Source organism: Quercus suber, unplaced genomic scaffold (genome assembly GCF_002906115.3).
Source record: "Quercus suber isolate HL8 unplaced genomic scaffold, Cork oak 2.0 scaffold_391, whole genome shotgun sequence".
NCBI classification, from domain to species: Eukaryota; Viridiplantae; Streptophyta; class Magnoliopsida; order Fagales; family Fagaceae; genus Quercus; species Quercus suber.
The window spans coordinates 293270-365358 of NW_027069843.1; the positions used below are offsets into that span (position 1 = coordinate 293270).

The 72089-nt window shown below is 38.3% G+C and overlaps 2 protein-coding genes across 3 annotated transcripts; one reads left to right on the top strand and one right to left on the bottom strand.

The window, feature by feature from the left end:
- The first annotated feature begins 9745 nt into the window (after positions 1-9745).
- On the top strand, positions 9746-29550 carry LOC112015299 (uncharacterized). 2 transcript variants are annotated; one of them, XM_024047688.2, is made up of 5 exons: positions 9746-10097; positions 10210-10287; positions 22617-22698; positions 28233-28379; positions 29201-29314. In XM_024047688.2, the coding sequence occupies exons 1-5, from the start codon at positions 9840-9842 to the stop codon at positions 29209-29211; spliced, it is 576 nt and encodes a 191-aa protein (XP_023903456.1). In that variant the 5' UTR covers positions 9746-9839; the 3' UTR covers positions 29212-29314. The 2 variants fall into 2 exon arrangements, with proteins under 2 accessions (XP_023903456.1, XP_023903455.1); XM_024047687.2 differs by having other exon boundaries at positions 9749-10097; positions 28233-28375; positions 29201-29550.
- Positions 29551-47473: 17923 nt separating this feature from the next.
- Positions 47474-50010, bottom strand: LOC112015301 (uncharacterized). Its single transcript, XM_065761005.1, has 3 exons — positions 49401-50010; positions 48267-48731; positions 47474-47667 (listed from the first exon to the last, which is right to left on the bottom strand). Exons 1-3 carry the CDS (start codon positions 50008-50010, stop codon positions 47474-47476), a joined length of 1269 nt encoding a protein of 422 aa, XP_065617077.1.
- Positions 50011-72089: the final 22079 nt, after the last annotated feature.

The following is a 72089-nucleotide window of genomic DNA, read 5'->3' on the forward strand; positions in this document are numbered from 1 at the left end:
GACATAAGGGTATAGCTCATTTCGTGCCTACCTAACTCGAATAGGAATTCGGCTAGAGAGTTTGTACGGGTGAGCTGCAACTGGTTTGCCGATGAGCTCCCCTGTATGTTCTCATTGCGTGATGTAGGTTGGTATCGAGCACATTTACTTAATTGCATTTTGTTAATTGTACTTGTGATTGTTTTGACCAATTGGTTACTTACCAGTTTTTGTGTTATTTCCATGCAGGGAGTAAAAGGTTCAAGCCAAACCTTAGAGTAGTGCACGTTTGGGACCTAGATTTTGTACTTAGATCAAAGATTTTTGTTCACAGGGACGGATAGCTCCAAGCATCTCATTTGATACTTAGTGTTGACCTCGTATATTCCACCTGGCAAGTGTTTAGTTAGGCTCTGTTAGTAGATAGTCCACTTCTTTCTTACATTGATGTCTGTCATGCGAATTTCCTTCCTCCAAAACTAACCGTAGGTGAAGCTCGTGATCTCAGCTAGTGGTACACCTACTTAGATGAACTTCGACTAGTATAGGATGGGTCGATTGAACTTGTGTCCCAAAACCGTCGAGTACATGTACCTGTTGAGCCTGAAGGCCCCCGTTGAACCCGAATCCCCCATTAAACCCGAAGCCCTCGTTCAAGTAGCCGAGGAAGCAGCTGCCAAATCAACTAGCTCTTTAGGAACTGAATTTGATCAAGGTCACAATATGGTGACAAGAAGAACGATGACGATTGGCCGTTTTGTGCCTAGCGCCCGGCCAACCCTATAGTAGTAAGAATGCCAAGGCAGAGATCTAACTCCCCTTCCTCTTACTCCTGGCCGTACTCAGAAAAGACAACGCATAACCAAGCAACCAACTACAGGTTCTAGGGATATGCCCACAAGGACTCCCCCTTAAGCATCTCGAGGAGTCATTATCTAGAAGCAGCCTACCCAAGTCGGTACAAATGTGGTGTCTTCCATGCGGTCCGAGGTGATTTGGCAGCCCACCTTCAACCTTGAAGACAGGTTCTTACCTGCATTTGCTAGTGTAAGGATATGTTCTCAAGGTGAAGGGGGCGGGTTGCATAGAGTCTGGTGCAGGGCCTTTTTCTGCCTAAGGATGTTCACGTTTTCGCTGACGTAATTGAGGAGTCCATGGCCAAGCATCTCAAGAAGGCCAGGGCTTTGGCAGAGAATAGGTCCACAGAATTGGAGATGTAGCTAGGCGATACCAAGCTCAAGCTGGCGGAGGCTGAGAGTCTGAACACCGTTTAAGTAGAGGAGTTAGTCGATCTGAAGGTAGCCCTAGAAGCTTGTGAAAACAAGTGGTACAATGAAGGTTTTGTTGATGTTGAGAATTCTGTAGAGCTGGTCGTCTGTCAATCCTAAGAGCACAGGTTCGATGAGGGGTGGTTGGCCGTGCTGCAAGCCATAGGGGTCTTGAGGACTCCCTATTAAGGAACCCTGCCCAAATCCGCTTCTCGGATACTTTTCCTGCCGTCCTGAATCCTTCTGGCCCTGTCGATGAGGAAGAGACCGCCAGCATGTGCAGGCAATTGATTCCCATGTGGAGTTAGTTGACCTGGAAGCCACTAGCAACCTCCGTGCTGGCAAACTATCAGTCGAAAATGTTCAATTTCAACCCTTATCAACCTATTTGTCTAGGTACATAACGGAACAGCCAATTGAGAGTGCTGCCTAGTCCCAACTTGCCGATCCTTCAATGTAATTCCTAGATTTTAATTTGTGCTTTAACTAATCTTTTTATTTTTACCTAGTTTGCCTATGTCACCGGGCTATAGTGACTGAACAATAATTTGCTTCTGTTTACTTTTTGTGCGTGAACAAACATTTGGTTTATCCACATTTGCGAATGCTTTCTACTTAATCTTGTTATGTTTTTCCTACTTGTTTCTTTCTTTTATGCATATGTATCCCTAATGACCAGGCAGTCTGATCACTATTTCCCTCTGAATGGTGATTAAAATTGTCTTCTCATTTGTCCTTAAAAGGGGTGATTTATATCTGTGTGTGTATAATGACTGGGGTTGCTTGGAAGAGGCTACCCACATTTAGAAAGAATTGGCTCATCGGTAATAAGAATTGAAATTGATCTAGTTTGTTCTATAAAGATTTAGTGTGAAGTGGTTACCTTCTCATGGTTGGAATTGGAACTGAGAGATCGGTTTCGATCCAGCCAGTGATTCGATGTAATCCCCATGTACCTAGCATACAGAGTAGAATCTAGGGATAGGTTATAATTTTTGATATTAGGTTTTCACCTGTCTGGTGATGAGAATTGAACCAAGAAGTAGGTTCTTGTCTTTAGAATAATTTAACATATGGCTTCCACCTCTTCGGTGATGAGAATTGAACCCAGAAGTAGGTTCCTATCCTTAGAATAATTTAACGTATGACTTCCACTTGCTTAGTGATGAAAATCGAGCCTAGAGCCAGGTTTCTGTTAGATTAATTTGAAATAAGGTTTCCATTTGCTCAGTGATGAGAATCCAACCGAGAAGTAGGTTTCTGTCCTTGGAATAATTTGTCGTAAGGTTTCCAACTGTTCGGTGATTAAAATTGAACCAAGAAGTAGGTTTTTGTCCTTAGATTAATTTGACGTAAGGTTTTCACCTGATCGATGATGAAAATTGAACCGAGAAGCAGGTTTCTATCCTTAGAATAATTTGACGTAAGGTTTCCACCTGCTCGGTGATGAGAATCGAACCGAGAAGCAGGTTTCTATTCTTGGAATAATTTGATGTAAGGTTTCTACTTGCTCGGTGATGAAAATCGAACCAAGAAGCATGTTTCTATCCTTGGAATAATTTGACGTAAGGTTTCCACCTGCTCGGTGATGAAAATCGAATCAAGAAGTAGGTTTTTGTCCTTGAATTAATTTAACATAAGGTTTTCACCTGCTTGGTGAAGAAAATCGAACCGAGAAGCAGGTTTCTGTCCTTAGAGTAGTTGACCTTAGTCTTCTTCGCGTATGTTTAGCGGGGCTAATAGGTCAGTAATGTTGGAATTGTAACTGCAAATACATCTGCATGGATAATCATCATTTTTGTATTAATTAATAAAATGTACATATTTCATTCAATTCATATCCCCGTGCACGGGCAATCAGTGATAGAACCTTTTTAGATTGCGGGCGTTCCATGGCTGGGGAAGTGGCATTTCATCCAAATCTTCCAAATAGTATGCCCCTGTGCCCGCGATGGCGGTGACTCTATATGGTCCTTCCCAAGTTGGCGCTCGCTTTCCTGCATTGACGGCCCCCGTGTATTCCCCACCACCTTCTAGAGTACTAGGTCTCTCGCTCCAAACTTCCTTTTCCTTACATCTCTGTTGTATCTTCGGGCAAGTTTTTGCTAATATTATGCCAGTCGTATAGTAGTTGATTCCTGACGTTCTTCCAATAAATTCAACTATTTCAGCATCTACTTTGAATTCTCGATAGGGTTGAATCCTGAAACCTGGGCATTGCACAAGTTTACTTCTGCTGGTATGATTGCTTCTGCTCCATAGGTCAGATAAAATGGGGTTTCTCCCGTAGACCTCTTCAGGGTTGTTCGGTATGCCCATAGAACACTAGGCAACTCATCTGCCCACCTGCCTTTAGCACCTTCTAATCTCCTTTTCAACCCGTTCACAATAACCTTGTTGGTGGCCTCGGCTTGACTGTTACTTTACGGATATGCTAGGGTAGAAAACTGGTTAGTGATACTGAGATTGCCATAAAACTCGAAAAGCTCAGCTGTTGAACTGTAACTCGTTGTCTGACACTAGAAACTTTGGTACCTTGGATCTTATCACTATGTTTCTTCATACAAACTTCTTAACATCCATGTCTCAGATGCTCACCAATGCCTCCGCCTCAGCCCACTTAATGAAATAATCTATAGTTACCAAGACAAATCTCCAATTTCTTATAGCCCGAGGAAATGGTCCGACAATATCTAGCCCCCACTGTGTGAAGGACCAAGGGCTACTGATGGGATTTAAGCTCCCCGCCGGTTGATGGATCATTAGGGCTTGCCTTTGACACTTCTCACATTTTCGTGCGTACTCAGCAACATCCTTAGGTCATTGCCCGTTGAGCTAGTGATCGTCCCCCCACGTAACTGCCGTACACCCTGTCGTGTAGCTTGGCTAAGAGTTCCTCAATCTTGCTAGGGTGCAAGCATTGCAAGTAAGGTCCGTTAAAAGATCTTTAATATAGCTTAGATCGACAGATAACCAATATCGAGCTGTTGTTCGGTGTACTTTTTCTACTTTTTTCTCGTTAGTCGGCAAATGGTTCTCGACTAAAAAGTTGATAATCGGATCCATCCAGCATGGTTCAACTGTTGTCACCTGTGAAACACCTACCCCAACATTGATGCTTGGTTCTGCTACCAACTCCACTTTGATTATGCGAGGTACCTCATCTATCATTGATGATGCCAAGGTGGCTAGAGAGTCCACGTGTATGTTCTACCCCTGGGCCACCTAGACCACCTTTGCTTTAAGAAACCGGCTCAAAACCTACTTTACCACTCGTAGATATTCCTTTATTCGGGAATCTCGGGCTTTGAAAATGCCTTGCACCTAATTAACTACCAATCGGGAATCTGAGTAGACCTCAACTTCCTGCGCGCCTATATCCAGAAGAATCCTCAATCTAGCGAGAAGAGCTTCATACTCAGTTTCGTTGTTGGAGGCCCTAAATCCCAACCTGAAAGAATGTTCCAACCTTATGCCTTTTGGAGTGGCCATAAGGATCTCAGCCTTTGCCCCTATTTCACTGGAAGCGCTGTTTACAAATACCTTCCACAGACGACAGTCTATGTGACAAATTACTTCAATTTCTTTTCTCGGGGAAAATTTCGCAACAAAATCAGCATGAACTTGGCTTTTGATCGAACTCCTCGGCCAGTACCTGATATCAAAGGAGCCAAGCCGGGTCCTCTATTTACCTATTTGACTTGTGAAGTTAGATCTCTTCAATAATGACTGTAAGGGATACTCGGTCAATACATAGACGGTGTGAGCTTGAAAATAATGTGGTAGCTTCCCTATAGCGTGCAGTAATGTTAACATTAACTTCTCCAAGGGCAAGTATCTCGTTTCGGCGTCAACCAAGGTCTTGCTTATATAATACATAGGTTGTTGCACTCTTAGATCTTTTCGAAGCACATCACTCATGGTGTGTTCTGACACTGAGAGGTACATGAATAAATCCTCCGCGGGCTCAGGGGCCGTTAACATAGGTGCTTGCATTAAATATTCATGCAAGTCTTGAAAAGCCTTTTCACACTCCTCATCCTACTGGAATCTCTTCCATTTCTTCAAGAGTTGGTAAAAAGGCCAGCAACGATTGGCAAACTTGGAAATGAATCGGTTAAGGGCAGCTAACATGTCGGTCAACACTTAGACTTCCTTCGGATTACTTGGCGGTTTAAGACATTCTACTACTTGAATTTGGTCGAGGTTGACTTCTATTCCTTAATTACTGACCAAATACCCTAGGAACTTACCAGCTCCCACTCCGAAAGCACACTTCTTGGCAATGAGTTGCAGCTTATGCCGTCGAAGTATTTCGAAAACCCCTTTGAGATCATCAATGTGTTGCACTTCCCATTTGCTTTTCACCACTATGTCATCAATGTACACCTCAACTGTATGCCCTATCCTGTCTTGGAATATTCTCGCATCATTCATTGATATGTAGCCCTGGCATTCTTCAATCTAAATGGCATCATAGTATAGTGATAGTTAACATCAATGGTTATAAATGCTATTTTCTCTTGGTCCTTGGCAGCTAGGGCAATCTGGTGATAACCCTGAAAAGCGTCTAGGAAGCTCATCCTTAGATGCCTATATGTGGCATCTACTAACTGAACAATCTTAGGCATCAAGAACAGATCCTTTGGGCATGTTCGGTTCAGGTTAGTGAAGTCAACACAAGCCCTCCATTTACCGTTCTTCTTTTTTACCACCACGGTATTTGCTAGCCACTCTGGGAAGAAAATCTCCTTTATAGCCCCGGCTTCCTTCAACCTTTTGACCTCTTGCTTGACAGCATCGACATGTTCCTTAGTCGATCTTCTCGGCCTTTGCTTCTTGGGAGGGCATAGGGAGTCCATGTTGAGCTTGTGAATTATAAACTTGGGGTCCACCCTGGGTACCTCATACGGGCTCCAGGCAAACACGTCTATGTTTTGTACAAGAAGTAGCAACATCTTTACCTTTTTTTCGTCCTTTATGCTTGCTCTAATTAGAAAACTCTTATCATCATCCAGTAATATCCTTACCTTCACCAAGTCCTCAGTACAACTAGTTCCCGCTCCTTCATGGGGTTTTTGTAATTGCTATGAGGAAGCTTCCTCGATTGTTTCCTTCTGTTTGATTTCCTAGCCAATTGCGGCTACCATGCATTGTCTGGCCACTTGCTGGTTTCCCTTTACTATGGCAATGCCCCGCTCTATGTAAAACTTTACTTTCACATGCAGGGTGGATAGCACTGCCCCCATTGTATGAATCCATGGCCTCCCTAAGATCGCCATGTAAGGGGAAAACGAGGCGACCACTATGAACATTACCATCATCTCCTTGCCTTCTATACTTACGGGAAGCGATATTTGCCCTTCTAGAATCACCATCCAACCATCAAACCCCATCAATGGCGTATCATACTTGAGGAGGTCTTCCTTTTTCAAGCCAAACCCCCTATACAGGTTAGGATACATCACGTCAACTCTACTCTCCCGGCCTATCATCACTCTCTTCACTACGAAACCATTTGTCTAAGCCGTAACCACCAAAGTATCGTCGTGTGGTTGAACTGTGCCCTCCAGATCATCATCATTGAAGGCGATGGGCTTCTGAGTACATCTTAACTTCTTTTCGGGAAGTTGATTACCCGTGCAGCCTTTCGCCGAAACCACAGCCAGTACCTCCCTTCTGTTGAACATTTGAGTACCTTTTAAGGTTGCGTGAATAACTTCTATCACTTCCAGTGGGGATAGGAGAGGATTTCCACGAGGCCGGGCGCCTTACTCAGCTTCCTGATTCTTGGGATCCACCACGAACTCTTTCAGGTATCTCGCTTTTACCAACTGCTCTAGATGATCTTTTAACACCTTGCACTGTTTTGTGGTATACCCCTTATCTTTATGGTAAGTACAATATAAGTTTTTATTCTTCCTGGATGGATCTCCCCCTATCTTGTTTGGCCATTGAAAGTATGGCTCATTCTTAATTTGATCAATGATCCTATGCATTGGTTCTTTGAAGGCTACATTCACTTCTCCTATCTGTGGTCCTGGTTCTTGAATCCTCAAATCCTTCTAGGGCTTGGACAGTGAGCTGATATGCTGAGGATGATTTATGGTCGGGGCTTTACCCTTGTTCTATAGCCGGTCATCTTCCAAACGCTGATAGTCTTCAATGCACCTCATCAACTGCTGCATATCCTCGAGAGGCCTTATCGTCAACAATTCCTGTCGACTGGAATCTTCGGGCAACTCCATCCTAAAAGTACTTGCAGCGATTTTTTTATTACCTCCGCCAATCTCATTGTACAATTCTCAATACCGGTTAGCGTAGCTACAGAGGGTTTCCCCTGCCCCCATCTTCATTGACAGCAACACGTCCATGGGCTTAGGGACTCGGCTGCAGGTCATAAACCGTGCACTGAACTCTTGAATCAATTTGGAAAAACTGTGAATTGAGCATTTCTTTAATTCATTAAACCATCTCAAAGCAGTGGGACCGAGGCTCGAGGGGAACACTTTACATATCAGTGCATCGTTGTGAGTGTGTAAAGACATCATTTGAATATAATGGCTTACATGTTCTACCGGGTCCATCTTTCCATCGTAGGAATTGAACGGAGGCCTTATAAATCTGCTTGGCATAGGTGCCCTTTCAATGTCCCTCGAGAACGGTGACCGAGCAGCTCGACGTAATGCGTGGCTCATAGATTCTATGGCCGCGTTCTGAGGTCGCCTCTCATTCGGGGAAATCGAATCCCGGTTTGCATATTCCCGTGAACGATTCTGGTGTCGATAAGGCTTGGATTGATAGGACCTTGCTCCATGATGATCCCCGACACTAGCTGACCTTTCCCTTCGTTCCTCGTGGTCCTTCCTTCGATGCCTACCTCTTGCTTGCAACTCTAAATCCCTCACCAACCTACGAAGGCGTTCAAGTTTCTCGTCCTTTTGATTGTGCTCTTCATCCCTTCTGTTAAAACGATTGCACTTCAAAGTGCCCGACATTGTCCGGTATGTTTAAAATGACCCTTTTCCAAGGCCGGACTACCCTTCCTCTTCATGCTCCTTATCTTCGTGTCTTTTCTGCCTTCTTTCCCTCCAAGTGGATCCCCGTGAAGACCTCCCAGAATCACTTTCAACATAACTCCCAAACGGACCTTCAGACATTTTCCCATGCTTGCTTTCACAGGACCATAGCTTTGTAGGAGATCCCCACAGACGGCACCAATTGTGCATACCTAAAATATAAGGCTATTGGGCTTGACCTCTACTTGGGCTCATAATCTATTTGTTTGGTGGGGTTTTGTGTTTCCTACAATGGTTAGTCCTATGCTCGGCAGACCCAAATACAATTCTATTTCCTCAAGCCTTTCTCTCTCTCTCACAGGATCGTTCATTTGCTCTCTTTGAGTGTTTGCTCTCTTCTCTCAGTATTCTTTGCATAAATGCCAACTCCCTATTCCTTATCTTCTTCTCATATTTATAGGCCAAGATAAGTGAAGGTGTTATGATTACTTTAGGTCATTAGTGGGCATGGGGGTCCAATTCCATCGTTTCAAAGTAGGTGTTTAGGTGGGAATGGGAGGAGTGGCATTGGAATTGCTTCCTATCTCAAAGAAGCCACTCGGTGGCGATATTCCCTAAGGTGTTGCTGGGAAGCTGAGAGGCGGTACCCCGAGCAGTCGTTATCTTGTTTAGGATATAATTGACCGAGCAAGTCCCAGGTGATGAAACATGATGTGCACAGATTAAGGGTATTTGCCCAATGGGCTCTGGGTCGGCATGAGGCCTGGGCTTATGGCCCTAGAGGGCTTAGGGCCCGGAGTCGAATACAGCGGTTGGGGTCATGGGCCGTACCCTTGGGTTAAAGTTCAGGGTCTAAGTGGGCTTGGGACCCTTATGCTGTACAACATTCATTAGTATTTTACATACTAATTGATCATTCACATGGACTCAAGTTATGAAAATGGGTATCAAAATAAATATGTCCCTATTATTGATTATAATGAATTCGGGTCCATTTGAGATTTATTTATTTTATTGAAATTGAACATTTTTTACTGTATGTATTTTTTTTATAGAAATGAAAGTATTGTAAATAAAGGTAAAAGTTAGTTAAAATAGTACAGTAAAACTCATGAATAGTATCAAAAAATATAATAAGACCCATAAATAATAACAAAAATAAACTAAATAGTAGAATAAATTGGCAAAAATAATATTTGTCTATCAAAGCTTAGTCTAGGAAAGAAAAAGGAAAATAAAATCGGAAAGCTCATTTATGTGGCTGAAATTTCACTTTCAAATGCAGCAACGTCCAAATTCTCAAATTCCCATCTCTCCAACTCCACGTGTCTAACTCTGTCACCGACTAGGAAAGAAAAAGGAAAATAAAATCGGAAAGCTCATTTATGTGGCTGAAATTTCACTTTCAAATGCAGCAACGTCCAAATTCTCAAATTCCCATCTCTCCAACTCCACGTGTCTAACTCTGTCACCGACTCATGATTCCTTATAATTTAGCACTACTATATATGTATTATTACGGGATAACCCAACACACTTGGTTGTTTCCTGAAAGTGAGAATTCATCGGAACCATGAAACCATCTCCACTTTTTCTCCCAAAACCAATCACTATTATTAGAACACAGCCGCTCTTCTTCGCTCAAACTCCTAAATTCACTTCAAATGTCAAACCGACAATCTTTCAATCTAGTCCACATAGAATCAGACTCTGTTCAGTCTCCATGTCCACCCGCTCGGTCCACTCTTCATCACCCGTAATCGAGTCCGATGTTCAACGATCCGATTCATACCCGTCGTTTGTGAACTCCACAGAAGAGCACATTGAGAAGGTACTGGCTACAACCTTGAAATTCTCAAACAGAATGTTTGACATGTGACTTTATTTCTTGTTGTTTTCATATGTATGTATATTTATGTATGTATGTATTTATGTTAATGTAGGCTATTTATGGATGTCGTTTCATGACGTTTCTGGGAGTCTTGGGGTCTTTAGTTGGATCGTTTTTATGTTTTATAAAGGTATGTCCTTTTCATTTCATGATTTTGCTTTTTGGCATTGTTAGAATATTCCTGTAAGAAGTTACTATATATATACACAAATATATGATTATGCTGTTTGCAATTGTCTCAATTTGGTTTGTAGTGTTGATCAGCGTCTAAATGTGGTCGTTTCGTTTCCGTTTGGGTATTCGGAGTTTTTAGTAGCTTATTTATTTGCATAGTGTTTATAAAAAGATATAATTTTGGGGAACTTTTATGCTAAATGTGTGGCAAAAAGTTAAATGTTAGCTTATTTTCGAAAAAGTTAATTTTGTTAAATTGAAATAAATAAAAAATAAAAAAACTAAGACAAAATGCTAAAAGTTTTTACCAAACGTCCGAAATAATGTTACAAAAACATGATATTTTCGTCTAATATTTGCCTAGAAATGGTGAATTTTCGGTGTGTTATCTGGATATAACTTTTTCAAGTACATTGTAAGACCCAAGTCAACTCACCCAAGCCCTAATACCAAATTAAATTCAACTTCACCGACCCTTAATTTGACAAAATTGGATTTGGCTTGATAATCCTTTCGGTTGGTCATATGTATTTTTTAGGCCTCTGTCACCTTGCATTTATTATATCCTTATTCATTACATCTATCTAGGTCACTTTTGTCAATACTGATAGAAGAAAATAAAATATTTTAGAGAGACAAATTGGATCCAAGAAAGAGAAAGAGAAAGAGAGGTAATTAATTATTAAATGTAGTTCGGCCCGACGGCTTACGTCCACGGCAGAAAGCCCTTGATGGCTACATGTTTACTATAAGCTCTATTTACAATAAACCCATAGTAGGGTATTTATAGTAGGATAAATCCTAGGCTTCAGATTACAAGACTAACAATACAAGAAGAAATATATTTCTTTGCATGCACACCAATTAGGAATTTCTTTGCTTGTACACCAAATAGGATTAAACTTGGACCTTGACTAGGAATGAGGCCTTGATATCTTTAACAACTTTTAGCCTCCTTCTAACTAATTTCGCTCATTCTCTTTGAAGTAAGTCACACTAGCGTATTCATTATATTTATCTCTAGCAACCGTCCTTATCTTTCCCTCAAATGGATAGTGTGGAACTCTTCCCCATTTCTCACTACATTCAAGTATTGATCAAGCAAATTACTTAAAGGGAATGTTTTAGCTAATCTTTGCCCACTTCGTATTTCATATGTGATTGATTTGACGGGTCACTAGTAGCAGACGCTGAAACTCATTTCTCTAAAAGCTCCTTTCAAATAATGTGACTAAGGTTTGTTGATGCCTTGATGGCCGTCCTCCTTTCTCAAGGAATGAAACTCACTGTGTAAAAAGAATTTTTCCTTTTGATAAGCAATAATTCATCAGAAACTAGAAAAACATCAATTGGACAGGAAGTATACTAGATGTACATCATACTAAACTTTGCTAAAAGTACAGTGATTGTTAAACTCTAAGAAGTTTGAGAATGAGAAACTTCCTGATGCTGACACCGATTCAAACAGATCTAGAATTGTCCTCTCACATCCATCACACTGTGTAAAAAGATTAGGACACTAAACATGGCTGGAGTTCCTTTCAAATACAACATGAAATCTAAAATCTTATTTCATCAATTGGTTGGCACTATCAGTGTATCAATGAATAAATTAATTCATCTCTATAATGTATTTATTTGTTTTTTACTTTTAAGATTTGGTGATTTAATCTATCATTACTGTTGTACTTCAATATTTTGAAACATTGCTGTTCCAAGCCATGGCGAATTTCTTGGAAACTGAAAAATAAATGAAGTCTATTTACTTGGAAAAATTATGGTTCCAAGAATAGTATATGCTTAGTTTTTTGAATCATAGAAATGCTTTTAAATAATAGAATCTGATCCAGTAAAATGTTATTGGTGAAGTTTTCTGACGTAGTATCTAATAAGTGCCCCAGTCAGGTATGATAGACAACATATTTGAGTGATATGTTGCGATTTGAATGAGAGGATGTGCCTTATAATTGTTAAAGGACAAGTAACAGAAACATTTTTTTTTTGTCATGTTAAAAGATGGATGTATCAGTGTGAGCAGTTATATAAATACTGATGAATGAGATATAGCTCAATGGTGTTGAGAGGGTTTTCCCAGGTACTTCAGGTTAAACCATTAAAGGTTATAGGTTCAAGCTCACTTATGTTAAAAACGGGTTAGTTTGGTTATAAAAAGTTCCAAACAGACTGTTTTTATCTGTCTCAAAAGCAAATGTATACAATCTTATGATAATTAGGTAGCGTTTGGATCAAGGGCGTAGCCAGGAATTTTTACATGGGGGGGCCGATTCGAACCATGAAGGTTGAAATCGACGACGATGAGTATCATCGTTATATGGATAGTCTATATTTTTAAGTTGATATGGACCTTCTTTGAGATAAGCTCGTCGGATTTCATCTTATTTGTTGATAGAGAATTCACATATTTGTTTACGTGATCTTGGATCACGATCTATCTCTTCAAATTGAATTCTTGAACATTTGGAGGGGTCAGGGTGTTCATCAGGCATTGAAGTATCAACATTTGTTTCTACAGCCATAGGTGTCCTAATTTCTGAATTGTTAACATCTTTTTTCTTAAAGAATACATCAATTGTTTTTCGTTTGCTCATAATTCTTTTAGCTTTAAGAATATGATTCAAAAATTTACCTAAAAAGAAGTTAAAAAAATAAAATTTTAATTAGAAATTTTTACTTAGTTATATGGATGTTATTCATACTTAAGAAAAAACAAAGTTTCCACTATTATTTAAACATACAACCCATTTTTAATACGACTTTAATTAATAATAACTCCTCAAACAAAAACAAAAATTAAATACACAAGTATTGATACACAACATAAACCAAACAATTTAACAACACTCACAGCCACATGATATCTAACTAATCAAAAATAGGTAATAAATCAAAACAATTTTACCTTAGAAAATTTGTCTTCACAAAGTGCAAAGATGGGTCATCCATGTGGCAATGCCTATTGCCTCCAACTTTAGATCTTCCCTTCAAGACTCATCACAAACAATCTCCCCATGCCTTCAATCATGTATTTCTCTAAAAATCTATGAAAATATAAAGTGCATGTGAATATTTAGGTGTACATAGTTGAGAAAAAATAAAAAAGACACAAAAAAAAGATGAATGTCTAACGCATAAGAAAGAGAGGAAAACTCACCAGTCACCAAGTAATCACCTAGTTCCAAAACTAAAACTGATGAAGAAAGAAAAAATTGGTTAGGAATTTTTTTTTTTTTTTTTTTTTATATATTTTTTTTCGGGACTGTGAGTACAGAGGACTAGAGTTTTGGGGGTTGGTAGGTAAGCAACGGTACCATTGCAAATGAAAGTGTATCAAAGAAGACCAAACAAAAGAATAAGAAGTAAAGAAAGGGATTTCGTGGGTCAGTGGGTGGATTTTTTGAGATGAAAAGAAAGTGAAGTTTTGTTTTTAGTGTTTGGACTTAAGCAGGCCAGCTTGTTTTGTTTAGAGTACATAAGGTGATAAGGCCCAAAACTAAAACTGGGCTTGGAAGAATATTTGAGCTACGCTTGAGAGAATAGTTGGGAATTGGGCATGGGAGGGGCCGGCTGTCCAATATTGGGGGGGCCAATTTTTTTTCCTACCTACTTTAATGGAAAAAAAAAAAAAATTTTGTAGGGGCCGGGGCCCTCCTAAGCCACTACGTGGCTCCACTCTTGGTTTGTATAGCTGATGCATTTTAGCGTTTTGCGTTTCTTCTTCATTTTTTATTTTTTTATTTTTATTTTTTTATTGAACAGCGCCTCTTGCCCATGAACAGTGCATTTAAGGCAAATGAACAGTAACCTACGTGTGAACAGTAACTTTTTAATTATTATTTTTATTGTTTTCAGTTTTCAGTAAAATAAGCGGTATTCAAACACTCCCTTAGTGTGATACAATTTTAAAACAGTAGGTTTTTTTTTTTTTTTGATAAGTAAGAATGTTATATATACGAACGGCTACTCTATGCATGAAAAACACAGAGCAGACCCAGAGAATATAAGAAGAAAAAATAGAGAGAAAATAGAAAAGAACTAGACAACAAAATAATTACAAAAGAGAAAGAGATTTAAGAAAATAAGGGAGAGAATCACTAGTTGTGAGTCTCTAAGCCCAAGACCAATCAAAAAGAGTCTCACTAAAAGAAGCAAGAATTTGATCATCGGAATTATACAAATCCTTAAAAGTCTGCTGATTCCGTTCCTTCCAAATACACCATAGGATGCACAGCAGAACTAAGTTCCAAATTTGAGACGAATGCTTCCCCAACCAATTCTACCAGCGAAAAAGCAAATCTGGGATTGATCTAGGTATAACCCAAGACAAACCAAAAGTTTTATGGCAAAGCTCCACAACCGATGAGCCACCTCTCAATGAAGAAGTAGATGGTCTACCGTCTCTCCACAATGACGGCACATAATGTACCAGTCTACAAAAACCAATCTCCTCAATCTCTAGTTATCGCCCGTTAGGATCTTATTCCAAGCTGCGCACCAAGTAAAAAAATAAACCCGTTTAGGTGCCTTCACTCTCCAAATACCTTTCCAAGGAAAGACAATTGAGGAAGAATCCTGCAATTTTTTATAATACAATCGGGTGTCAAACTCTCCATTAGGTTTCAACTTCGATCTCATCCGGTCTCCAACATCTAGTGGAGGAGTATTAGCTTCCAAAATACGAAGAAAATGTAGCCCTTCATCCATCTCCCACTCATTAAGATTTATGAAGCATGGTTGCGTTTTGGGACTCGGGTGCGGGTGCGGGACTCGGCAATTTTTAAAAAAGGTGGGTGCGGGTGCGGCGGGACTCGGCAATTAAAAAATTATTAAAAATATTTTTATTTATATTTTTAATATATAGCTAAGCATACTTTTTTATATAATAATAATAGAATACTCATATAATAATAATAATAGTAATAAAATAAATAAATAGATAATAATAAGTACACTAAAGTTTTTGACACTTGAATTATAGACAGATGTATCAAAATAGATGAAACATCCCATAAATAAATAAATAAATGTGGCTTAGTGGCTCACGCATTTGGCCAACCCAAAAACAAATTAAATGATATAGGTGGCAAATATTAAAATAGGTGTAGCTTCTTCCCATTACCCAAAAAAAAATAAAAAAAATAATAATAAAAGAGGAAAGTTGTGGCTGGCTCACGTGTTTGGTAGAGAGGCACAAAAAAACAAAATAAAGTTAACAAAGTCCTATCGTTTTACGGTAAAAAAAAACAAAAGAAAAAACAAAACTTTTCAAAAAAAGAAACAGAACAGAGTTACAGAAGGCAGGGGCTCTGGCGAAAAAAAACGAAGAAGAAAACGAAGAAGCAAAGAAGAAGAAAGGGGTTAAGGCCACCGGTATTACAATCTAACCTCTTTCCTCTCCATCTTCGCTGGCTCAAGAGACAGTCAGTCACAAGTTTTTATCCTTTTTTTTTGTTTGTTTTCATTTTCTTGTTTGGCTCCGGCATGGTGTGTTTCGGTGGTTTCGCCGATATGTCCGATATGGCCCGAGTCGGCGCGAATCTGCCCGAGTCTGAGCCGTGTCGGCGCAAGTCGGCGCGAGTCGTGAAAAAAAAAAAAAAACATGTGGCAGGACACGGCCCGACGCGCGGTCAGCGGCGTCCCTCCCGCGTCGCCGCGTTGGGCCGCGTCGGACGCGGGTGCGGCTCCTCTGGCGCCGCGTCTGTGCTTCCTAGATTAAGATCTCAAATGAGACGAACATCCCAAATTCTCCTATCCTCCACCCCCTACCTTGATAGAGAATCTTTTGCAGATGCCTCCTTATCAAGGGCAATACCATACAGCCTTGGGAAAGCCAATTGGAAAGGTTGATCCCCATACTACCCATCCTGCCAAAATCTCACTCTATTTCCCAACCCAACAATAAACTGACAATTTTTGCTAAAATTCTCCCATCCCATATGAATACCTCTCCACAAATCACATCCATGAGCTCCCCTACCTAGCTTTGAGGTCCATCCCTCTAATCTTCCCCATATTTTGAAACTACCATCCTTCTCCATAACCGATCCTCTTCCTTCCCAAACTGCCACAACCATTTCCCCAGTAAGGCCTTATTGAAAGTAGTAAGTTTTTTTTTATCCCCAAGCCACTGTTGGCTATAAGTGCACAAACTTTATCCCATCCTATTAGATGAATCTTACTGTCACCCTATAGAAAATCCTTATGCAACTTTTCAATTTTATTAGCCACATAAGTAGGAATGGTGAATAGAGATAGAAAATAGGTAGGAAGACTAGACAACGTACTCTTGAGTAGCATCAAACGACCCCCTTTAGATAAATACAACTTCTTCCACCTGACTAATTTTCGCTCAAATTTTTCTAGAATGGGATTCCAAATTGAAGGTGAGTTATGCAACGCCCCCAACGGCATGCCAAGATAAGACATAGGCAAAGTTTCAACTCTACAGCCCAAAATATCTGCCAGGGCATGCACATCATCAACCTCCCCTATTGGAACCATTTCACTCTTGTGCACATTGACCTTCAAACTTGTTACCGCTTAAAAGCTGAGTAATAACAACCGAATATGAAGAATTTGCTAGACATCTGCATCACAAAATAGGATAGTATCGTCTGCAAACAATAGATGTGAAACACTTTCCCCACCACCCCTCCTACCCTCAACTTTAAAACCACGGATCAAGCCAGCTCCCTCCACTCTTCTCAACATCCTACTGAACACCTCCATTACAATAAAAAACAGCATAGAAGAAAGCGGATTCCCTTGTGTTAAACCTCTTGAACTATCAAAAAAATTATTTGGAGACCCATTAATCAAAACAGAGAACTGAATTGTGGATATACAAGTACGAATCCACTTACACCACTTCACTCCAAAACCCATTCTATTCAACAAATCCAACAAAGCCTCCCAGTTCACATGATCGTAGGCCTTCTCAATATCAAGTTTACAAATAACTCTAGGAACCCTACTCTTCCCTTTGCTATCTACACACTCATTCGCAATAAGAACCAAGTCAAGGATTTGTCTCCCACCCACAAAGCTATTCTGAGTCTCCGAGATCAACTGATCTAAAACCACTCTCAAATGATTTGCCAAAACCTTAGTCAAGATTTTATACACACTCCCTGCCAAGCTAATAGGCCAGAAATCTTTACCATCAGAGGCGTCATTCTTTTTAGAAATTAAAGCAATGAAGGTAGTATTAAGGGATTTTTCAAACTTACAATGTTGAAAAAACTCTTTAAAGACCGCTAAGACGTCTTTCTCCACTACTCTCCAACAATGTTGATAAAATGCCATAGTAAACCCATTCGGACCTGGTTTGTCCTCCTCCAAGTCACTTACGACTTGAAGTATCTCCTCTCTTTCAAACTTCTGTTCAAGCCAAATCCTTTCCATATCTCCAATACGATCAAACTCCAAACCCTCCACAAAAGGCCTCCACCTCTCAGACTCCTTGTACAAATTTTTATAAAACTGGACTACCTGATTAGTTACCTCTGATTCCTCCTTAAAAACCACCCCATCCACCTCCAAGGCCCTAAGATGATTAAACCTTCTATGGGAGTTAGCCATTTTGTGGAAGAACTTGGTGTTATTATCCCCTTCCTTAATACATAACATCTTAGATTTTTGTCTCTAGGAAATTTCCTCCAAGGAGAGGAGATGCTCCACCTGGGACCTTAAATCTGCCCTATGACATTTCTCCTCATCAGTGAGACCTAACTCCCCTTCCTTAGCGTCTAAATTTTTCAACTCCTCCATTAACTGTTTCTTTTGACGCTCTACATTACCAAACTCTCGGCGATTCCATTGTACAATGTCCTCTTTATGAGCCTTTAATTTTTTGGCAAGCATGAAACTAGGAGTACCTACAAAAGAATGCCGATTCCACTAGGATTGAACTTTATCCACAAACCCCTCCGTCTTCAACCACATATTTTCAAATCTAAACGGACTTTTCCCCCTTGCCATTCCCCCTGCCTCCAAAAGAATAGGACTGTGGTTAGAGATAGGACGGAGTAAAATCTTTTGAATAACATCTGGGAAGTGATCCTCCCAATCTGGAGAGACCAAAACTTTATCAATTCTAGACATTGCTGGTTGATCAGTACCACTTGACCAAGTATAGCTACCTCCTTCCAAAGGCAAATCAATCAAGTTAAGATCCTCAATAAATTCAGAGAATTTTTTCATAGCTAGGGTCAAACGAGTCTCACCCCTACGCTCACTAGGAAAGAGAACAATATTAAAATCCCCAAAGCAGTACCATGGTATCCTCCAATACTGCTGAATACCCACCAACTCATTGCACATGTGACCCCTTTCGTTGTTCTCANTGGAGGAGACCAAAACTTTATCAATTCTAGACATTGCTGGTTGATCAGTACCACTTGACCAAGTATAGCTACCTCCTTCCAAAGGCAAATCAATCAAGTTAAGATCCTCAATAAATTCAGAGAATTTTTTCATAGCTAGGGTCAAACGAGTCTCACCCCTACGCTCACTAGGAAAGAGAACAATATTAAAATCCCCAAAGCAGTACCATGGTATCCTCCAATACTGCTGAATACCCACCAACTCATCTCACATGTGACCCCTTTCGTTGTTCTCATTTGGGCCACAAACTCCTGATCATGCCCATATAAAACCGTCTTCCACCCCTTGCCACTTTACCGAAATTGAGAATGTACTGGCAATAACCTCCTCCTTATCCAAAACCCTTTTATCACACATAATCAAAATACCACCAGTAGTTTGATCAGCCTCCAAAACAACCCAATCCACATATGGACAGCCCCACAAACTACAAACCAGTTGTCTATTCATGCTAGCAATTTTCATTTCTTGTAAACAAACAACATCACACTTCCACTCTCGCATCAAATTCTTCACCACAAGACGTTTCCGAGGATCATTTAAACCTCTAACATTCCACGAAATCATTTTTTTCTTCGTTACCACAAAAATATCCCACCTGGCACCTACTAACGCCAGCATAAAACCAATCCTCTATCTCCCATCATAATTCACCGAAGAGATCAAGTTTGGCGGCTCTCTACGTCCCTTGTTTTTGGACTTAGCCACTTTTTTGCTACCTGTTGCTTTCCGGTGTAGCACATTGGCTGCCTCCATCACAGTTTCTAGCCTTTGTAAGAGAGCAATGCACAACTTCTCATGCCGAGTCATTGACAACCCAACCAATTTACTGAAACTAGGAATTCTGTGTTTCACCCACCCAGAAATATCCAACTTAGCCTCCATACTCAATACCTTAGTGACCTCCTCCAACTCTACCGAAGTTGTCGATGCACTCGGAGTAATAATCCTCAAAGGTAAACAATCTGTCAGTACTGTTTCACCAAAACCCACAGAAAAATCAGCTACATCCTCCACAAGCATGACCTCCCCAGAAAGGCTCAAGAATTCCTTACTAGAAAAGGAGTTTGCCTCTTGACTCAAAGCTCCAAAACCCACTGACCCAGCTCGCAAAAACTCCAAAAAATGCTCGGTTAAAGATGGTCCAATCAATCTAGGCACAAATTCGAGAGTGACTGCCCTTGTATCTGCAGAGACCAACCCATTCGACACCATATTTGAGCTCACAAAACTTTTCCGGTTAGAACTGAACTTGAAAACCATTTTCTGAAGATGCTTGGTGCAGCCCGACACTCCTACTGGCGAAGCACTCCAAGGATGAAAAACCAAACCTCCAACCTACGAAGCCACTCGCGACTGAGAGACCGAGAAGCTCCTTTCAAAATCACTCCTCGATGTAGAAGAGAATGGGCCTGAATAGTTACCTGGGCTTGTGTTCATTGGGTTCCCTTCTAACTGTTTCGGGCCCAAACCAATACCCACCTTCTCCATCGATATCTCCACAAGGCAACCCACTATCCCGGATTGAGAAGCAGACTTCTCGTAAAGACCATCAAGGTTCATCATCGTCTCCTCGACACTAAATCCATCGGAGACAGTTCACCTAGCTACTGCCAAGGGCTTCGCGAGACTACCCAGCATCTCGGTTTGACCAACCATGATCTCATCGTCAGCTACACCCATTGCCGCCGCTGATGAATGATTCTTGGAGTGAAGGGCAGTGGACATTACCGCCGCCGCCAGCAAGAGGACTTCTGGCTTTGGTGGGCTCGAGTCAGCTAACGATAAGCTCGTCGGAAGCACCAAAGGGCTCTCCCTAACCCTCTCGTGAATATCGGCAAAGAAGGAAGGCCCTACATAGATATTGGAACATTCCCTAGGCTCATAGTTATTTGGGCTTAAAAAACTTGGGCCTAAACTAGACTTACAAATTGGCTATTGGGTTGCCAACTTGTTAGAGCCCAAACCCAACTTACCCTTGCCCAGTTCCTTACAAGCCCGTGTTACCCATTTAAAGCTTTTTACTCCCCCTTTATTGCTATCCTAGGAAACCCGTCTCCTTCCTTTCACATCAACCTGCACAATTAAACCACTCCCTATCTTGCAAGATCTCCTTAAATCACTCCTCTTCCCATTTTCATTTGATTTTGAATTCAAACTGAAACTTATTGGGATATGTTTCCTCTTTTCTGCTGGAAGTTGCTCACCTAATTTAGTATCCACCTTACTGCACTGCTCCCTCCTATCCCCTCCTCCCACCACCATCTTAACAGGCTTGCCCACTGGAATCTCCCCCACCTTAGCACCTATAAGTTTCGGATTCATTGCCAACAACCCCCTTGCCTGATTCTGCCTCTCCACAAACTCCCCCTGAGTCAAATTTTTATCCTTATCCTTGGTTGTAATAAGTTGTAGCTGAGTCACATCCCTTGGCTGCACCTGACCCTTCAATATCTTAGCAAAAGACCGGGAGGGATGAAACCCCAACCTTCCCCCTTGTGGCTGAGACACAAATTTAGCTTGGCCTGAACCACCTCAAGCATATTGGTCAGGTTCCAACATCTTCCTCAGTTCAAGCCCAAAAACCTTCCAACTATAATGTGCTTTGCCTCCAGGGATAATGACAGATCTTCTATGCCCACCAACTTTGAGTTCAGACACTAAAAGGAATTGACCAAAGGAGTTTGTTTCCTGCTGCAAAGTATACGCAGTATCCCCTTCCCTAAGCGTAAAAAACTGTTTAGGATTGATTCTGATCACCGTGTGTTCAATATTCTTCAGCAACCATAACGCTGCATTCTTGCCCATAAATACTGACTTCATGAAGTGTTTGCCCCGTTCAAAGATACGTAAGGAGAAAAAACTTCCTCCTTCCTCAACCACCAATTGAAAAAGCTTAAATTCAATGAAAAAACTACGAATTCCACCCATACTTAACTAAAAAAAGTCCTACTTACCAGTAGGGGTGTCCAGCCAGACCCGGACCCGATCCAACCGACCAGACCTGACCGGAACCGACCCACCCGCGACCGATCCGTGAGCTCCGGTGGTCGGCGACGGGTTGCAAAGCCCAGAAACCGAGTCTGGCGGGTCGGATGGCGGGTTCTCTCCTTTAAAACCCGCTTCAACCGACCCGACCGGAGCCTTACCAAAATCCGGCGAAATACGAATTTTCTGGCGATTTTTTGGTCAGAATACCTTAGATTTTTATGAGATTTGGGTCGGATTTCAGAAGATATCACCGAATCTAGTGAGATCTCAGCCAGATCTGGTGGAAATCTCACCGGATCTAGCGAGATCTCACCAGATCCGGTGAGATCTCCGCTGGATCTAGCGCATTTTGGCCTGAAATCAACTATTTTGGCCGGATTTTCCACCGTGAACGGTTTCGACCGAACCGACCGTGTTTCCGGCGCAAAACCGACCGCTCCGATCCGACTCCCTCGCCGGTCGGCGGCGGGTCAGAACATTCTCCACCCGAGTCTGGCGGGTCGGTCTCGGGTTGGGCACAAACCCGACCCGGACCGACCCGTGGACACCCCTACTTACCAGACTCACAGAAACATTGAAACTTATTAAATATAAAACATTATCTAAAGCAAATGACTAAAACGTATAAATATGAAGCAATAGAGACATGTTAGTCTGTCTCTCATTATTAGGTCTTATATTGTATATGCCAAACCTTGTTAGTCTCTCTCTCATTAATTTTTTTTTCCTCTTTTAAAATACTATGGCTCATGTTTGCGGCTGTTCTGCTTTCACATGCTCTATTGATAAATATTGGTTGATTAATTTAAAATAATTTAATGGTTTTACATTGATGAACTGTTATCTGTTGCAAATCTCCTTAATGCAATGAGTTCTGCTGTTGACATGTAGGGCTGCACTCATGTTGTATCATCTTTTATGGAGTACTTTGTAAATAGAGGAAAAGTGATTCTGTTGCTGGTTCAGGCCATAGGTGAGTGTTTATGAACTATTGCCGGAATTCATGCTCCATTTGTACTTCTTGCTTGTCTCATAAATTGAATGATGCTCCACTTTCTTTTTTCTCTTTTTTTGGGGTGTGCGTTCTAGGTGACAAATATATATAGCTCTCCATTGTTAAACACAATTGAATTTATTATGTGAAAGTAGATGTTGCAAAAATTTATTAATTTATAGATGAGATTACATAACCTAATGACATTGGAAATTAACAGCATAGTGTGGCATAGCAATTGGTTTGCCACTAGATTAGATCTTTCTAAACTTTAAATTCCAGCAGTGAGTCTTCAGTTATAGCAATAAATCTTTCGCCAATAAATTTTGTTGTAAGTTCACTTTAAAGATTTTCTTCTATAGAAAATTGTAACAGATTTTTGGCAGAAACTTTCGTGCACCATAATGGAACATGGTTGTTGATGATTTGCACTAAGCAATGGTCTCTATTAAAAGGCTCCTATTAGGGAAATAAGAAATAGTACTTAAGATCTCTATCATTTTCAATTACCAGTTTGAGGCTAAAACGTAATAAAGCTCCAAAAAAAGATGAAATAATCAAGGAAATTCCATATCTTGTTTGTTAATGAGCTGTAACTCAGATAATACTTCCCCTATAAGAATGGGGTTAAAGGTGAGGTCTTAGGTCCAAGACTCACTGAATGTGTGCGTGAATTACTAGTCACAAAACCAATAAAAAAGTGTGGACATACATCAATAAAGAAGCATATATTTGTCAAACTTATGAGTTGAAAAACCAATAAAAAATTATGGACATACATCAATAAAGAAGCACGTATTTGTCAAATGGAGGATTCTAACAAACATAAATACCTCATCTCTTTTCTTTTTCATTTTTCTTTTGTTAGTATAATTTGCACTCAGCATCCCCTAAGGTTATTTAGTGAGTGAAAACTATACTTATAAAAAAAAAGAAAAAGAAAAGAGATGGTGTTTGTCATGAGCATTTATTTCTCTTTAAAGATGCCGTGCTAATCACAGAGGAGCAACTTTCCATATCTCTCCATTACTTCTCTTTCCAAAATGTCCCTTCTAACATGATAACTTTCCAAACAGAATGAGGCATTACCCAAGAAACACCAAACAGAGAACCAAAGACCACCATTCTTGAGCCACCACCCAATGTAGAAAGAGATGCATCACACTCTTTCCCTGGTTCTTGCACAAAAAGCGCCAACCCATAATAATTTTTTATTTTTTTGGAAGTAAGAAAAAATTTTATTGAAAAAAGACAACTTCTTGCTAAAGCCAACCCATAATAATCAACCCTTATTTTGGTAGATTATCTGTAGTTAACGTCTTATCTAATGTCACACACCAAAAGAAGAAAGCCACCTTTGATGGTACACAAACTCTTCATATGTTCCGCCAAGGAAAATACTTCCCTTCTCCTCTCAATACTTTGTAATAGCTCTTCACTTGGATGTCTTTAGACTTTGAAGGGATCCATACCAGATAGTCTACTCCCCCATGATGCAACTTTGTAGCATAAATATCTTCCAACAAGTAAGCCATTGATTCTAATTCCCAATTATGCACCTCTTTAATGAACAACAAATTCCAATAAAAAAACCATTTCTATACTCTAAATAATTAACAACCTTTGCTTCTCTATCCTTTGCAATTAGAAAAAGGCTTGGAGATCTCTCCTTAAGAGTAGTCTCACCATTCCAGAGGTCACGCCAACAAAGATTTTGGAGCCATTACCAACATCATATCTAATAAAGGATGAAAAGAGATACAATTTTACTCTAATATTCTTCCACAAATCTACACTGTAAGGCCCCCTAGCCTCATCAGAGCACCAACCCCCCAAGTGGTGTTGTACTTCAAATCTTCCACCATTCTCCACACGCATTTTCTTCTCCATAGCACTGCAACCATTTCCCTCGTAGAGCATGATTAAAAAGCAAAAGCTTCATAAACCACTTCAGATAATGTCCCTTTGAATTTTTTCCAACCTTTTTGCAACACCTATAGGCAATGGAGAATAAATATAAAAAGTAAGTCGGAAGCCTACATAATTTACTTTTGATAAAATGAGTTTTTCCCATTTTGATAAGTAAAACTTCTTCCAGCCAATTAATCTTGTATGCATCCTTTCGATAATGGAATCCTAGATATTGCTTACCTTGAAATGAGCACCCAGAAGAGGTCTCTTCTACATCCAGTTTGCATAAAACCCCCAAAATGCCATATTTCAATTGACTATGCTAACATTCATTAGCTCTAAAGATGGAGTCAAGTATTTGTCTACCTTGAATAAATGTGTTTTGTGTGTTAGATACCACACTTCCTAACACGGCCTTCAAACTATTTGCTAAAACTTTAGCCATAATTTTATAATTAATACCCATCAGACTAATTGGCCTAAATCCTTCACTTCAAGTGCACCAACATTTTTAGGAATCAAAACCACAAAGGTACCATTTGTACTATGTTCGAACATACCTTTGTCGTTGAAGTCAGTGAAAACTTGCAATGTTTCCTCTTTGGCCACATTCCAACAGGATTGGAAGAATGTAATAGTAAACCATCAGGACCAGTTGTTATTGGCAAATATTCTAGCACATCAATGAGTTCTGATGGATACTCATTGCTGTCTTTGGTGTGACAGACAACACAAAAGTGGATTGTTGAATGATTGAGCAAGAACAGAGTTTCTAATATTTTCACTAATGAATTACTTTCTCTAATTAAGTAGACACATAGATTAGGTGCTTGCAAAAGTATCAGCACATCAATGTGTTCTGATGGATAGATACAACACAGGGGGGATTGAGATTAATGAACAAGTACAAGTTTCTTTCACTGCTTTTGTTTTGAAGTAAAATATTTTCAAACATAAAATATTTTTACATGAAAAATATTTTCAGTAAAATATTTTCATGTGTTTGGTATGACAAGTAAAATTTTTCAAGCAAACCACCAAAACCGATGGCTTCACACCAAAGCCACGAGTGTCAGAGGTTCGGTGACTGAACTGCTAGAACGGGCAGCCGTAATGGTGGCTCCTGCAATCGGACAGCTGGAATCGGCAATCAGAGCGGTGGCTTCGATGATTGGACTGTCGATGATCACTGTCGGATTGGTACTCTAGTGACAAAAAGGCATCTTTAGTCACTAGACCTTTGGCATCGGTTGTGATGCGGCATCTCTTGCCACTGGACTGCCAACACTAGTTGTTGATGTGGCTTCTTCGGCACCAGCATTGATCGTTGATGAGGCATCTCCTACCACCGAACCGTCGACATTGGACACTAGATCGTCGGAGTTGAGTCATTGCTACTGGACCGCTAGTACTAGTTGCTGGAACAGTGTCTCTGTCTACCAAACTGATAACCTAGATGGGGGAGGGGAAGCCATAGTGTGTTTTTGGAAAATGTTTTACCAAATTTTCAAAGGTAAAACATTTTACAACTTCTTATAAAGGATTTTATAGTCAACAGAAATTTATTTACAAGTTTGACCATATTTTACCAACAAACAAACACTCGAAATGGGAAAACATTTTCCGGAAAATATTTTACTTAAAAACAAACGGAGCGTTAGACAGATATCATGCTGATTGTGTGGTCTTTTCCTATATTTATATCTAATATTTTTTTTTTCAAAATTATGTGAGGTGTTTTTCCCTTTTGGTTTGCTCAATATGTGATGAACTCTCTCTATATGCACTTCCCTCAACGCCAGGAGATGTTAATTGTGGATGCATCCATAAGAAGCTTGGTTATAGGGAATATAACAATTGACTTTCCATATCTATTGGTCATGAGAGAGAGAGAGAGAGAGAGAGAGAAGCACAGAGGAACATGGAGTGAAAGCTGAAGTGGCACAAGACAGATTGAAAGCAAATGACGTATACGGAAGACTCCAATTATTAACAGCCCTTTAAGTCCAGATGTTCATTTTTAGGTACAGTAACAGTGACATGTCAGTAGGCACAAGTCTGAACAAGTAATAGCAGGAGATGTGTAGGATGAACTCCTTCAAAGCAAAGCTGATTCAGTAGCTTTGTTGCAGCCAGACCTATGACTATTTGAGACTTATTTGAAACAATCAATTTAATCTCATACATCCAGCTGTTTTCTGGATAATAATAATGCCATACTTTTTTTCCTCTTCGCCAACATGGCATTCTGAAATCAATATGAGATTTTTTTATCTGTTCTTTAGCTAATTTGTTAGAAGCAGAAGACTTGACCTGTGCAGAAATCTCTCTATCTTAGAATAGATATCTTGTGGGTTTGCTTGGCAATCCTTGGTAGAGCCTATTTATTTGGTGAAAGAATTTTCCTTGATGTATTGTACCAAGGCAAAAGTGTCGTATTCACCAGTGATCATTCCAGTCTCAGCAGGGGATGAGAGAGTATGACAGCCAATGGTCCTACAAGAACAAAGGTTTCTTGACTGTTACCCAAATACATATGATATGAGTGCTTCCGCACCCCTAGGTGGGGTTGGGAATCCTTATGATATGAAGATGAGAGAGACGGTTAAAGGGTGCTATAGACTGTGTGCAGGTAGACGTTATAATCTTCATAATTGTAAGAGTGATGGTTGAGTTTCAGAATATGAATACATATATATATATATATATAAGCAATAGTAGTGGAAGGGGGAGTCAATTGAGCACCTTTTGCTTCATTGTATGGTCGCTGGAGATGTTTGGTCATTTTTGTTTTCTTTATTTGGCGCATCATGGGTTATGCCAAAGTTGTTATTCAAATGCTAAGCTTTTGGGAAGGGAGCTTTCATTTTTTGCTTAGTAATGATTCTCAGGGACTGCAGCTTGGAATACAGTTCCTTTGTGTCCTATGGACTATTCCGGTTGAGAAAAATAGATGAACTCTTGATTGGGTTGAACATCCAAACCACATGATTAAACAATCAGTGCTAAGATGTTTATATGATTGGGTGGTTGCTTTATGGGAAATACTCCCTATGTTCTTTTTAAGAATTTGTAGATAGCCTAAAGGCCCTAAACAGAAAATGTAAAATTCAGGACCTATTATGTGCTTTTGTTCATTTGCTTTTATGAACAAAATTATTCTTATAAAATGGGGGGTTCTTTGTCCATAAAAAGGTTACGTGAAAAGCCAATTATGCATGTATTCTGGAAGAGTTCTAAACTTGTATGAAGAGTCTTGATCATGATAATATTCTTAGAGCAAAGAAGTGATGGGACACATACTGTTCTTCCTAGATCATGAACTCGGGATTTCAAATTGAAGGTTAGATTTAGTAAATCACTGGCCTTCTACTTGGACTTGGGGTTATATGATGCACAGATTAAACTAAAATGTTTTTTGGGGAACAATGTTGTTGTTTACAGCACTACTCAGTACAGAACCTTGTATACAGAGTACTTGCATGGAAGTGAAAATAAATGCATGCATAATGGCACAAAGAAGCACCCTTTTCTGATTTGTTCGGTAAAGACTCCCTGTTAGCCAGCTGAAGTAACTAATTACTACTTTATTGCACTTGTAGATGTCTATCTTTTGGGAACTGTGATGCTGGTTTTTGGAATGGGTCTTTATGAACTCTTTGTTAGCAATCTTGACAGTTCAAAATCATTGTCGGAGGAAAAAACTCCATACAGATCAAATCTATTTGGCTTATTCACCCTAAAGGTAGGTGAGAATTCTTTCAGCAATTGAGCAACTTCTATGCCTGTATATCTGTTTTGCTTTCTAGTTTGGCCTGTGCAAAACCTAAATGATACAACAATAATATTGAGGAATAGAAAATTAAAGGATAGAAAACCTAGGAATCAGCACCTAAAGTTGGTTTTGAATTTGCACTAGACCATTGGAAAATTCCAAGAGAAATTTTATTATAATCAAATTGGATACATTATTCGAGGGAGTACAATGCTATGCTTATATAGACTACTTCACCTTAATTCTAATTGATTTAAGAAACCTTAGAATTAATTCTAATTGACTTTGGAAATCCTAATTCATAAATTCCAAAAATAACACTGATTCTAGGAAATTAAATAAAATACTAGTTGACCTAATTAACTACTTAGACCTAAAATCAGATATAGTCGACTTCCAAAATTAAATAAGACTAAATTAAGATAAATATTTACTGTATTTGCACTTCCCACATTGGTGGGTCTAAAGCCAACCTTGACTTGTTTGATGTTTTAAGCCAAATAATTGTTCATTTATGAAAGTTTTACTGCTTTGTAGGGTAAAAGTATTTGGAAAATGATATTAGTAGGTGATTTCCTCCTTGAAGTTGAATTTGTCACTTCTTTTAATAGCTTTGAGATGGGTTTACCTTGCTCTAATAGCAATAATGCATTTCTACTTGTCCTCTTGTCTTTTCTGCTTTTCCATGCTCGACTTATTAATGTTATGACTGAACTTTACTAGATGGAAAAGCAAATATTGATAGTATCTTTGTTTAGCTTATAGCTATACTTCAATTTACATTTTCATTTCCAGGAACGGCCTAAATGGTTAGATATAAAAACCGTCAATGAGCTGAAAACCAAGCTTGGCCATGTCATAGTGATGATTCTTCTAATTGGGCTTTTTGACAAGAGTAAGAAGGCTGTTATACACTCTCCTTTTGATTTGCTTTGCTTCTCTGCTTCTGTCCTCCTTTCCTCTGGTTCCCTGTTTCTGCTGTCTAAGCTCAATGGCTCAAACTGATGATTGTCATATATGATACTTTGAAAATATGTAATGAACTTTGTATATATGATATACACCACGTAGTGTATATGTTAAAATATGGTTTTGAGTGTTAAAATCTGAACCTTGTAATATGATAAAGTTGAAGTTTCATCCTATTAGATTTGCCTTAGCTGTTAAGTTACATTTGAATTGGGCTGCCTGAACCAATTGTGTCATAAGTGACTTTTTACCTTATAGTTTTATTGATACTATTGACCATATTTCTGTTTACGTACATAAAAACAAAATTGTTTAAGCACCTGAGGCTGTCTGCTAAGCTTATTTGATATATGGTAAAATTTTAAAAACTAGATTGGTGTAGTTAGGGCCGGCCCTAGACATTTTGGGGCCTAAAGCGATAACTAAAATGGGGGTATTTTTTATACTTATATAATAATTAAATTAATATTTATTTAATATTTTTATATTATAATATATTTTATTTAAAATATATTTTTCTTGCATTTTGAGATGCAAATTGACTAATTAAATTTTTGTATTCAAGTTTTTCTAACAAATTTATCCATTATTAATAACAAATTTATCTATTGATCTTTTTAGAGACTTAATTAATTTTTTTTTTTTTTTTAAAGTTTTTCATATCTAGATGCATATTTTTTAGTAGACATTTCTAATCAAACAATATATTTACAAAGACTAAAATATTAAATAACTTTCAAGTATAGAATAAATGAGAAATAAAACTTGATTTATATAAAAAGTATTGTTGTAGTTTCACTAAATAATAACAAGTTTTTAACAATTTCAGCCTGCATAAATAAAGATTTATTCACTATATTACCAACAACTAATATATATATATATATATATAAGTGTTAACCGACGGCTAAAGGCATTCGTTAATTAATTATTTTAGAAAAATTTAAATATTATTTTTATAAAAAATATAAAAAATTAAGAATTATTTTTAAAAAATTTTTATAGAAAAAAAGCTATTGATTTGTTGATGGTATTGCCCAAAAATTAATTACTTTTTTTATTATAAATTTTTGGCAAAAATGCAAAATTGACCATCTAACTTTCATTTTTGTCATTTCAGTTTTTTAACTTTTAGTTTTGTCATTTCAGTCCTCTAAGTTTCAATTTTTGTCAATATAGTGTTCTGTTAATTCTAAGTTACTAGCTGCCGTTAAAGTGACTTTTTTTCAAAAAAAAATATTCGGAATTAAAAGAGAAAAAAAACTGTAAAAAAAAATAAATAAATAAAAACAAAACAAAACATTTAAGGGGACGACGTCTTTCCCCTTTCCTTGAAATCAAAATTCAAAACCCAAAGACTATTTTTCATCTTCCGAACTTCCAAATTCTCATTTATTTCAGTCCAGTTTAGAGCAAGAAAGAAGTATGGGTGCAACAAGTAAAGCTTCTTGGATGGTGGCAGCAAGTATTGGTGTAGTTGAGGCCTTGAAAGACCAAGTTATTTTCAGATGGAACTATCCTTTAAGGTCATACTATCAAGCTAAGAAACTCTCAGCTTAGTCTTCCACACAGAGCTAACAACCACACATCAAACCAAACAATACAAACAATCACAAAAGCAAAATTAACCACAAAAATCATTGAATCAAACATAATCAGCATAATTTAAAATAAGAAAAACTAAATAATTATCCATCCATATCATCTAATTACCTTGAAATATCTCAAAATTCACCAAAATATCCGAATTTGTTTTTTTCAAAATTAAAATAGAAGAACCTCTATCTCTCTATCTCTTTCACTCAGTCCAGAGGGACTTCCACATCACCATCAGAGATCTCCTGCTGCAAATCCTTAGGGTCTTTCCCATAGACCGTGCAACCCATAGAGAGGCAAGTGCCAAGAACCTCCTTGACGGTCCCATTGAGGTCTTTGGCCATGGATCTAGGGCACGTAACCTTGGCGGTCTCAACGACGTTGTCAAGGGAGATATTCCCATTGTGCTTGATATTCTTTGTCTTCTTCCGGTCATGCTCCCGCTCCTTCAGTGCCTTGATGACCAGAGTCGTCGTCGATGGCACCACCGACACCTTCGCGGACCGATCTTTGGGGCGAATGAACTTGCAGTACCGACCTCACCTCCGATGACTTAGTCTCTCTCTCTCTTAAACCAATCCAGTTTTACTCAAAATTAGAAATTCTTTGGTTGTTCTGGTTTTGATTTCAGGGGGAAGGGGAATGAAGTTGTTCCCCTTCAATGTTTTCCTCCTTCTTCTTCTTCTTTAAAAAAAAAAAAAAAAAAAATTTTTATAATTCTAAAATTTTAAAAAAAAAAAACCAAAACGATGCCGTTTTGGCTCACTTAACGGTAGCAAGTAACAGGAAATGAGGTCGTTCCCCTTCAATTTTTTTTTTTTTTTTTTCACTTACAGCTTTTTTTTTTTTTAGTTTCTTTTAATTCCAAAAAAAAGAGAGGAGCAAAACGATGCCATTTTGGCTCACTTAATGGCAGCAAGTAATTGAGGTTTAACAGAATACTACATTGACAAAAATTGAAAGTTAGGGAACTGAAATAACAAAATTGAAAGTTAGATGATTGAAATGACAAAACTGAAAGTTAGAGGGTCAGTTTTGGATTTTTGACAAAAAAAAAAAAAGGTAAAGACCCACCCTTAGAAAACATAAAATAAATCCTATTACACCACCTATAACCCAAAAAAAAAAAAAAACCTTGAAGTCCAAACGTGAAACGTTCATTCACAGCCCAACCCTCTTAACAAATCTAAAGTAGAAAGCAAGCCTTATAAGTTATACCTCAAGCTCAAAAGTCAAAACCCATTCTGCAGTGCAGAATGCCAGAATCAAAACATAGCACGGCAGCAGCGAAAAAAAAAAAAAGGTAGTTGGCTTGGCAGTCCTCACTCCTCAGAGTTTTCAGATCAGATGCGATCGGATGATTTAGAGTGGAGGAAAGGAACCTTGAGCGAGGTAGCCAGGCCTAGCAACAGTGGAGAGAAAGAATGAGAGAGGCGGAGAGTAAGAGTTGAGAGAAAAAAAGTAGAGCAAGAATAAGAAAGAGATGGTAAAAATTTTAGGAATTTGAGGTTTTTTATTTGTTTTGATTATTGATTGTTTTGTAGTTAATTTCTTAGACTAGATTTGTAGTTTATCTTATTGAAAGAGATGGTAAAAATTTTAGGAATTTGAGGTTTTTTATTTGTTTTGATTATTGATTGTTTTGTAGTTAATTTCTTAGACTAGATTTGTAGTTTATCTTATTGAATTTTGGTTTGTTTAGAGGATAATGATGTTATTTTTGGGACAATTGATTTTATTTAGACCAATTTTTTTTTTTTGGTGCTACCAATGTTTAATCGGGTATAACAGAAATTTTCTTTTTTGGTCAAAAGGATGTGTCGGATTTTTTTAGATTCATATGAAACCTTTTTTTTTTTTTTTTCCTACAACCCCTTCTTTTCTAAAATTTTGGGGCCTCCCTTCCACTTGGGGACCTTAGGCAATTGCCTAACTAGCCTAGTGGAAGGGCCGACCCTGGGTGTAGTCCACTCCATGATGAATGCTTTTTATCATCATATACCAAACAGTTTTTATTATTTGAGTTAACTGAAACCCATAAAACTAGATATTCAAATGCTACTTAAATCAATAATATTTCAATCAATTATACATGTCCGGAAGGGTTTTAAATCCACGACCTCTCGTTCCACCTTTTTACAAAGGGAGGAAAAAAGGAGGTGTCATTTGAGGTAGTTACTGGCCTACATAAATTAATGATTAACGAAGGATTTCTATAATCACTCAAATGGCCTTTGTTGCATTTAACATAACTTATATAACTTTTTGAATGTACCAATAAGGCATGAATGATTCTATGTTGAAAAAATTACACATGCGATGAAGGGAAAGGCACAAGTCCTAGTGGTGATCGAAAAGACACTAGATTTAATATGAGCTGCGAATTTGGTTGAAGAGCTATTCCATAAGGTATTATTCCTTTTTATTAATACCACATATAGAGTATCATTACTAAAATTTTCTATTAATATTTTTTGTTCTAGTTTGTGTCCTTGTGGAGTGCCTTCTTTGTTCTGTTCACCTAATATGGTTAATGTGTATTAGGTAGTCTAATGTGTGTATGTGATTATGCATTTTAGGCTTTGTAAGGCTATGGCCAAACTGCTTGTAAATTGTAAAAATTTTAAAAACATTTTCATTTTCTAAAAGAATCAAGTCTGGATAAGTTTAAAGCCTGATTTGTTAACGAATTAAGTTACAATTTTATTTTTAATTATTTAATTATTATTATTTGTTTTAAAAAAGCACACACGCATAAGGGAAAGGAATGTGATTTTAACACTTAGACATATCACAAGCTCTACTCAAAAGTTATGATAACTTTTAGTTACAACAAATTAACTAGACTCAAATTGTTTGTGTACCTTAAAGATAATAATTATTGTGTAACTTAAAGGAAAAGTTTGTCCAAAAATATATATTTTTTTAATTCATGTTTTATAAAAACTATTAATTCCTATTGAAGTGTGAATGAATTAGTGAGTAGATTTAGAGTAATGTTTGATCTTTGATGGCTATCATGCAGTGAGGTAAAAAATAGAATTTTTTTGTTAAAAAAAATATAAATAGTTGATTTATTTAGCCAACTTAATAAACCTTATGAATGAGAAATGAACAAATCAAGCTTGAACATAAAAATTGAGTTTAATCTTAAAAATGGAGTTTGGTTAATCGAATCTGATTACAAAAGAAACAAACCCTGTTTGATAACTTTTTTTTGTTTTTGTTTTTTTGAGAGAGTCTTAATCTATGGCATCCACTCTTGATGATAACTCTTTATTATCAGACCAGTATACCAATCAATATTTGGTGTAAGTTGGAATTGAATCTTAGATCTCTCATTCAACCATAAGAGATTTTACTGGTTGAGCTAACTGGAACTCACATGTTTAATCACATTATAGTACTTGGCTCATCTAGTACATTGAGGCCCTACTTCTTTTTAGAAATAATTTATTTTTTCATCTATCTATAATATTAATAATTAATAAAGAAGACGGGCCAGTGACATTATGGGTGTGCTGACTGACCCCAAATAGAATTCAATGGTGAAAACAGATTCATGTAATTGATTATGAAATCCAAAGCAACTTCAACTTCTGGGGCCTCCAAAGCAACTGCAATTGATTATGAAATCCACTGGCAGGTGTGGCTCTACAGCCAGCCCAGGGGGTTCAAATGAACCCCCTGGTCTGGCCCCCAAAAAAAGAGAAATTTTTTATTTATTTTATTATTATTATTTTTGTTTTGACTCCTAAAATAAAATTTTGAACACCCTGACCCTAAATTTTGTTTAAACCCAATTGAAATAAATTTGAAATATGATTATCTTAGTGCTATTTTTACAATATTTTTACAATAAAGGTTAAGTGACAAGTTGTAATTGGCTTTTTATCTAAACTCATAAGTGACAACTTTTTTACATACTTTTAACAACTTGCCACCTAAATTTTATTGCATAAATGTTGTGTCAGTAGTACTACTCTTAAAATTGATCATTTGTTAATAAATAAATAAATAAATAAACATTCTCGTTGGACTCTGGCTTACTTTACCGTTGATAGTAGAATAAAACGGTTTTTTCTGCATTTTTCTTCTTCTTCACCAAAAAATTACACCACTTGTACAACCAACTGATCTGTAATTACATCTATGATTCTTTTCTCATTCTTTCTTTCTCCCTTCTATGTTTTATTTCTGTCTAATCAAGTAGTTTGATAAGTGTTCTACAGTTTTTTGAGTAAAAAAAGTCTTTTAGTGCTTATTCTAATTCCAAGAGAATGACCACGTGCATGGTTAAAAATCCATACATTTCAAAAGAAAAATCTTATATAAGTTACTATTTTTTTCCCCTTAGTATCACATTTACTCCCAAACCTACTCTTAGGTGTGTTACCATTCTTCTTTATCATATATTTTTATTTAATTGATATTACTTTTGATTATAATAAATTATTATTAATTTGACAAATATTATGATTAGTTATTTATTTTTATTTATTTATGCATTCAATTTTTGTGTTTTTTATTGATCTTTAAACTATTAATAATTTTTTAAAACTATTGTACAGTATAGTTGTATTACATACTATTTAAAATACTATGTTAGATTATTGCATGTAATATGAAAATTGTATATACCCAAAAAAAAAAAAAAATCATTTTGTTTTCTTACTTCCCACAACAAAATCCTAGCTCAAGACCTCTCTAGAAAAAAACCCTGAAGTTGCCACTGTTCACTGGTCAACGGCACAATGCATGAAGTTTCTAATTAGAAAACACATGGAGCTTCTCTATTTCAAGCATTCTATTACGGTTGAGATTAATGGCATATAGATTGTCACGTTATTTAAAATATTAAATGATGTGATAGTTTGTACACTTTCAAATTTATAAAAATTTAATCTAAAGCATAAAATGGTATAGGATTTGACATCATTATATCAAGACAAAAGTAACTCAATACTGCTAGTTGATAATTATAGCAGTGGAAGAATAATTTGCACCTTTCATACTCACTTGGATGGAGTCCAGCAAATCACAGTGGTCTATGTTTTAGCTCATATATATACATATTTAATCCTCATATCCCTCTATGGTAAAACTAGCAATCATATCCATTAAAAAAAAAAAAAAAAAAAAAAACTAGCAAAATATACATATTTAATCCTCATATCCCTCTATGGTAAAACTAGCAATCATATCCATTAAAAAAAAAAAAAAAAAAAAAAAACTAGCAATCATATTGTCCTGTTCTCCCTCCAGGAGAGCCCCTTCCCTCCGTAGGGTCTTTCGCCGGCGTTTTTGTCCTCTGGTCAAAAGCTTTTGCCTATCCTTACTCCAATCACTTTGTCCCCATTTAGTTCCTTCCTCTGAAGCCGTCTTTTCATCTTAATGTCGACCACCTTCTTTATTCCCCTTTTGTACTCCCAAACCCCCTTGCATGTCCGAGTTGAGCCCCTGTTTTGCGCCCACTGTTTTTTCATATCCCTCTATGGTATAAAACAAGGTGTATCTTTCCAAAGGACAAAAAAAAGAAAAAAAAAGAAAAGAAAAAGAAATCTGCAGCAAGACCTTGACAATTATAATGTATTAAACATTCATTATTGTTGAGGTGAAGTATATGATTAAATTATGGTGCCTAGTGAGAATTCCTATGATTGTCCATCTATGCATGTCTGCCCATATTCGTGCGTGCGCGATTGTGGCCCGCCACCCCCACTGACTAACTACATATTTTCTTATCCCACATCGACAAATAGTCCAAGAATATCTGAAGATATACTTTTATTCCTTCCTAAGTTTCTTACATATTCAAACCCTAAGTGCATGCAGTCAAACATTTTATATATATAATAGATTTGATTAGATTCAATAGATTTTTATCCTTGACGGATGCTCCATAATGATTTTTTTTTTGAATTTTTTATCTTCAGGTTAAGACACCAATTTGCTTTAGGTGTTGACAGAGTTTGAATTCCGTATTTCTTAATCGATCACAAGAGATTTTATGAGTTAAGTTAGCTAAAACCTACCGCATCCAATCAAATTAAAAAAAAACAATAATATTAAAAATGGAGCTCAGCAGCTGTAAAGTTATTTAAATTTGAAAATTTCGAGTTATCTTTTTTGCAGAGCAGTGTCTATTTGACTCATGAGATCTTAAAATTTTGATTCTCTATAAAAATGCTTTTGGAAGAATCCTTAAATCAAGTTGAAATTTCTTATACTAACACCGGCCCCAATGCCACAAAGGAAAAGAAAGTAACGGTCAGTAAAATTGAGTCATAGAAGGAACAAAAGGAATACTAGATAAAAGAATTGAAACCTACTTTTATACTAGGGTACCTACTGAATTAACCTGCAATAAAAAACTCAGGAATTGGAGCTAGCTCTATTCTTTTTCCGGTTTTGTTTTGTTTTGTTTTTTTTTTTTTTTGGGGTGGGGGTGTCTATGAATTTTAGTTTTGCCGACACAATTAATTGTGGTGACTCTCATTAATTTGCTGTCACTCACATATTACAGTAATTTGAATATTTTTTAAGATATGATGGATGCACTTCATTTATTTATTCCTTGCATTATTAGTAACTTTAGTTCGAAAATTACACTATACATGCATGATGTATGTTATACGCCATCAAATGTATTATTGCTATAATTTTGTATGTTTAGGATCTTTCTAAGTGTTTAATGTTATTGTTGGAATAACCTACGAGTGGTATGGTTAATTAAATAGTAAAGTCCCAAATTGAAAAAAATTAAATTGTTAATATAACATAAAATAATTAGGCTGAAACTTATATATTCAAATTTTTGGTTAAGTGATGTTCCAACATGTTATATTAAACTCTCACAAAGAGAGTCTCCTCAAGCTGTTAATATTTAACTATCACAAACTCAGAATCCCAACATTTATTTCCTCAATCTTAGGTATTTTGAAGTTTTTATTTGTCAAAATAAAGTTTTGCATCAATTAGAATTTGTTTAAAAATATTTTTACACAAAATAAGTTTATTCGAGACTTTAAATTGGTTCATATATTTCGAAACTAAAATTAAGAGAGTTTAATTGAGTTTATAGTAAATTCCAGTGTTTTCTGTATGGATTCAAAGATTTTATGGAGTTCTCTCTCTCTCTCTCTTTGGAGTAATTGAGTTTATTCATGTTCTCATTCTTCCTCCGTTATCAATACATCAACATACTGCACGGAGGTTATTTGAGTTAACTAGGTGACATTTTTTAACAAAAAAGTTAATACTGTTTGTTAGAAACTGGCGCCTTGAGGAAAAACTAGATTAAAATTATGCTTTCCTTCTAGAAAATTAGTAGGGATTCGTATTCTAAAATGTTTATCATGAGCACTTTTTAATTGAAAAAATGGTCCAGTTAATGTGTGTCCTTAGGGCATACATTAAATCATCTATTTTTAGAAACATTTTCTTGAAAATTGAAAAAGCTGTCAATACTTTTTCAATTCCCGAGAAAAACTTTTTCAAAAATGAAAAATAATGTGTGCCCTTAGGGCACACATTAACAAAATCCTTGAAAAAATTAAATGTTAGGAACCTGGTTCCTAATAGAGACGAATAGAATTGTAGGGGAATTGATTTAATTTGAGTTAGTCACTTTCTATAGAGAAAGAAAGAGATTAAGAGAGAAAGATGCACAATGCACTAAGAAATTGATCTATTATTTATTGATATCTAATGTTGAATTGACACTTGCACCTTTGATTCTTGGATCATCGACACTTGGATTGCCAATTCTTGAATCGTAGACTCTTGAGTGGGAGCCTCTATTGGTGCATCAAGAATTAGTTCTTGGTCCTCTAGCATGAAATTCGTGGGCTCTTGCATCTTAGATTCTTGGGTGATAGTCTCCATTGATGCATCAAGGATTGGTACTCAAAATCGATCTTGTAGGGTGCACATGAAATGCACCCAATTTGTGCACAAACCTGATGCCTCCGCATCTTGGATGCATTCCCACGCTTCTCCTTCCATGCAACAAGAGGCAATGGAAACCATGCGAGTGATGGTGTGTTGTCTAGAGCAAAGAATTCATAGAGCTTGACAAGCCACCGAAAAGGATCTCTGCCTTTGAAATAAAATTCCATGAGAGCTTGACGAGTTCCACTAGGGCTTTGGTCATCTCAAGATTGACGTCTCTGATACCACTAGTTAGGAACCTGGTGGTTTCTAATGGGGATGAATATGAATTGTAGGGGAATTGACTTAATTTGAAGGAGTCTCCATGGAGAAAGAAGGAGATTAAAAGAGAAAGATGCACTAAACCACTAAAAAATTAGTTTATTCTTCATTGATATTAAACGTTGAATTAAAATTATGTATTTATAGGAGACTAGGTCTAATTTCATTGGCCTACATGACTCAAGATAATTGGCTAGTTAATTCAATATGTGCTTTATGAATTAAGTCATGTGTTAAATGAGCTATATGTGTTTAAATCATAGCCAACTCATCATACTCTCAACTAACTACCTAACTAAAGGGATTACAATATTTATTTCATATTCTTAATATTAAAGGGTTTCCTTTTTATAAACAGGTATATGAGAGAAGTATGACTAGTACATGTATTACAATATTACAGTGAGTTGGGTTTAATGGGCTTGTAGTTCATTTTTTTTTTTTTTTTTGAAAGTGCTTGTAGTTCATTTTACTACTATGCTTATACTTCATTCATATTTACTTTAGAAAACTAAGTACCATATATAGTATCATAGTGACAATTTCAAAATGATTTTTTATTAAATAAATCCATGTATATCACAAAAAAAAAAAAACACCCACAAATATAATAAATTACCATGGTGATAAGAGAGGACTCCCATATATTCAAATGAGTAAGATTAAAAGGTGCCAATGCAATAGATTCACTCTTATTAAAGGGCAAGAAAGGTTGTTTTCCAAGTTGACATGACATAAAATCTAAAGGACTGGAAGAAAACGAAACCTAACAAACTCCTAAACACTACGTTTTTTACATGAGGTAGAGACGCATGACCTAATCGAGAGTAATATAAATTCCATGTATGACAAAACATAAGTTGGAATTACTGATGAAGGAATATGAAGAAAGGACATCTTAAACAACGACCCAACCTTATGGTCGGTCCCAACGGTCTATCAATTCGAGTGGTTCGTTCCTTAAATCTGTGCATGATTAGCCTAGTATATTATGATAAAACAAAACGATGGCGGCAATCTTAGACCAATGATCGATGGCAATGCTTGACGTTATAGAGTGTTTGAGAGATGGAGGGTGATTTTTTTAGAACCCTAAGTTCTGACTTCTGATACCATGAAAAGACTAAAGAGTATATTCAATCATGTGTAAAACACACAATACAAAAAACCATCTATATAGGCAAGTATAAAAGTGAAATACAAATAATTATGAGTACGTAGCAGAATAATACAGTAAATTTAGGCTCTTTTGAAATAGTATCCTAACATTACTATTGATTGGCGTTTCCATGAAATGTTAACTTTAATAGTATGAAATGGCTAGAGCTACTAGTCACATATCATTTACAGCCAGAGTAGAGGGTTGTTTTTGTGTGTTTGTGTGTGTAGGATTCCCATTTTCAAAGTAATGAAGTAAATCTTGCTTGGTCCTTTCAAAGTTGCACTTTCCTTTCGTTGTCTAACTTGCACACTACTTCAACTTTAGTAGGAGTGAAGTATATGTTTCTTCTCTCTCACAGCAAGCAACATATACCCGAAACAAGATATATTTTTCTGTTAGATTCTGAAATACTAAAAGGTGGATAAAAAAGTTAGGAACTAGTAATTTTTAATACATTTTAAGTGGGAGAAAGATGATTCACCTTTAAATGTCTCTATTATAAATATCAGTTAATATTATTAACTTATAAAACTCTAACTATGAACTAGTAATTTTAATATGTGCACTGATATGGAAGAATTATAACAGGCGCCATGAACTTAACCCGTCAGCTTTTGTTCTGGCTGACGGGTCAAGACATGACGTAAGGTAAATGTGATGAAATGCACGCCGACTAAATCAAGACGAAACTGACGGGCTGAAGTCCCCAAGTCCAACTGACGGCTTTTTTGAAGCCCTTAGGTTACTGAGCGAAGCTTGAAGGCCGACGGGAAGTACAGGCTGACGTCTCAAAAGGCTGACGGTTATATGAAGACTATAACTTGGTCATCACGCATGGGTTTTAGGAATTGCTTGTACTCCACGCCCAGTATCAGAGTCCTATAAGGAAAGGATTCTGCAATCTACGCGCATAAGGATTCCTACAAGGAAAAGACTTCTACTCCAAGGAAAGAAGATCCACCCACTACTACTATAAAAACCCCAATACCCTCATGAGCCGAGGTACGCATAATTAACCCCTCTCTAGCACTCTAGAGTTGAAAGAAGTTCTAACTTGACCTTACCCGTCAGGTACAGCCGACGGAGATATGGAGTAGGGGGCAACTGATATGGAAGAATTATGACTGGCACCATGAGCTTAACCCGTCAGCTTCTGCTCTGGCTGACGGGTCAAGTTGTGACGTAAACTAAACAATAAAATGCATGCTGACTAAAACCAAGACAAAACCGACGGGCTGAACGAAGTGTGAAGCTGACACTAAGCTGAAGGGAAGTGCAGGCTGACGGCTTAGAAGCTGACGACTCCACGCAGACCATGACTTGGTCACCACGCATGGGTTTTAGGGAGATTGCTTGTATTCCACACCCAAAATCAGAGTCCTATAAGGAAAGGATTCCGCAATCTACGCGCATAAGGATTCCTATAAGGAAAAGACTTCTACTCCAAGAAAGAAAGGTCCACCCTTTACTACTATAAAAGCCCCAATACCCTCATAGGTCGAGGTACGCATAATTAACCCCTCTCTAGCACTCTAGAGTTGAAAGAAGTTCTAACTTGACCTTTGGAGGGTATTTGGCCGGCACCACACCGGTGCTCTCTGTGAGGTCCTTTTTCTTTTTTGTTGTGCAGGTGTTGTTTTTGAGCGTACACGCGTCGTGTAACTCACTGGTGAGATTTTCGGCATCATCACAAAGTATCCACAACTATCATCAACCTTGCAGCCAAAAAGAGATTAAACATAATTAATACTTAAAAAACAGTGAGACAGAGAGATATTATTTTCAGATTCAATAAGTTTGGACACAAAAAATTCCACAAATTGTTAAAGTAGTATGTTATGATGAGTGGTAATATAAATAGCGTCATGTTTTTCTAATAACTGAGAGAATAATAGAAGAGATTGATGCCAATGGCTAGTTTTCAACGGTCATTCACAGGTCACAGAGTTTACACAAAACGGCACCGTATTTCATTAATGAATACGGTGACGTTTTGCCTAAGGATCAACACATGAGCTAAAGTCTTCATCCAACGCGACGTCGTTTCAAGGGTTGCAGTTATAGTTCTTCCTCCTTGCCCGCGTTGCTCACCGATGAAGACTTTAAATATTTTCAGATATTTTCTCTGTATTTTGCACATTAATCACGTGTTGATAATCGTTGTAACTAATTCCTATTATTACGGAATTACAGTTTGCTTGTTAGATTAGGCTAAGCTTATCTCTGACTCTATATATATATATGTATATATATATATATATATATAAATAATCACATTATGTTTTAGTTATTGTTGCAATACAATTCAATAATTTTTCATTCTCTCTCTCTCTCTCTGCTTCCGCCATTGTTACACATACAAGCTTTTTTTTTTTTTTTTTTTTTTTTAAAAAAAAAAAAAAAAAAAAAAGGGAAAAAAAAAACTAGATGTATGCTTTGGGATTTAAATTTTCTAAAAATTGGAGCAGAATAAAAGCATATTAAAGGAATATGTCATATGTTTACCTAATTAACAGGTAATTATTAAGTACTCTCGGAGTATTATAAATGTGTACTCTACCCTCTCACATAATTATGGATCTCACTAATTAAATTTAGGCCAAACACTATTTTTGTTCCTACATTTTGGGGTCATAGTCAATTTAGTCCATACATTTTCATAGTAGTAAATTTGGTCCTTGTTATTTTTAACTTATAACTAAATTGGTCCCTACCGTCAACTTACTAACGGAAAATGCTTAAGTGGCTAATAGTGTGTATAGTTGACACACTTTACGCTTACGTGGCTTATAAAATATTATTAAAATATTTTAATAAACATTAGAAAATTCCACACAAGCATTTAAATTGAAAAGAATAACAAAAAATAATAATTAATTTATGTATTTAAAAGATAGAAGAAAAAAAAAAAATGAAATATCAATCCCAATTTTTCTTACGCTTCTTTGCTAACCAAACACAAAAACAAAAAACTCAAACTGATATTTGGACTAGATCTAACAAACTCAGCAATTAACAGTCACTCTCGTATGTTTTGCTCATACAAATACACAACCAATCAAATTTAACACTAAAACAAATTAAATTTATAAATCTCAGACACGAAAATCAACCAGCAACTAAATCAAATTTACCAAAAACACAAGCAATTTTGAACAAAGCCATATCTATCCAACTAGGTTCGTCTTTACCCAGGGTAAAAAAGAAGTTTGCCTTCTTCTTTCTTCGGCATAAGCACAGATGGCTTCCCTCCAATGTAAAAGTTATATATTCTAAAACGGATGACATCCCACCACTGTTGGGTTCAAATCTTTAACTTGCTTGGTGAGTTCTTGACCAAGTAGAGATCAAGACTGAGAGGGTGAGAAACAGAGATGGGAAGAGAGTAAGGACTTTGGCTAAGAAGGCCGATCTGTGCTTCAGCCATAGGAGGGTTCAGTTGTGGATTATAGAGTGAGAGCTTTGGGTTTGCAAGTGAGGAAGGGAAATTAGTGAGATAAAGAAAGAGAAACAGACGGTGAGAGGAGGAAAACGAGACCTTTGGGTTTGCTGTTTGTTCAAATCTGGGTTTGAGTTTTGTGTTTTTGGGTTTGGTTGACAAGAAAGTACAAGAAAATCTGAAAATGGTTTTTCATTTTTGTTTTTCTATCTTTTTAATTCAGAATTTTTCTTTTCGTTTTTGATTTTTTTTTCTTCAATTTAATCGCTTACATGTAATTTTTTTATAATATTTTATAAGCCACATAGGCGTGCCGTGTGCCAACTATACACACCGTTAGCCACGTAAGCATTTTCCGTTAGTAAGTTGATGGTAGAGACCAAATTAGTTGTAAGTTAAAAATAATAGGGACCAAATTGCATGCTACAAAAATATAAGGGCTAAATTGACTATAACCTCAAAATATAGGGACCAAAATAGTGTTTTCGCCTTAAATTTATAGTATGACCCATAATTTATGTGAAATGAGGAAATACATATTTATGGTACTTTCGGAGTATCCAATAATTTTTCCTAATTAACTGTTAAGGCTTTAAATAATAGTTTAAATTACGAAAAATTACACTTTTCTATCCTAAACTATATCCCATTTTATACTTTTCTCTATGATTATCAAAATGTACAATTGACTTCCAAAGTTATAATTTTGTTTTGGTGTTAAATATGAAAGAATTTCTTCACCCAAAAAAAAAACTGTGAAGGAATTAAATATTGAAAGACTAATTTACCTCTCTCCAAATTAAATAGACGGTAGAGAGGTAAATTGGTTTTCATGTAGTAAATTCTGCTAGACTTAACAGCAAAATTGACAAAATAGGGGGTTAAGTGTTACAAAATTTTTTATTTAAGGGATTGATCTTGCGTTTTGATAGTTCAGGGGATGAAGTGTAGGGTGTGAAAATTTGTAATCTTTGCCCTTAAAATACTTATTTTCCAATAAAAGAATCTAATTAATGCCTTTTTGTAAAGTGTAACTCCAGCAAGCCTAGGTTTTCAGATTTCTGGTGCACTGCTAGATTTTCCTTAAATTAAGCAGAAAAAACAAAGGGCGAAGAAGCAATATATAGGAGAAAGATTCTCTTGAATGCCTAGCCCTTTCTTTATTCTTTTTCCTTCACATACGTGGTGCTGATCTGCAATACTTGCTGGCCTAAGGATCGGTAAGAACCTAGTAGTGCCCTTCCATTTTAGGGTTTAGGTTAGATTTCTCTAAACGAAAAACGAGAATTAAAAAAAGGGATAGACTGTGATTGAAAAGTATTCCAAGTGTTTGATTTCTAATTTTCTAGAGTGAAAAATGAAGGCCTTTTATAGGAGTCAAGAGTGGATATAAAAGTATTGGTAGAGCCCTTAGCAGTTAGCACACACGGAATCTCCCTCTCTCACAAAGGCATTTGGAGCCCTCTCCTCTTCTCCAACCAATTTGTCTCGTAAAACAAAAAATATGTCATTGAAGTGGAGGCTCATGATAGGTAAAGGGCTCCTGCTTTCTCTTATAATATTTACAAGTCCATTTGTTTTGACAAAAAAATGTTTTTATGGAAAACTGATTTGTTTTGCTGTGTTTAGTTACAACCATGAAAATTGATCAAGCAAATAGTTTATGTTCTTTGACTTAAATGGAACATCGTTGATATTTATTATAATTCCAAATAATAATATGAACAAAAAATTTCATTATAAAACATACATTAAATAGGAAAATATTTTCAAATTTTTGTGCCATTTGATTGCTTCAAATAAGAAAATAAACCCTAATTTGGAATCTAGGCAGAAAATTAGGCTAAAGAACAATTTTGGCCCTACTATGAGATTGTTTTTATTTTAATCTCTTTATGTTTTAAAGTTTTTATTTTTGATCATATTGGCCTTGCCATCCTTTTTTGTTATAAATATAACTTGTTAAGTGTGAGGTAAATGTCGTGCATTAAGACATGTTACTCATAAGTCCAATTCCATTAATAATGTAATTGTTAAATGCAGTGGCAGAGTTAGGAATTTTTTCCAGGGGGGCCAAGGTAAACATAATAAAATTCTCATGTATAAAAAATGACAAAAAAAAATCTTTATTTCACATTAAATTTACCTTAAAAAAGTTGTGCTCTACGCTCTTTCTTGACATTAAAATCATTTATAATTGATTCTCAACTAAATTTTTTAGCAATCTCATTTTCTATATATAGTGCTAAATAGTCGCTCAAAAACTCATTGTCCGTCTTGTTACGAGGCTTTGTCTTGACAAGTTTCATGGCTGAGAATGCATGTTCTGTAGTTACTATTGAAACAGGAAGAGTAAGCACAAGTTTGATCAATCTATCAACAAGTGGATAGATTTTTGATTTTCCAACTCTCACCAACCCTTGGCATAATTTAGAAAGTGTCAATAGATTCTTTAAATCTGGATGCTGAGGAACATCAAGCTCAAAAAGTTGAAGTTGAGTTTTTAAATTCCCTTTTTTTTGCTCTATGAAATCTTCAGGATAAAATGTGTAGGGTCTCAGTTTGTAGGCCAAGCCCAAAAGATATGGGATATGAGCCTAACAAGCCCAACACAATGAATTTGTAGAGAGTGTGTGAAAGAGCTAGACTGAGTGATCTGAGCAACGTCTAGTACAGATTGCAAAGGATAAACAAGTATAAAAACACACGTATAATTCAAATAGATTGATGTCCGAAGAGATAAATTAGTATTTGAAAGACTAATATAATTATCAAAGCTATAGTCACTTTTCTTTTCTCTCTTTTATTTTCTCCCCTTTTCATTTCGCTTCCTCCCCCTTTTGTATGAGGTCTCTTGTGCTTATATAGTTCTCTATTGGACTATCCTAGTTGTACACTTGTTCTTCATCTAAACGTTCACTTGAATATATGTCCCCATCAAGTATCTTCGTCGGTACTCCTTGAGTGGCGGTAGTTGAGACTGCACTGTTCAAGAGTCTTCTCCACGTTAATGCGGCCAGAAAAGTTGCTGCATTGCATTTAATGTGGTGGTAGTAGCTTTTTCCTTTAGATATTTCTCTGTTCTTATCATCTTCATATGCGCCTGAAGTTTAAATTTATCATTGGAATTGCTAGGAAAGTCACTCAAGCCCCTCAGATATTTGCTTGATTGATATTCATCATGTCCGAGGAGGACATACCTTTCAGAAAATTGACACATTCTTTGGACTATATTCTCAGATCATTTCCAAGCATATTTCTCCCGTCTGGAATCCTTTCCAATCATTTTCTTCTCTTCGGACACACCTTAGTATTCAAATAGGGCCCTAAGCCCAATACATAATTTTGGTCTTAATTTGTAGCCCAAGCCCAAAAGATATGAGATGTGAGCACAACAAGCCTAACACAATGAATTTGTAAAGAGTGGGTGAAAGAGCTAGACTGAGTGATCTGAACAACGTCTCATGCAGATTGCAAAGGATAAACAAGTATAAAAACACACGTAAAATTCAAATAGATTGATGTCCGAAGAGATAAATTAGTGTTTGAAAGGCTAATACAATTATTAGAGCTACAGATACTTTTCTTTTCTCCCCTTTTCATTCCGCTTCCTCCCCCTTTTGTAAGAGGTTTCTTTTGCTTATACTGTTCTCTATTGGACTATCCTAGTTGTACAGTTGTTCTTCATCTAAACGTTCACTTGAATATACATCTCATCAAGTATCTTCGTCGGTACTCCCTGAGTGGCGGTAGTTGAGACTGCACTGTTCAAGGGTTTTCTCCATATTAATGTGGCCAGAAAAGTTGCTGCAGTGCATTTAATGCGGTGGTAGCAGCTTTTCCCTTTAGATATTTCTCTGTTCTTATCATCTTCATATGCACCTGAAATTTAACTTTATCATTGGAATTGCTAGTAAGGTCACTCAAGCCCCCCAAGTATTTGCTTGATTGATATTCATCATGTCCGAGGAGGACATACCTTTCGGACAATTGACATATTTTTCGGACTATATTCTCAGATCATTTCCAGGCATATTTCTCCCGTCTGGAATCATTCCCAATCATTTTCTCCTCTTCGGACACACCTTAATATTCAAATAGGGCTCTAGGCCCAATACATAATTTTGGGCTTTTATACCCACAAAATGTATTAGCAAGCTTGCAAATATCATCAATATAAAACATCTCATATCCATTAATAGGATTCAAATCTAAACTAAGAGTAAGTAACTCCACTACACCCTCGAATCTATTGTTCAATTCTCGTAACACAAAATCAATTGTGGCAATAAACACATCAACTCGATAATAATGCTCTACATCAATATCATCTTATTGAGGTCGAGATCGACCACGCCTTCCTACATATCGAGCATTCAAATTAGGAATATCTATTTTGTGCTCCTCACAAAATAATTTTACTTTCTTAAGAAGATCTTCCCATCCGACTTCTCTCATTTTTGCAATCAATTTTTTAGTACTTGAAACAAGATCCATGGCATTTAGAATATCTTGAGATTTTTGTTGCAAAACTTGAGAAAGCACTTCAGTGATTTCCATGATGTCCTTCATGAGATGTAATATAAAGATAAATTCAAAGGACATTATTGAGTTTAGAGCAAGATCTGCATCTCCACGCTGATGATAGTTTCCTTCTGTAGAAAGATTCTCTAAAACTTTATAAGTTGCATCAGATATTTTTATCAAGTTAGATATTGAATACAAGTGAGAGCCCCATTGAGTATCTCCAGCTTGCTTCAAAGTTCCAATTTGATTTAACCCTCTTCCGGATTCTATTTCATTATTTGCTAATTTTCTTGCAACATCAATAGCTTGAGTATCTTTCAACTCATCATTCCGTTTGCTAGAAGATGTAGTGGTATTAATGATTGAAGTCAAATTATTGAAAAACTGATGAACAATACTTACTTCAGAAGATGTTGTAACTAATACAAGTTGTAGGTGATGCACAAAACAGTGAATATAATAAGCATAGGGCAGTGGCGGCTCTAGGATTATTTTCTAGGGGGTGTAATGAGAAATATAAATTATATAAAATCAAAAACAAAAATGAAGTTGAATATATTGGAATTAAAAAAAAAAAAAAAAACCCAAATGCAAGAAGTTTTACGATTACATTTTTTGAGGTTTCATATTTTGAAATCGTTACATAATATTTTCATTATCAATTCTATCAGTTACATTTTTTTTTCAATGTACATAGCCAAACAATTATTCGTCCACTAATCTCCCATTTGATTGATTGATTTCAAAATTTTTAAGATCTAAATGAGCTTTTTATAAGGTTTAAGAATTAAGATTAACAAATTTATACATTTGTTGTTGGGCTTTTAAAAAAAAAAAAAAGATCAAATTAGTTTGTTATTGGACTTTTTTGTGTGTTTAAAAAGGCAAGATATTGTTAAGAGCATCATATTCAAACTTATTTCAATTGTGTTTAACAAAATTGTAGAGTTAGGGTGTTCAAATTTTTATTCAAGGGGTCAAATTTTTTTTTTACATTATAATATATATTTTTTGGGCTAGTTCAGGGGGTTCATTTGAACCCCCTAAGTTTAATGTGGAGCCGCCCATGGCATAGGGACATTCTTTACAAATTAAAGCTTGCAACCCATTCCATTCTCCTCTCATGTTGCTCGCACTATCATATCCTTGACTTCGAATATTTTGAATAACTAACTCATGATGAGAGAGAGCTTTAAATATCCCATCTCTTAAAGTTAAAGATGTAGTGTCTTTGACACGGACAAGATCAAAAAACCTTTCACAAATAAAACCATCTTTATCCACAAATCTCAAAATAAGGGCCATTTTCTCTTTTTTGGACTCATCACGAGCTTCATCAACAAGAATGAAAAATATTGCAACTCCTATCTCCTCACCTATCGCTTTCTTAACCTTACTAGAAATGACAGAAAGAATCTTCTTTTGGATCTGTGATGAAGTATATGAGGCATTCGATAGAGCATTTTGTAGTACAACTCTTGCAATCTTGTCATTGTAAGATGCTAATAACTGTATCAGTTCAATACAATTTCCACGATTAAGTGAATCCACACTTTCGTCATGACCTTTAAATGCACAAGCTTGAAATGCAAGCCAATGAACTACATCAATTGAAACTTGAATTCTTAGTCTATTAGCTGCAATTTGTTCAGAAGTATACTTCTTTACTAACTTCTCAATGTGCTGAGAGCTATTCATTAGCTCATTGCACGCTTTTAAAGCAATTTTGTGCGACGAGTTAGGATCTTTCCCCTCATGTTTATGCAAAGAACAATCTTCTCCTGCGACTTTCTTCCAATTTCTAAAACCTCCAACAACAAATGGATTATCACGTGCTGTTGGTTTACTAGTGAGATAACATACTAAATGATGAATCAAGGAAATTCACCAATGAGTCGCACGATGCTCCTTTCGCTCGTATACTAACCTGCACGAAACAAAAGAGAAAACCTTTTGAAGGACACCGGTGTGGTGCCGGCCAAACACCCTTCGAAGGTTAAGTCAGAAAGTATTCTCATAACTCTAGAGTGCTAGAGAGGGTTTAATTATGCGTACCCTGGCTTGTGAAGGTACTGGGGCTTTTATAGTGGCTTGAGGTTGACATCCCTTTCTTGGCGCGGAAGTCTTTTCCTTATAGGACTCTCCTTGTAGAATCCTAAACGTGATGAATAAACCTCCTCCTTATGCGGAAGATCTTTACCAAATATATAAGATTTCCGGAGTCCTACTAGCGCAAGGACTCTATTCGGGCCCTTATGAGAGTGGGTCAAAATATCCCCCATTAGGGGCCCAACAGGCCCATGGACAACTAGCCCACCTTTCTTCACTTCGTCCATATCCGGCTTGTTCACATCAGGTCCGTCCATTGGAGGCCCGTGCAAATGACGGATCCGTTTATTCGGGCGTCCGCGGATCATATTCGGTCCGTTCAGTCACATAAGACACTCCAAGGTATTTTGTCCCTTTCAGTTGCCCCCTCACCCGATGGGTTCGTCAAGAATAATGAACGGACCCATGGGGTGACGGATAGAAAACTCGGTCAGGCATACAGGACACCTGTGTCCATAAATTTTCATCCGTACACTGCTGGATCAGGAGCTGATGCATTAATGTGTTGTGCCAAGTGTCATCTTGTCAATGGCTGTTGTTTTGGAACGAGGCGTCGCTTCATCTTCCGTGCACTCCAATTATAAATATCAGTCCTCCGCCCCTCATTTCCCCACTTGCTGCTAGAAGAGATTGTTAGAGCGAGTCCGTCACATCTGTCAGAGCACAATCCGTTCACTCACGCATCCGTCGTCCGTCGCATCTTACTCCAAGCTTCTGGTGAGTTATTTTATATCCGTCCCTTCTTTTTCCTTTTGCTCTTATTTGTACTCCATGTGTCCGTCGTTATTTCCAACCCCGTCAGAGTCTTAGGTTTTGTCATTACATGTAGGCCATGTCTAGTGCGTCAAGTAACCAGTCGGTCGTTCCCGACGGGGCGGATTACGAAGGGGTATACCCGTCAGGTCCCAAAGACCACGACGTCCCAAGTGAGAGTAGTCCGTCATCATCTTCCTCGTCCTCAACACATGAGGGCCTGGAGATGATCGAAGTCCAAGAGGTATCAGACGATGAAGAGCAACTAGTGAGGTCCGTCGTGGGGGTTGATGGACTTAGGGAGTTCGTCTTGCCCCCAGAGTGGACGGTCCACGCCTTTACGTCAACCATCAAGGAGGGTCACTTCAATACTCTTAGGGACTGCTACCAAATTCCAGACCACATCCCACTCCGTCTACCGTATAAGTCAGAAAAATGTTATTACGAAGGAGTTGACGGAGTGGGTGTGTACGAGCAAGTGCTTAAGGCTGGTCTGAGGTTCCCGTTGAGTTCGCTACATCGCGAACTCTTAAAATATTTAGGCATCTCCGTCAACCAGGTGTCCCCCAACGCCTGGCGAGTCTTTATCACCATGGAGGTCCTATACGGAGCCATGTCGGACGGAGCGAGGAGGCTTTCAAATAAAAGAGTTCCTCCATTGCTACCGTCCGGACGAAATTGACAAGTCGAGGGGCATGTACAGCTTTGTCCCTAGGAGTCCCGTCCTGAAGGTCATTTATGAAACCCCGGACTCAAATAGGGACTAGAAGAGTCGCTACTTTTTTATGGAAGGAGAGGACTGGATGTGTCATCCAGGGGAGACGGACTTCACGCCCGTCGACACAGTTTGGGGCATTTTAAACTCATCTGGTATGGTCCGTCATAAATCACTCCGTTCATCTATGTAATTTGAAATGTTTCTAACCTCCGTCTTCTATGGTGCAGTTCGACGGCGTCCCCAAATTACACTTGAGGAATTCAGTTTCCTTGAGAGAATTTTTTCCAAGACAACACCAGAGGAGAGGACGTGGGCCAAACTCGTCAACCTCAATACTATCCATTGGTATTGTGACGGTCCCGAGCCCACCCCGGCGGCTTTAAAGTACGAGAAACAGACCCATCTGCGTAAGTCCGTCTACCCTCATGACCCCTCTTTTTTTTATCATTATTATTGTTTCTTAGTCCGTCATCCTTTTTCAGAGATGGAGGATGCGAAGAGACGAGCAGCCATAAGACTTCAAGCCGCGAAGAACAAGCAGGCAGGGACGGATCCCATGGGGACGGGCTCTAGTAAGCCATCTTTAAAGAGGAAGCTGCCCGTGAAAAGCGACCGTCCACCTAAGCAGCCCAAGGTCCCCTTGGACCCGGTCCTCGGCTTGATGGCTGAGGGGAGTAAGTCAGTTACTCCGGCCAAGCATGGCAAAGGCAAGGGGCTGATGACGGGTCAGCCAGGTGAGCAGAAAAAACCACCTGTCTTACTCCGCGAGGATTCCAAGTATGCCTTGGAGAAGCTGTCGTCGATCATTACTACCGACGACTACGAGGATCTTGGGAATCACTCGACGGAGGCCATGGGGGAGACGGGCCTCTTCAGCATTGCCCAGGTAATTATTCCGTCGTCCTTAGTCCATCCGTTCATCATTTTTAAACTTATGTTTTGCTTACTCATTTTCGTTGTCCCTCAGGCTATGATCATGATGAAAGGCCTTATGGGACGGTGTCTCAACCACGAGACGACCATTGGCCGGATTCGTGAGAAGGCTAAGGTGACGGAGGAGGAGCTGCTTGACCTGAAGGCCTGGAAGGTCACTCTGGAAAAGAAGCTGAGGATGGCCGAGACGGCCCGGGATGAGGCCGTTCAGCTGGTGCAAAGTCTGAAGAAAGACTTGGTGGACAAAGACAATGAAGTCCGTCATGCCAAGGAGGACGCCGTACGTGAGTACTGTGACTCCAACGAGGTTATCGCGGAGTTGAGTCTGGTTTATAACGACGAGTTCAACGATGCCCTCCGTCAGGTGAGGAGGTTGTACCCAGAGTTAGATTTGTCCACCGTCACCGTCTCTACCCTCGAGCCGTCCACTGCCCAGCCCGCTCAGTTGGAGGATACTGATGCTCTCTTTGACGAGGACGGCCTTGTCCGCGAAGCTCCAATGGATCACACTGCTGCGAACAGCAAGGCTAAAGACATTGGGGACCGTCCAGATGAAGAGGGAGACGGAGCTTAATTATGTTGATTTACTTTGTAATAACTTAGTTTTTTTTATTTATTTATTTATTTTATTTATTTTTTATTGTAAGTGTGGAACAATTTTTAACACTCGTCATGTTTACGGGGTTTATATATACATTGACCGTTTAGCAGGTTTATTTTAGGCTGGGTCCGTTGACCTTCTGTTTTATCTTTGTGGAATGCATGTCTTAATTTTTAACGTATATTTTCATTCTTAAGTGAGCTCCGTCCTGCTTATTATGATGCCTCCTTCCATTACTTGCTGTCATCTCTTTGGATGATTTGTGTGACTTGGAAGTACTATTTGCTTTTGAATAGTTCGTTAATTATTGAACATGTCCGTCATGCATATTTTGAACCCACCCGTTGGGTCGACTGATTGCCGTACCAATCCGTCGGGTATCTTATCTAATTCCCTTTGTGGGGTCCGTCTAACTAGTGGGCGTTATCCTGGGTTTGCTCATTATGCGGACTTAGTAGTTACCGTCTATTTAGGTTGACCCGTCCGCTTAGGGAGGATGCTATTTGTCCGTTCACTATTTGGCCTAAAATTTTTCATCCTCATGGGATGGCCCGTCAATCTCGGGGATAATGTAATTAGCTTACCCATTATCTGGACTTAGGTTCTCACCCTTTTTTTTGTGGTGACCCGTCCACTTGGTGGACAGCCTCACTGGCCCGTCCATTATCTGGACTCAGGTTTTCATTCCCCTGGGATGATCCGTCCGCCTTGTGGACAGCAATATTGGTTCGTCCATTATATAGACTGGTTTTTCATCCTTTTATGGATGGTCTGTCCATTTTGTGGATAGCCTTACTAGCCCGTCCATCATATGGACTTAAGTTTTCATCCTCTGGGGATGATCCGTCCATTTTGTGGACAGCCTTATTGGTCCGTCCATCGTATGGACTCTGGTTTTTCATCCTCTTGGGATGATCCGTCCATCTTGTGGATGGTCCGTCCATTTTTGTAGACAGCCTTACTGGCCCGTCCATCATATGGACTTATGTTTTCATCCTCTGGGGATGATCCGTCCATTTTGTGGACAGCTTTATTGGTCCGTCCACCGTATGGACTCTGGTTTTTCATCCTCTTGGGATGATCCGTCCATCTTGTGGACTGGTTTTTAATCCTCTTGGGATGATCCGTCCATCTTGTGGACTCTGGTTTTTCATCCTCTTGGGATGATCCGTCCATTTTGTGGACAGCTTCGTTTGGTCCGTCCATTATCTGGACTTCGGTTTTTCATCCTCTTGGGATGATCCGTCCATCTGGTGGACAACTTTTGAATCTTATGATATTGAATTAAATAGACTAGGTAGGAAAAATTTAGTTGCCTGAAAGAAGTCTTTATAGGAAAATGGTGCCTGCCCCTTTGGGCTTAAAAAGGCACTAGTAGAGAGGTTCATTCAAAGTAAAAGCATAGAAAAGTAAAAATAGTTGTTCAAAACAAAAACTACTGAAAACTTTAGAAATGAGCTGGAATGCTTGCAAGGGGTGGATGTCTCTTCACGTTGCATCTATTGGTAGTACCTCCGTAGGTGCTCAGTGTTCCACGGGTGTTGCAGTTTCTGCCCGTCCATGGTTTCGAGGTGGTAGGTTCCCTTTCTCTGCCAAGATGAGATCTTGTAAGGTCCTTCCCAGTTTGGGCCAAGTTTTCCTTGCGAGGGATCTTTAGCCGCTCTCATTACCTTTCGAAGCACGAGGTCTCCGATCTGGAAGTCTCTGCGTCTGACTTTGGAGTTGTAGTATTTTGCCATGAGGTTTTGGTATCGAGCTATCCTTTGTTCAGCTGTAGTCCGGACTTCGTCGACTAGGTCTAGCTGAAGCCGCAAAGCCTCTTCGTTCCTGCCTTCATCGTAGTTTTCCACTCGATAGGTTGTAAGACCTATTTCTGCTGGAATGACAACCTCGCTCCCGTATGTCAGCCTGAATGGTGTTTCTCCTGTGGGCGTTCTTGCCGTCGTGCGATATGCCCATAAGACACTTGGTAACTCATCGGGCCAGATACCTTTTACCCCATCGAGCCGAGTCTTGATGATTTTGAGCAGGGACCGGTTCGTGACTTCGACTTGGCCATTCGCCTGTAGATGTGCAGGGAATGAGTAGTGGTTCCTGATGCCTAACTCCGAGCAAAAATCTCGGAATGTCTTGTTGTCAAACTGTTTCCCATTGTCGGAGATGAGGACCCTTGGTATCCCGAATCTGCATATGATATTCCTCCATACGAAACCCCTGATGTTTTTCTCCGTGATAGTTGCTAGAGCTTCCGCTTCGACCCACTTAGTGAAGTAGTTGATCCCTACCACCAAGAATTTCAGCTGACGCGCAGCCGTCAGGAGAAGGCCCATAATGTCTAGTCCCCATTGGGCGAACGGCCAAGGGGCCGTCATGGGTGTTAGCTCTTCGGTTGGTTGCCTAATTAGGTTACCAAACCTTTGACATTTGTCGCAGATCTTGACGTAGGTTTGCGCGTCCTTCTGCATTGTAGGCCAATAGTATCCGGCCCGGATCAGTTTGTGTACCAGAGACTGCGCCCCCGAATGGTTTCCGCAGATGCCTTCATGGACCTCTCTCATTACATAGTTTGCTTCCTCGTGACCCAAACACCTCAGATATGGTCGTGAGAATCCCCTTTTGTATAAGACGTCATTGATTATTACGAACCGCGAAGCCCGGACTTTCAACCTTCTGGCTGCGTCCTTGTTGTCCGGGAGCGTGCCTTCCTTTAGGTAGGCCATTAGGGTCGTGGTCCAATCGTATTCTGGATTTACTTCCTGCACTTCTGTCTCACCGTTAATGATTGAGGAGTTCTGGATGAACGATAGCACCCGGTCGGGGGCCGTCATGGCCACTGCGGAGGCGGCTTTTGCGAGCCGGTCAGCACATTCATTCTCCTCCCTTGGGATCTGGACGAATGTGACCTGAAGGGAGTCGATCCGTCTTCTGACTTCTTCCAAGTATTTCTTCATTTTTCCCCCTTGCATTCATAGGCGCCACTAATCTAACTGACTATCACCTGCGAATCGCAATGTATAACCATAGCCTCGGCGCCCGCTGCTTTTGCCAGGTCTAATCCTGCCAACAATGCCTCATACTCGGCCTCATTATTGGTCGTCGAGAAGTCTAATCGGATCATGCACTCGATCGTGTCTCCGTCAGGGGTTTGAATTACCACCCCGACGCCTCCAGCTAGCCTGTTTGATGATCCATCCGTGTGGATGCTCCACAGTCTGAGGGCTTGTGGCTCCTGCTGCCCCGTTTGCGTATATTCGGCAATGAAGTCAGCTACAGCTTGGCCTTTTATCGTGGTTCGCGGACGGTAGTGTATGTCAAACTCGCTCAGCTCTATTGCCCACAGGGCCATTCGTCCGGCTGCTTCGGGGCTGCTTATTGCCCTTTTTAGGGGCTGATTTGTTATGACGATGATGCTGTGGGCTTGGAAGTATGGTTTCAGCTTTCGAGTTGCGGTTATAAGCGCGAAGGCTAGCTTCTCCATGTGGGGGTATCTTTCTTCAGCCCCCCGGAACCCCCTGCTTCCGAAATAGATGGGCCGCTGCGTCCCTTCTTCCTCCCTTACTAGGGCCGCGCTTACTGCCACCTGCGAAGCGGCTAGGTATAAGTAGAGATCTTCCCCTGGTTTGGATGGGCTGAGCAAAGGTGGCGAGGAAAGGTATTTCTTTAGATCCTCAAATGCCTCCTGGCACTCCTCCGTCCACTCGAATGATTTCTTTAGGACGCGGAAGAACGGTAGACACCTATCTGTTGCTTTTGAGACGAACCTGTTCAAGGCGGCAACTCTGCCGTTCAAGCTCTGTACCTCCTTTGTTGTCCTTGGTGGTTCAAGCTCCATGATGGCCCGTATTTTCTCTGGATTGATCTCCATTCCTCTTTGGGATACCATAAAACCCAAGAATTTTCCTGCCGTCACCCCGAATACACACTTGTCCGGATTCAGCTTCATGTTGTATGACCGTAGGGTATCGAATGTCTCCTGGAGGTCGCTCAGATGATCTTTTTCGAACTGGCTCTTGACCAGCATGTCGTCAACGTAGACCTGTACGTTTCTCCCAATCTGGTGTGCGAACATCTTGTCCATTAATCTTTGGTATGTTGCCCCGGCGTTCTTGAGTCCGAACGGCATCACCTTATAGCAAAAGAGGCCTTGGTTGGTGATGAAGGACGTTTTCTCCTGATCGGGTTCCTTCATTTTGATCTGGTTATAGCCCGAGAAGGCATCCATAAAACTTAAGAGCTGGTGTCTGGCCGTGGAGTCGACCAGTGCATCTATCCGCGGGAGGGGGTAACTATCCTTTGGGCATGCTTTGTTAAGGTCCGTGAAGTCGACGCACATCCGCCACTTTCCACTAGCTTTCTTGACCATGACCACGTTCGCCAACCACTCTGGGTAATATACTTCCCTTATAAAACCCGCCTCGAGTAGCTTTCCGACCTCTTGTGCTATTGCTCTGTCCCGTTCAGGAGCGAACACTCGCTTTTTCTGCCGGACTGGGGGGTTGAAGGGTTCACGTTCAGCTTGTGGACTATGACAGAGGGATCGATCCCGGGCATGTCTTCATGGTTCCATGCAAAGATGTCTTGGTTCCTCCTGAGGAATGTTATGAGGGCCTGGCGCACAGGTTGACAGGCCAATGTTCCAATTCTGGTTGTTCGCTCCGGTTTGGACTCGTTGAGTATTACTACCTCCAGCTCTTCAGCTGGTTCTGCGACCGTCCGCTGTTCTTCTATGCACATTGCCTGATGGTGATCTTCCATTTTTAGCATGACAATGTAGCACTCTCGGGCGATTGCCTGATTCCCCTGCAATTCTCCAATCCCATAGTCCGTTGGGAATTTGATCATTAGGTGGTATGTGGATGTTGCTGCTTTCCATGAGTTAAGTGTGGGTCGTCCGAGAATACCGTTGTAAGCGGAGGAGCAGTCTACTACGAGGAACATTACATTCCTAGTGAGTTCTTGTGGGTAATCACCCACCGTTACCGGGAGTGTGATGGAACCTATTGGGAATACCCTGGTCCCTCCGAAGCCGACAAGGGAAGCGCTCGCCGGCATCAATCGTGCTCTGTCTATCCCCATTTGCTGGAATGCTGGATAGTATAGAATGTCTGCTGAGCTGCCGTTGTCGATTAGCACTCGGTGGACGTTGTAGTCCCTCACACGTATACTGACGACCAGCGCATCGTCATGCGGATGATGGAGTCTCCTTGCGTCTTCTTCGGTGAATCCTATAATAGGGCTCTCCGTCCGTGTGGTATTGGGCCTCGAGCCCGTCATGTGGACGTTCAGGACCGATCTGAGGTACGTCTTTCGAGCCTTTTTGGAAGAACCGGTAGATGCGGTTCCCCCCACTATCATCCTTATGTCTCCGATGGGGGGTCTCGGACGCTCGTTATCCCGTCGGGGGGCTGGCTCTTGGCAATTATGATCCGTTTTCTCTTTGTTGACGAACTTCTGCAACTTCCCTTGTCTAATGAGGGCTTTAATCTGCTGCTTTAGGTCGTAGCATTCAGCCGTGTCGTGGCCATGATCTCGGTGGAAACGACAATATTTGTCTCACGACCGTTTGCTTGGGTCGCTCTTTAGTTTTCCCGGGAATGTCAGCGTCTCCTCGTCTTTGATTTACAACAAGACTTGGTCAATCGGGGCGTTCAGGGGGGTGAAACTTGTGAACCTCCCGCTCGGGGGCTTAGGGCGTCTTTCGTCCCTTCTGTCTCCTGTCCTTGGTCTTTTCTGCCCTTGGTCCTGGGCGCATGTCCACCTGGCGTTCCCTCTTCTTAGGCCTTTCTTCCCGCGCAAGCAGCGCGTCTTCCGCGTTCATGTACTTGGTGGCCCTGTAAAGTACCTCTGACATGGTTTTGGGGTCGTTTTTGTATAGTGAAAACAAAAACTTGCCCTTCCGCAATCCGTTCGTGAAAGCTGCCACCAGTATCTTGTCGTCGGCTTTATCAATTGAGAGTGCTTCCTTATTGAAGCGGGTTATGTAAGATCTTAGCGTCTCGTCTTCTCTCTGCCTGATGCTCATTAAACACGCTGTGAACTTCTTGTACCTGTGTCCCCTTATGAAGTGTGAAGTGAACTGAGCGCTTAGTTCTTTGAAAGTGCTGATGGAGTTCGGTGTCAGCCGACTGAACCAAATCCTCACGGAACCCTTCAGTGTAGTTGGGAAGGCCCTGTACATGATTTCGTCCGGTACCCCCTGTAGATGCATTAGGGTTTTGAAAGTTTCCAGGTGATCCAGAGGATCCTTCACCCCGTCATAGCTATCTATATTTGGCATGCGAAACTTGTGGGGTAGGGGGAAGGAGTTTACGGCCGCAGTGAAGGGTGAGTCGGTACGATTGACCAGATCGTCAAGGTCACTGGAGACTCGCCCTTTGAGGGCGTTCATCATGACCTCCATCTGTTCCCTCATTGCCTACATCTCGGCGGCAATATTTGGTGGGGTCGCATCCGTGAGGGATGGCATGTTCACGTGCTGCCTCTCCGGCCTGCTTGGGGCGTGGCTGCCCTCTGGTCTCTCCTGATTCCTGTTCGGAGCGCTAGTCCCTTCCTGATCTTCTGGCCGGTTATTTAGTGCTGCATTCTTCTGGCGCAGCTATTCCTCCAAGTCGAGGTTCTGTTTGGTGAGACGCTCCACGGCGGTACTGAGGGTTCGAACTTGTCTCTCGAGGGCAGTCGTGGGTGGTTCTTCTTCTTGCACGTCATTAGTAGTTGCCATTGAGCGAGTGAGTACCATGCAACCTTTTAGTCCGGGAAACGATAGTATGGCTTAATTACTCGAATTCCCACAGACGGTGCCAACTGATGAATCAAGGAAATTCACCAATGAGTCGCACGATGCTCCTTTCGCTCGTATACTAACCTGCACGAAACAAAAGAGAAAACTTTTCGAAGGACACCGGTGTGGTGCCGGCCAAACACCCTCCGAAGGTTAAGTTAGAAAGTATTCCCACAACTCTAGAGTGCTAGAGAGGATTTAATTATGCGTACCCTGGCTTGTGAAGGTATTGGGGCTTTTATAGTGGCTTGAGGTTGACATCCCTTTCTTGGCGCGGAAGTCTTTTCCTTATAGGACTCTCCTTGTAGAATCCTAAACGTGATGAATAAACCTCCTCCTTATGCGGAAGATCTTTACCAAATATATAAGATTTCCGGAGTCCTACTAGCGCAAGGACTCTATTCGGGCCCTTATGAGAGTGGGTCAAAATATCCCCCATTAGGGGCCCAACAGGCCCATGGACAACTAGCCCACCTTCCTTCACTCCGTCCATATCCGGCTCGTTCACATCAGGTCCGTCCATTGGAGGCCCGTGCAAATGATGGATCCGTTTATTCGGGCGTCCGCGGATCATATTCGGCCTGTTCAGTCACATAAGACACTCCAAGGTATTTTGTCCCTTTCACTAAACAATAGACAACATCATTTTTTGGTGAATATTCTAACCATGAAGGAAACATATCAAACCAACTAGAACAAAAGCTACGAGAATGCTTTTCATTTGTAGATGGATATTTGTCACTCATGTATCGATATGGCCCATCTTTGAGATACTTTCTTACAACTTCATTGCGTTCATTAACGGGATATTTCCATATCGATTTTCGATCAGTAGGATCACGTTCTATGGGAACAATATTTGTTTCTTCAAGTTCACATCTTTGAACTTTTCTATGTGCTTCAGCACTTGAAGTTTCAGTATTTGAAGTTTCAGTATTTGAGACAGAGGATTGAGCAGTAACCTTTGAGTCTAGAACACTTTTCTTTTTAAAATAAGCATCAATTGTAGATCGCTTTCTCATAATTTATTTGCAATATGAAATCCTGAATATTGAATTTTATAATCTTAATATATCAAATTGATAAAATAAACATGTATATAACAATAATTTAATTTAATTGTCTAAGTCATTACTCTTACCATCAATTAAACAAATAATTAAAAAATTATTATTTTCAAATTATCATAAACTTTTCCTGGAAAGGCAAACTCTGACAAGTGACAATTGATCAACATAAAGCCTATTAGTAATTAGTATACACTTAAACCTAGACCCTAAAGTGTGTACAAATACCTAGACCTTATTCTATTAAGCTTTTAGCGTTTGTTTATTTCTTTTTTCTTTTTTTGATTCAACTACTTGCTGGACACTACAAACATAAAGCATATTCTAATAGCTACTAGAATATACTTTACTCTTTTACTCTTCTTCACTTAAACAGCTGAACAACAAAGTGAACAAACACTTGACATAGAGTGATAGAGAGACTGATAGAGGCATAGAGAGAGTGAGAAACTTACCAAACGTCCACAGTGAAGATAGAATGAGGCGGTACCGCGATAGAGACAAAGGTAGCAGTGGCAGAGGCGAAGGTAGCTTGACTGCTTGTGTCTAGGGAAGTTTAGATCTTTAGGTTATCGGGTTGGGAAGTTTGGGTTGTGTTTGTGAATTTTTTGTTTTTTTTTGTTTTTGATTTTAACTATGTTTGTGAAGTTTAATGTTGTGATTTGTATCTATTTATTTCGATTTTATAGTCATGATTTAATTAGAATTTGGATTCCTAATTTAATTAGGAATAGAAATCTGACTAACAAGTGATTTGGTTTTTTTTTTTTTTTAAGCAAAATTATTTATGAGCCAAAAAATGGGCTGGGTTTTAAGATTGAATTGCTATGTATTTTTTGTCAAAAATCTGGGGGGAATGGTTCTTGCTTCTTTCTTCTTCTTTTTATTTATTTATTTTTTTTAAAGTACTATAATTCTAGAAAATTTTGAAAACTCAAGGGGGCCATGGCCCCCGGCCTAGACATGGTAAAACGGGTGGGTCGGGTCAATCAGGTCGTGGGTCGAGTCGGGTCGCGGGACAGGTTGAGTTGACTCGTATTTTTCAAACAAGTTTTTTTTTTTGGGAAATAGATGCAATTTGTCAATTGTTTCTAAGTTCCTTAATTGTGATTAGATTCTCACTGATAATACTGTTACCACTTACCAATTACCACTAAACACTTGATACCCAAATTTGGTGCAACCCTTGTTCTAGCTTTCTTGGTATAATTTTCGATCTATTTAAAGTAGGAAGAGAAAATGAAGGTGGCAAGTAAAGAATGATAAACTATAATAGAGTATATAACATATTAAGTGAAGAAAAATAAGTAAATATTTTATAAGAATTACAGCTCAATCTCAATTTACTCAACGTTGGTAGATGTGGCAAAACAGGCGGGTCGGGTCGGGTCAATCGGGTCGCGGGTCAAAAATGGGTCATGGGTCAAAACTGATCATTTTTAAGTGGGTCAAATGGGTTACGGGTCAAACGGATTGCAGGTCAAACGGGTCGGATCAGAAAATTCTGACCTGTTTTGCCTCGCCCCTGACTTCGCCATTGGTTAAATGCCAAATATATATGCGTTGTTGATTAAAATACGTCTCTGTCTACCATATAAAGTCATTTATGTTAATCATGTGATTGTTAAGTATTAGGTAAGTGCTACCCATTTAGAAGTTATGGACAACCAAGCCAACAGTTATGGCTTCTCAAAGTTTTCAAGCTTCTTATGGATCATTTAGAGGAAAAAAAAAAAAAAAAATTTATGGTGGTCAACAATTGTTCAACGACGGTGAACCGTATATCCTGGAGAGAGAATTTTATATCACTGTATTGCGAAGATTGTACATTTGTACTGATCAGGTGGGGTCTACATAAATTATAAATATATTAATGAGTCAAACTATATTTTTTTTGCATCAAAGTGACATTATTATAATGATGACATCCCACTGACACTGTAATATTTATGATCAATCATGATCAAAAAAAAAAAAAATGATCAGTCCCTCTCTTGTTCTCGCATATACAGATACGGTTGCACATCAAGCACGCAAACACGTACAAAACATTAGCAATGGTAGAATAAATTCCACATACTCAAATCTCATCCATCGTTCTATTTGGTCCGCCAGACGTATTCAAAATAAGTTGCAATTAATTACAGGCCTTCCTGTTCAAGCAAAGTGAAAATGCATGCGCAATATATAAAACTTGAAAAGTTACAGTAATCATGCTGAGAAAGATGTATAAGGAGACTGTTTGTTTTAACAAATCCCTAATGAGCTGGGATGCACGGATGCGGCAAAACGCCCGCCACACCCGCATTCGACGCCTGCGCGTCGGTACTGGGTCCAATTTTTTATTTATTTATTTATTTTTCGTGCCGATGCGGCGCAGACTCGGCCCGACTCGCACCGAATCAGGCCGAATCGGTCCATAACGGCCGAAACACACTGTATCGGCGCCGGACAAGAAAATGAAAACAAACAAAAAATGGATAAAAATTTGTGACTCACTTTCTTTTGAGCCAGCAATGATGGAGAGGAAAGAGGATAGAATTATTAGGAGAAGGAAAGAAAGTCTCTCTCTGTGTGTCACTCAGTTTGCCACTACTGGGCCCTGCTTTTCTTGCTACTTCGACAATTGTGCTAACTGAAGGCAAAAAGTTTATCGAAACAAAAATAACTGAGGGCAAAAAGGGAAAAAAAAAACGATTTTCAAACCCACGTGAAGGTGGCTTTATTAAGTGGGGGTATTAAGGATTTAATTTAATTTAATTTAATTTTGTCTTGAAAAGGGATATTAAGTGGGTTGTATTTAATTTATGGACATCGTATTTTAGTTATTATTTATTATTATTTTTAAATTTGCTATATGTTTATATAATGTGAAAAAAATACTTAGCAATATATTAAAAGTATAAATAAAAATATTTTTAATAATTTTTTAATCGCAACACCTTGTCGTACTTGCATCTTACTTTTTCAAAAATTACTGAATTTCATACCCACACCTGCACCCAAATCCAAAAATAAACCCGTGATTCATAGCTAATGAGCTTAGTGGAAGAAGCATTTTCTCTTTAAAAACTTACTTAGATTATGTATGTTGTTGCAGACTTATTCAGTCTTGCGGAACATACTAAATTAGCATAACCATAATCAATGTCAAAAGAAAAGCTTTCTTTATGTTGTCTAATCATTATCCTAGCTCTCTTTCCTATAAAATTCTATAATGCATTCCAATGAATGGCTGTGAGAAAGTTGTTTGACATGGAATGAGTCAAGAAATGTTATCCTTCCTAATTATAGACAATATTCCCATGTTATTTCTTTCATCAAAAGTATCTTCCAAAGATCTCCATGTGCAACAAACCCTTATTTTATGTTCATGTTGAAAGCTAAAGAATACTTTAAATAGCAGTCACAACTAGTAACAAGTGTCATTTGCCATTGACTTAAGAAGCTCGGATCTTTCTCTTTCTAGCTATTTACCATTTCTTCTAGTTAGTTTAAGGAAACCTCTTTCTTTTCATACCCTTCATGGCAATCAGAACTTTCATGTTAACCTTTTTAATGGTTATCCTTCTCCTTCAGCGAAACTTTGGCTCCATAGCAGCATCGAGGCCCGCTGGTACTATTCATCCACCAGCAATTCCTAGAAGCTACTTGAGCTCACCAAAAGCTCCTCCTACTGTTTCATTTACTATAAATCGCTATAAGATGGTCGAGACTGAAGCCTTTCGCCCAACAACTCCTGGTCATAGCCCCGGTGTAGGTCATGACACACCACCAGCTGCGGCATAATAGTGATTTAAGTTTTAGTCCATTGACAGATTGATATGTTATAAAGATTTCTTTACGAGGGTTTCTTTGATCAGTGTTTTTAAGGATGTGTTAGGATTTTTAAGGAGCACTTCTGCGTTCAATGTGAAGTACTCCCAAAGGTGAAGGTAGCTAGTAAACATGCGTGATATTGTGTTTTGAATTAGTTTGTCATGGTTTCTTTGTTTTTAAGATAATTTTGACCTTGTTTCTCTGTGTTTAATTAAGATATATATTGAGATAAATCCCTAAGATTGTGTCTTTTCAGAAAAGCTAGTACCAATGATCATTAATGTAGCTTAATTGGTTGATGAACTTCATAGCTCAAATTTGGTCCACTCTTTCTGTGTTCTCTCTTGCTCCCCTCGCCGCGCCCCCCTTTCTCCATAAATTATTGGATTTAAATCACATCATAGTATGACAGTTTGTCCTTTACTTCTAAGAGATCCTACTTAATTTTTCACAAAAGCTGCGTAATGCGACAGCACTGTGTCCACTATCACCTGGGCACTACTACAAAGCTTCTTAAGCTGTCATTGAAAAGGAAGAGAAGTAGTGTAGTGATTCATCAGAAACTTGATCCAGGGAGAATGTAAGGGTCACCCTTTTCTTGTTTATGATTGGTGTACTGTTGTAGGCAACCAAAAATAAAACCTATACTCTTAAAAATATATATAGTAATGTGAGTAAAGATCGTTCCCACAGAAAGTATCTAGCTTAGTTTTATGCTACGTGAACAAGGAGGGGGGGGTTTGTGTATAATGAAAACAATTTTAAGAAAAACAACTAAAGAATAATTCAAATTAAAGTATCAAAATCAATCAAGAGAACAAACTTTGGTCCAAGTCAACATCCACCATCAGAATTTTGTAACTGATCATTGATGCACGTATATATCAATTCACACTTTGAATATTCACCGTTGGAACTATTTTCCTATCTCTCCTTAATTGCAGTTAATTAGAAAATAGGTGATCTAATTAACCCTAACTACTAAACAACCCAAGACAAGCGCTAAAGGTTTAATTTAGTAGCAATCTTAAGAATTAAAGAGATCGATGAAGCTAAACAACCCAAATACAAGCGGTTGCATTTAATTTAGTCGAGCGTTCTTCCTAAGATCTAGTAATTTCTGGCGCAGCAAATCATTAAATCTTGGTTGCTTCACAAGTTAGAGAGATCAAACAATTATGGATTTGATATTTAACCTAGCAGTAAATTGAAACGAATAATAAACTAGTAGGCCTCCTAGTAATTAAACAAGACAATTATTAAAATAGGTACAGAAGAACATCCGATATTCAAATCATAAATTTAACAATAAAAACAAATTAGATCTCACAGTTTTATTGATTCCGAGACTTTAATTTCCTTCAACCAAGTATAAAAATTTTAGCCATGCAGAGCCATGACAGAAAACTCAAAGGAGAAAATTAGAGAAAAGGGGAGAGAGAGGCGTGTGTGTGTCTATGTAATTCTAATTTCTCCTCCCCTTTTACATGTTAATTCCCCCTTTCCTAAGCCTACAAAATCTCCTAAAAATATTCTAAATAATAACATACAAATCTAACTAATTAAGAAAAAATATTAAAAATAAAACATAGTCCTAATATAACTAGGAAAGTGGTATTTTTCAATTGGAAATTTTGTGCATCATATCTAAAACCTTCCAAAAATAAACCACATCAGATCTGCATATTAGAATTTTAAGCAAAGAAACATTCTAGAACGTCAACAGTGCAAGTGTAGCAAATTCAATCCCGATTTCGACCTTGATACGGCCCGTATCTCTCAAAACTCAAAACAGGAAAGTTGTAGAGCTTTGTCTTGACGTTCCATAGCATCTTGAATCATCTCAATCAGAGCTCTGATGAGAGATTTATGCCCAGATTACGAAGCAATGTCAAAGCTGTCCAGAATCACCCAATTAACTATGTTTTGCATTTTATGCCTTCATTTGCATCCTAAATCAAAATATAAGAATAATGAGTATATTTAGGCACCAAATAAATATAAAAGACTAAAAATTAAGGGATAAAAATATGACATTTTGCATTCTTATCAATGATTTATGCCACAACTATAGTTTCAAAAACATATCCAAGCAGCAAAAGAAAATATATTAGTGAGAAGAGCCCTAAAAATATATCTATATATATGTATAATATATAGCTAGTGCACCACTGTCTCTATCTTCTTTGTCCTGAATCTGATATTGTTCTTTTCCTAGGTCAGATATGCATAATATAATATAGAACAGTGGCCTAAAAAATGTCATGCACTGGTACTAGCTGCCCCACCATTTGTTAGTCTATACTATGCAAATAGAGGCATTATAAGTCCTAAAAGTCTTGGTACATAAACTTTACAAATTCATACAATAACTTTTTAAAAACAAAACAATACCAAAAGAAATAAATTTATTTTCTACTTTATTATTATTGTGGCATTAACTACATTCATTGTGTTGTTAATTTGTAATACTTTTGTAATAAAATAGTAATACTATTAATATTTTCAATTTACATATGTCAAGATTTTAAAGGATTTTGATTAAGGAGAGAACAGTGTCAAGAAATCTGCCATCAATCAACTGCAAAGTTGACATAGAGAAGCTCACTTACATCCATATTATAGAGAACTCTCATTACTTTAACTTTCTATTTGATGAGTATTTTTACAAATCTACAATACACTGCTACTTTATACTCTACATTTATACAAAAATATCAAGATGATCATAAATAAATAACTATTAAATAGCTATTTCATATATAAAGTGTTGATATTTTAAGTTTTTATGTTTAAAAAAAAAAAAGAGTTTATTTATCAAATATAAAACAAAATATCCATATTAAGAAAAATGAAAATGTGTAGTAGTATAATCATATTGGTTTTTTTTTTTTTTTTTGAAACCCAACCGTTGGCTTTTGGAACATATCAATCAAATTAAAAATTATTGAACGGTGTAATCATAACAAAACGTTATACTAGATTTTACTTGATCTTGTCTTTATACATATAACAATGGTGATATATTATTAATTTTACATCGAATTTTCTGATCCACCTCTCATTTTGAAGGGGATTGATATATCTTCACTTTGGTCTAGAAATCATTACGATCCAACGATCTGATTTTTTTTTTTTAATTAAAGTTGGTCAAACCACATATTTTGGTATAGAAATCTCGGGTTTGTCATACTTTAACTAGTTTGGGAATTTTGGAGGGCTTTCAAGGTCTCAATTAATTTTTTGGTTGAAGCTTTTGTGTTCTAGCTGTGTATAGCTTCTGAAGGGCAAATGGGAATGCAACGGCTGCCCCTTCTTATCTAATGTTTAAACGAAGTAAGAAGGATGTGAAAGATTAAGAACAGAATGAGGACACCAATGAAAAATGAAAATTATTTCATTATTATTTTTGCTACTATTCATAGGTCTTACTATATTTTTTGGTATTATTTATGAGCCTCATTCTATTTCAACTAACTTTTACCTTTATCTACAATAATAAATTTTTAATTTCAACAAAATATACGATATTCAAACACAACCTTAGTGCTTTTCTCTTTTTAAGAAACTTATCATGGTCATTTGTTAAAGTCCAAAACAGAGGCACCTTGCATCAGGACTACTAGGGAGACAATGTAAAAGTTCTGCATCAAGCCACCTTGATCGAAACACTCAAGGAAAAACCAAAACTTTGGGCCCAAAGCCCACACATGCAAACACTAAAAAGAAGGCCTCCATAAGGTTTAAAACTCATTATGGGTCTTGACCAAACAAGAGAAAAAGATCTCCCCCATGGGCGATCCCTACTAAGGGAAAAGCTATGCTCTCCATAGTTACAAGTTACAACAAACGGCAATTGGGCTTTCTCGAAATTTATTTCAAGTTCGCCAATTTAAAAAAAAAAAAAAGAATTTATTAAAAAAAAAAGAGGAAGAAGAAGAAAAGAAATTGCACAAAATGCCTTGGTAGAAGATTATCTAAAATAGGGTAAGAGATGAATATAGGTAATCAAAACCAAAAATCACTCACATGAAAGTTTTTTAAAGAAACTTACAATGGTGTGTGTTAAAAATACTTAGTATTCTTAAAAAAAAAAAAAAAAAAAAAAAAAAAAAACCAAAAATCACCCAAAAACCTACCACATATAATTAGAAATTTCTACCCCAATATGGGGATTTGCTACAATTGCTCCCTATTTTTAGGGAGCACTATTCCTTTCCCAGATCAACATTTTATTATATTTAGGGTTTGGTTTACTTCTAGTACATTTTTAACTAGACATGTCTTTTTGTTTTAAATATACAATTGCAAGTGGTTGTGAATTTTAATCCCTACATTCTATTTAGTTAGTGGGTGATGTGCAGTCTCTCGTTAAAACAAAATGTGATTCATTTTAAAAAGTATTGGAGACAAGCCAAACCCTTATTTTTATATCTTTGTAATTGTGATAAAGAAAAGTGGATGTTTTGAAAAGTGAGAGAAATTATAAAAAATAATATTTACATGATTTTTTATGACACAAAGGAAGGATTCTTAAAGATTGATAAGAAGCTAAGGGACTGAGAGAGGCTTAGGGTTTGTTTGGTACTGTTGTTTAAACACTGAAAATTGTTGTTTGAACAACAATAACACTTCTGACACTTATTTCTATAACACTATTTCCACACTATTGAAAACTGAACAACAATACTTAAATACTGTTGCCAAATGGGTCCTTAGTTTTTGGTTTTTGAAGAACTTTCAGGACTTGCCTTATACAAACGGATACATATACCTTTATGGACAAAATTTAAGTACAGTACCTTAGGTTTTGTTCCTTAGGTTTATCTCTTAAAATTCAGCCATGTAGCTGTTTAAGTAAAAAAATACACTTTCATCGTATGAGAAAAAATTCACATGGTTGAATTTTAAAAAGGAAATCTAAGGAACAACATATAAGTACTTTACCTAAGCTTTGTTCTATATTTATATAGGCTTACAAAAAGTGGAAAAAAAATGAAAAGTAAATTCAAAATAATAGGGTGAGCAGTAAAAGTAAATAGTAATGAACAATAGTCAACATTGACAGATGAATAATGCCGCATAGTAATTGTCAAAAATAATTATGATTCTTTGTGTAAGCAGTAATTGCACAGTAATGCACATACATCCAAAATATTGCACATTTAGGCTATGTTTGGTTCCCGTAAAATATTTTTTGAAAAATAAATATTTTTCAAAAATGTTATTTTTGGAAAAGGAAAATATTTTCACGTGTTTGGTTGTATTATGAAAATTGTTGTAGAAAATATTTTCATGTGTTTAACATTATCAATAATACTTCTCCCCATAAAAAAAAAAGAAAAAAAAAAAAAAAGAGGGAATGAAACTTTTGGAAAATATCCATTCATGGCTATAGTATTATTTATTTATTTATTTTTTTTTGAGAAGGAGATCAATTCATTCAACAATCAACAGAAACTTCTGTCAAACAATACAAGATTGGTTGCATCACTATGGATGTCATTAAACCAAATACGAGGGGAAAGGGACTCTCGGGCAAGTTTTGCCAACTTGTCCGCTACGCTATTCCCTTTCCTTTTTACATGTGAAAAAGCAACAGCCCTGAGACTAACTGCAAGCAGCCGAGAGTCTTCAATGAGATGACCAAAGGAGGCCATACATTCATCATCAGAGACAAGGGAGTTTACAATGGTTTCAGCATCTCCTTCAAAAATAACATCCTGGAGGCCAAGATCCAGAGCAATCGAAATCGCCCTCCTGCCAGCAAGGGCTTCCACATCCTCCACTGTTGGGGGTAAGGCAATTCTCTCTGATAGTGCTCCAATCACACTGCCCACGTGGTCCCTGATAACCACTCCCAGACCAGCTGATCCAAGCTCTTGAAAAATGGCCCCATCGAAGTTGGCTTTGCACCAGGACGTAGGGGGAGGAGACTATTGGGAGGGTGCAGAAGCCAGTTGGGGAGTCAAGGGCCACTCTTGGACCTGCTGGAATTCCTGGAGGCACTCAATGGCATCCGCATGGATTAGAGAGTGGGGCAGCGAGGGTGAACTAGTTCTAAAGGCATTCCTTTTGTACCAAATGCACCAAGAGATATAAGCAAATCGCTCGGCAAGGTGAGGGTCCTGAGCTTTGAGGATGCCTAGGAAGAGGTCCTGAAAACTGACAAAATGCTCCGAGAGATGTGGTTTGCAAAAATCTTCTTTCCACCATATTTCTTTGACCACATGACAGTCCCACAAGCCATGGATAGCATCTTCAGGTTGGTCGCGGCAGAGATCGCAGGTTGCATCAGTAATGATTTTCCTACGCGCAAGGTTCCTCTTTGTTGGAAGTGATTCAGAGCATGCTCTCCATAAGAAGTGCTTAATCTTGTTTGGGATATTAAGCTTCCAAATGCTACTCCAGAAGTTCTTGTGCCGCCCTGAACTTGAGGGTCCAGGTTGGTTGTTGATTTCTGATTTTGCCAGGAGCTTGTAAGCTGATTTTGTGGAGTACACGCCATTTTTAGTCTCCTTCCAAATTCTGGAATCCACCGGCCTACGAAAGCTTAAAGGAATGTTAAGAATTTGCTGAGCCTCAAAAGGAAGAAATTCACTCCGGACCCGATCTTCATCCCAGCTGTTTTTATTTGCGGATATCAAGGCGCACACCTTAGTGTTAAGGGGGAAATGTTTTTGGGGAGAGAGGACATTGTTGTTGTGTAAACCTGGCAGCCAACTATCACCACGGATTAGAACACTACGGCCATCACCAATTCGCCATGATGTCCCCAAACTGATGACATGACGAGCCTTAAGAATGCTCTGCCATGCATAAGAGCCCTTGGGATTGACCCCATCATCCATGATTGAGCAGGATGGGAAGAATCTAGCTTTGAACACTTTGTAAAACAGGGAGTCCCGGTTGTGAAGAAGCCTCCAAACCTGCTTACCAAGGAGAGCAAGGTTGAAATTTTCGATATCACGGAACCCCAAGCCACCTTGGCATTTCGGG

What these genes read in the sequence shown, in the direction of transcription:
- LOC112015299 (XM_024047687.2), top strand. Translation starts at nt 9,840, where the DNA reads ATGAAACCATCTCCACTTTTTCTCCCAAAACCAATCACTATTATTAGA. An exon ending in CGTTTTTATGTTTTATAAAG is followed by an intron (nt 10,288 to 22,616) that starts GTATGTCCTTTT and finishes GTTGACATGTAG; the next exon opens with GGCTGCACTCATGTTGTATC. An exon ending in GTTGCTGGTTCAGGCCATAG is followed by an intron (nt 22,699 to 28,232) that starts GTGAGTGTTTAT and finishes TTGCACTTGTAG; the next exon opens with ATGTCTATCTTTTGGGAACT.
- LOC112015301 (XM_065761005.1), bottom strand. Translation starts at nt 50,010, where the DNA reads ATGAATAGCTCTCAGCACATTGAGAAGTTAGTAAAGAAGTATACTTCT. An exon ending in TGGGTTGCAAGCTTTAATTT is followed by an intron (nt 48,732 to 49,400) that starts GTAAAGAATGTC and finishes AACTTGTATTAG; the next exon opens with TTACAACATCTTCTGAAGTA. An exon ending in TGCCATGGATCTTGTTTCAA is followed by an intron (nt 47,668 to 48,266) that starts GTACTAAAAAAT and finishes GTTAAATTTCAG; the next exon opens with GTGCATATGAAGATGATAAG.